Raw genomic sequence first — 71,456 nt, 5'->3', positions numbered from 1 at the left:
TTTCTTCTTCCCTTTTTGTCTTTTTGGGGTTTTGGGAGTCTCACATCACCTGCCAAACCACCCTTTTTCTGCTCTGTTCATCTTGTTAATTGGTCTTTTTCCATGAAAATCATTCTCTATTTCTGCAGGTTCCTTCAAGAAATGGCATATTATATTTCTTCCCTTTTTGTCTTTCTGGGTCTTGAGAAGTCACATGGAATTTGTACATAACAAAATAGAGATTTGTAGTTTGTGATCAGAGAAGCCCTTCTTTGTTAATTAATTCAGTTTTCTGGTTATCTCTTCTGGTTCAATATACTCTATAACCCAACAATCTGAAAAGTTGTCATGAAATCAGAAAAGTGTTCTTGATCAATCTTGTTTACAAAAGGAGAATTAAAGAAAGAGAAAACTTATTGAGGTTTGTTAATGGAGTCCATTCATGGTGAGTCATATCCGTTATCCACAATTAAAAGAATCCAACGGCAAGAATTAAAATTTGATGTTGATGTGACCTCAATTTCAATCCCAATCTCCATAAATATCTGATGTAGATATATACATTTGATATTCTACAAAAATGATTTAATTTTGTTCTTACCTACTTAACATCAAAATATTCTTTCTTTTTTTTCTGAAGGTTGAAATTTCATTGAAAAAAAAAATCAAAATATCTTCTCCAACGTTTTTGGAACTATGTAATTTTTAAAATAAATGAGAAAAAAATTATTCAATTTTTTTAAATATAATTTAAATTCAACTCAATTTGATAAATAATTATTTATCACAATAAAAAAATCTAATAAATGAATTTTTATTTATGAAAAAAATAAATTATAAATGATATATATATATATATATATATATATATATATAAGTATTTTCTTATTTATTAAGTTAAGTTTATTCGTGTTAGAAAGATTCATTTTCAGAGTAAAGCGCTTTTAGTAAAAAAATTTCTCATTTATAAGAATGAAATACTCAATCTTACTTAAAATGTAGAGTCTTTATCACTAGTATCAATTTTGTTAATTAGATATGTAATAACCTGAATTTTTTAAAATATAAATTTCATATTTTTATATATAGTATTTTAATAGTTTTTTATACGTTTAAGTTTTTAAGTGTTATTTCTAAACATATTTTAGAAATTATTTAATAGCTTAAAATTTTAATTGAAATAGTTAGTTTTATAAATTTATATTAAATCAATTATCAAAATATATTATTACACTATTGTCTCTTAGTTCTAAGGCTTTATTAAATTGTTATTAATTTGATTATTATTGTCACGACCCAATCTATGGGCCGGACCGGCACTAGGACCTGGGTCAGCCTAAAGCCTCCGAGGCCCGTAGTAAGCCTAACTATTCCTTAACCCAACTCTAAGGCCCATTTGGACCCAATTTCAAGAATTCAACTGGACAGAGTCCTGTCATAAAATGGATCTTTCAACAGGGAGTTTTTGACTTACCCGACCTGTAAACACAATATATAATTAATTGGGGAGCTCAGCTCACCCTCCACATACTCATACAACATAAAAATAAATGGGAGCTCAGCTCGCTCATCCAGCCCAACACACATGCATAAAATAATAAGTTTATAGGTCCAAAATGACAATTTATATTACAGACCCAATTCAAATAAATATTTCTAACACATGCGACAATCTAAGAGTTAACAGGTTTATACAAACATTAATAAATGACCTGCGAGGGAGAAAAGCAAGTTAACCTCAAAAGTATCCTCCTGTGGCCTGGAAAAATATTGAACAGGAGTGAGCGTTCGACTTAGAGAGTAAAATATCAATTTTAACCATAATCTCTATAACTATCTAAAACTAATGCACCCTGTAGAGTGAAATGCAACATCAGCAATATTTTCACATCATAACAGCAAAAAGGTAATTTGGAGCACTCACACACCCAGCAATGTCAAATCATAAATATATGGGAGCTGATCCCCTATACAGCTCTCTTAAATCCAACCAGTGCTAGCGAAGAACTCAAGCCGGACTTTCGCTTAATAAACCAAATCAAGGTCCTAGCGAAAACTCAGGCCGTATCTATCCCAAAGGACCGGGTCCCAGCGAAGATCTCAAGCCGTGTCTTCCCATCCTGTCCATATCCAACACTATACCACACGCACGCCAACGCACGGACACTGCTCCAAATAACCAAAAACACATCCATGGCACTTTAACAATTGTGAATGCAACATAAATCGTGCCTAGAGTTTAACTACATAGACATATACATATAAGTGATGCATGGACATGCTTGAACATATAATAATATCGAAATTACAATTAAAATTAATATTTTACTCACAGACTTGACAGCAATTACTATGGCGGCTGGGCGGAGGAAGAAGGCTGTCCTAGCTCACCTGACAATTTTATTATAATTGTTTAATACAATTGACTCAATACAATCCAAGAAAAGACTAAATACGTCATAAGTCGTGTCAAAAATTCGGTAGAGTCTCCCCTATACTTAGGACCTACCTAACCTACAAATGGGTTTAAAACACACTTCTATATCCACCAACCATATATTCACATCTCAATCACATCACACAGCCCCTCCTGGGCCCATCCAAACAGTCATCAATCACAATATATAAAATTACAATTTAGTCTTTATAATTGACCCTTTTTGCAAAAACCACCCAAATAAACTCTAAAAATTCTAAAACTTTGTCCCGCGGACCTTAGCAATATTACTAGGCTAATGCAAAAAGAATATTAATTTTCTGAGCTACCACGAATATTTTATGGATTTTTAATCCCATTTAAGCACTAAAAAATTACGAAAAAGCAAGGTTCGGGTTTACCTATGCCGATTCCGAATCCGGGGACGCGCTCGGGACGTCTGACAACGGTGGGGTAGCCAAAATCTCGATCTGATTCCAAGATTTTTTTTCGGTAGCCAGTTTGTCTAGCCGGAAATTTACAGACCCGGACAACTGTCGAATTTCCGTAAATTGAAGATACCTACACGAAGCCCACAATACGGGGGTTAGTACTTAAATTTTACAGAATTTTCTAAACTCATTTAATGCTCGGAAAAATACTATGAAGTTTCGTGGGACCCATTGAAAAATAGTGTTGGAAAATTTTGAAATTTATATTGCCGCGAAGCTCTCGACGAGTGGAGTGCTCTGGTACTCTCGGTTTTCTCGTGGAGTTCACGGTTTGCGAAAAATCTAGCCCAAAAGTCAAAATGGGCTAAAACTTCCCGGACAAAAATTGGACAAACCGCTCAATGAATTTTGGTGTTCTTGGTGTCTATGGAAAGCTCTCGAGGTGTAGATGGTGTTTAACACAAGACCCCGCCCAATCGGTGGTCGGATCGACGGGATTTCGATTGGGAAGACAAAGCGGCGAGCTGCGCGTCGCTCGGTTTCCCGGCATTCCAGGTGGTGGCCGGAAATGGGGGGAGGCTGGGGTGGCGCGCCGGCAAGGTGGGGAGTGAAGGAACGGAAGCGTGAAAAACACAAGTTTATACCATTGAATTCAAAAATTTTCACCTAAGGTCACATGCATCATGCAAGATTTATTTTTATCTATTTGATTTCAATGATAAACAACATATTAAAACTCTTTTAATATGTTTTTGGATCTGTATTTGCCATTTAAGATTTTAAAATTAATCAGATTAATTTTAGAACCCTAGATTAAATCAATAACGATTACACTAACCTCTTGATGCACTGCAGCGTGTCTGCGCCTTTGAGATTCGTCTTCAGGACACCAGATGTTGTCCCTCTAGCTTGTCCACACCAAGAACACCTATGGCAGCCCTTGAACAGCTTCTAAAGCTTTTTCTATTAATTAGAAATTCAAGTTTTGCCTTTTAAGAGATTAGAGATGTAAACAGGACACTAGAAATAATTTCTAGTGTTCTTAATTCAAGAGATTGATGGCTAATCTCTTTGAATTGATAAGAGATGAAGAAGAATAGATAAAAAGCCTCAAAGTGGCGTGACAAAAGAGAGGAGTGGCTGCTGGTTATTTTTTCTTTTCATAACCACACTTAAATAGCTAGGTTAACACATTAAACCCTTGCCACATGTCACCCTTTGATTAGCTCTAGGTTTAAGTGACCCAATCACATTGTGCCAAGTGTCAAACCTATATTTAATCTTGATTTTAATCATCTTACATGATTAAAAAATATTTGACAAGCTTATGTGTAATCCCATGTGTCACCATCTCATGGTGCCACGTGTTACACTGAGAAATGACCAAAATGCCCCTGTGTCTTAATTTTGAGTTCTTAACCCAAAATAATTATTTTTCTTCTTCTAATCAATTTATATCAAATATAAATTAATTAATTAATCTCTATTAATTAATTTCTCATAAGTTAAATTTATATTTAAAAAAATTCATATTTAAACACTTTAAATATAAATTTAACTTATACTATACATCCTATAATCTAGATTTGGTTTCAAGTCATGCTAGAGACTTTGCAATTTAATTGCAAACCAAACCTATTTAATTAATCAATTAAACTCTTTAATTAATTAATTAAACCATATTTAAATAGGTGATAACTTGTGTATGTGTATGACTTACTAGGCTCATCACTAATTGGCAATGAGACATGATATCAACTCTTAATATCATCAGAACTCTTTCTTACCATAAATGATTTCTCTAAATCATTTTATGAACCTCATAGACTATGGTTAACACCTAGCATAGCATGCCATGGCCACCCAATTAGTAATAAGGTTTACCTTAAATGAACCTATAATCATATGTTACCATGCACTAGAATCTCTCTGTTACAAAATCCCAACTCAAGCTGGAGTCATGGTTTATGTCAAACTCCATTTGCTATGAATATTATGTTCTCTTTTAATTCCAGTTCTTGATTAAAAGATTTTCTCATCAGAAACTCTTTTCTGAATAAATCTATCTGTCCTGGCCAGGAACTTGAAACATCAAGAACAATTAAATGAACATAGGATTTTATCTCTATTTACTTAGAGGAACAGATTCTATCTTGATCAACACCTACCTCCATATATAACTAGTAGGAGCCAACAAATGCCCATATACCCATACATAGTACAAGTATGAAAGCAGTATCAAACTCAAACTACCTATATACAAGATAACTGTGCTATCTCAGGTCTAAAGATTATATGCACTGATATGATTTATGACAAAATGTTGACAAGAGTAAACTCCATGTGCTTGTCAAAAGTGTCACTGGTTTGGCCTACTTATCATTTATAAGTGCCTATCATGTTTGTTATATTGCATGAGACTCGCCATTCCATCTTATTTATATCTCATATAAATAACTTGGGAACAAACATGAATACAATCTTTCTGGATAAGTCATGTCCTTATTATGAAGTATCCTCGATTGTGAACCTATTTATGATACTTTGTGCTAGAAATATTGTCACTCATATTCTTAACAACTTAAGAATAATATTTCTAACAAAATATCAATGGACCTTTTCTATTACACATAAATATATTATGTAAACGGAAAAGTGGAAATGCCTTTTATTAATAAAAATATGTACAATATACATACTAAATGATATGCTCTAGGGCATACTACTAACAGGGAGGGCTGGGTGGCGGCTGGCAGCGAGGGGAGGAGGAAGGAGAGAGAAAACGGGAGAGAGAGAAGGAGTGGTCGGGGCGCGCGCGGGGAGGAAGAAAAAGGAAGAAGAAGCCGATCCGATTCTATCGGTCCGATCCGGTCTAGTTCGATTCGGTCGGTCCGATTCAAGATACAAAATTTTGAATTTTTACTCTGCCTTGGGATCGAAAATAAGGCTCAAAAATTCTAGAAAACTCAGAAAAATTTGTAGACTCCAAATATATTTTTAGTTTTGCCATGTGGTCTTTAAATTAATTTATAAAAATCATCAAAGTTTATATTTTCGGAAAATCGAACCTGATTTCTAAAACCCGAAAAATTTCAAATAATTTCCTAAAATTTAAATAAAATAAAATATTAATATTTATCCATAAAATAATAAATTTAAAAATTAGGGGTGTTACATTCTTCCTCCCTTACAGAAAATTCGTCCTCGAATTTTACACAAGACAGAATAAAGTACAAAGTTATACATTGAATAGATAAGGGTACTTGCTACGCATGTCCCGTTCTGACTCCCAGGTGCACTCTTCCACTGACTGGCTCCTCCACAAAACCTTTACCATAGGGATCTGTTTTGATCTTAGCTGCCTCACTTGGTAGTCCACCATGGCTATAGGTTGCTCCTCAAACGTCAAGTTTTCTTTTAGCTCTATTACATCCAGTTATAGCACATGAGAAGGATCAAGAATGTATTTCCTGAGCATGGAGATGTGAAACACAGGATGAACATGAGAAAGGTTGGGTGGTAGCTCCAACTGGTAGGCAACTGCTCCAACTCTATCAGTAACCTCAAAAGGTCCAATATACCGAGGTGCCAACTTGCCCTTCTTTTCAAATCTCATGACTCCCTTCATCGGAAAAACCTTTAGAAATACATAGTCTCCTACTGCAAACTCTACATCCCTCCTTCTGGGCTCTGCATAACTCTTCTGCCTACTGAAAGCTGTTTTCAATCGTTCCTTGATTAAAGGAACTATCTCTGAAGTGTACTGCACTAGGTCTACATCATGCACCTTCGCTTCTCCCATTTCCATCCAACACAGAGGAGACCTACACTTTCTTTCATATAGTGCCTCATAGGGTGCCATCCCTATGCTAGAATGGTAATTATTATTGTAGGCAAACTCCACCAAAGCTAGCCGATTGTAATACCCCTAATTTTTAAATTTATTATTTTTGGGTAAATATTGATATTTTATTTTATTTGAATTTTTGGAAATTATTTAAAATTTTTTGGATTTTAGAAATCGGGTTCGATTTTCCGAAAATACAAACTTTGATGATTTTTAAAAATTAATTTAAAGACCACGTGGTAAAACTAAAAATATATTTAGAGTCTATGAATTTTTCTGAGTTTTCTAGAATTTTTTTGAAATTTTTGGACCTCGTTTTCGGTCCCAAGGCAGAGTAAAAATTCAAAAATTTGTATCCTGAATCGAACTGACCGAATCGAACCGGACTAGATCGAACCGACTGAATCAGGCCGGCTCCTTTTTCTTCTTCTCCTCTCCAGGGCGCGTTCTCCTTCCTCTCTCTCTCTCTCTCTCTCTCCCGTTTTCTCTCTCCTCCCACCTCCCCTCGCTGGCCAGCCGCCTCCCCAGCCACCTCAGCCCGTCGGCGTGCCTCCCCAGCGGCCCTAGCTTGCCGGCCGCCGCCTGAAACGCCGGCAAGCGTCGCACGAAGAGACGTGACGCACAGCGCGCGACCCTTCTTCTTCCCAGCCGAAATATGGTCGATTCGGCCACCGATTGGGCTCGGTCTTGTGTCTAAACCCATCTACTCGTCGAGATCTTTCCATAGACACCAAGAACACCGAAATCCATCTAGTGGTTTGTCTAATTTTTACCCGGGAAGTTTTAGCCCATTTTGACTTTTGGGCTAGATTTCTTGCAAACCGTGAATCCCACGAGAAAACCGAGAGTACCAGAGCCTCCACTCGTTGAGAGCTTCGCGGCGATATAAATTTCAAATTTTTCCGACACTGTTTTTTTGTGGGTCTCATGGAACTTCGTAGTGTTTTTCCAAGCATTAAATGAGCTTAGAAAATTCCAAAAAATTTATGTACTAAACCCCGTGTTATGGGCTTCGTGTAGGTATCTTCAATTCCCGGAAATTCGAAAGTTGTTCGGATCTGTGAATTTCCAGCCAAACAGACCGGTTATCGAAAAAGTCTCCGAATTGGATCAAGATTTTGGCTACCCTACCATTGTTAGACATCCTGAGCGTGTTCTCAAAGTCGGAATCGGCATAGGTAAACCCGAACCTTAATTTTTCATAATTTTCTAGTGCTTAAATGAGATTAAAAAATTTATAAAATATTCGTGGTAGCTCAGAAAATTATGATTCTTTTTGCAATAACCTAGTAATATTGCTAAGGACCGCAGGGCAAAGTTTTAGAATTTTTAGAGCTTATTTGTGCAGTTTTTGGAAAAATGATCAATTATAAGGACTAAACTGTAAATTTACATATTGTGATTGATGACTATTTGGATGGGCCCAGGAGGGGCTGTGTGATGTGATTGAGATGTGAATGTGTGAATTGCGAATATAGAAGTGCGTTTTGAGCCCTTTTTGCAGGTTGGGTAGGTTCTAGGTATAGGAGAGACTCTGCCGGATTTTCGGCACGATTTAGGACGTATTTGGTCTTTTCTTAGCTTGTACTGAGTCAAATTTATTAAATGATTATAATAAAATTGTCAGGTGAGTCAGAACAGCCTTCTTCCTCCGCCCAGCCGCCACAGTGATTGCTGTCAAGTCTGTGAGTAAAATATTAATTTTAATTATAATTTCACTATTATTATATTTTCAAGCATATCCATGCATCACTTATATGTATATATCTATGTAGTTAAACTCTAGGCATGTTTTATGTTGCATTCATAACTTTTAAAGTGCCATGTGTGTTGTTGTGGTAATTTGGAGCAGTGTGCGTGCGTTGGCGTGCGTGTGATGTGGTGTTGGATATGGACAGGACGGCTAGACACGGCTTGAGATCTTCGCTGGGACCCGGTCCTTCAGGGGTAGTCATGGCTTGAGTTCTTCGCTGGGACCCCGATTTGGTTTATTAAGCGAAAGTTCGACTTGAGTTCTTCGCTGGCACAGGTTGGATTTAAGAGAGTTGTATAGGGGATCAGCTCCCATATATTATAATTGATATTACTGGGTGTGTGAGTGCTCCAAATTACCTTTTTGCTGTTATGATGTGAAAATATTGCTGATGTTGCATTTCACTCTACAGGGTGCATTAGTTTTAGATAGTTATAAAGATTATGGTTAAAATTGATATTTTACTCTCTGAGTCGAACGCTCACTCCTGTTCAATATTTTTCCAGGCCACAGGAGGATATTTTTGAGGTTAACCTACTTTTCTCCCTCGTAGGTCGTTTATTAATGTTTATATAAACCTGTTAACTCTTAGAATTTTCACATGTGTTAGAAATAATTATTTGATTTGGGTCTGTAATATAAATTGTTATTTTGGACCTGTAAACTTATTATTTTATGCATGTTGATGGACTGGATGAGGGAGCTGAGCTCCCATTTATTTTATGACATTTGAGTATATGGAGGGTGAGCTGAGCTCCCCATTTGATATATATTGTGTGTTTACAGGTCGGGTGAGTCAAAAACTCCCCATTGAAAGGTTCATTTTATGGCTGGACTCTGTCCTGTTGAATTCTTGAAATTGGGCCCAAATGGGCCTTAGAGTTGAGTTAAGGAATAGTTAGGCTTACTATGGGCCTCAGGGGCTTTAGGCTGGCCTAGGTCCTAGTGCCGGTCTGGCCCATAGGTTGGGTCGTAACACTGATCATCCCATTGACCTCTAAAATCCAAAACACTCATGCGAAGCATGTCTTCCAGTGTTTGGATTGTCCTTTCGGACTGTCCGTCTGTCTGAGGGTGGAAAGCAGTACTAAAGTTCAATTGTGTGCCAAGTGCCTCCTGCTACTTCTTCCAAAAAAACCGAGAAGTGAACTGGGGCCCTCTATCAGATATTATGGAAGCCAGAACTCCATACAATCTGAATATTTCTCAAATATAGAGTCGGGCGTACTGTGCGACAGAATATATGATCTTAACAGGCAAGAAATGAGTTGATTTAGTTAGGCGGTCTACAATTACCCATATCGAATCATATCCTCGCGTGGTACGAGGCAACCCAGTCACAAAATCCATAGTAATCATTTCCAACTTCCATTCTGGGATAGGGAGCTCTTGCAGCTTCCCTGACGGTCTCTGGTGTTCAAACTTCACCTTCTGACAAGTCAAGCACTTGGACACAAAGTCTGCTATGTCTCTCTTCATGCCATTCCACCAATAGCTATCTTTCACATCATGGTATATCTTGGTGGAGCCTGGGTGGACATTATACAATATATAGTGTGCCTCTTGCATGATTTCATTTCTAAGATTGTCCACATTGGGCACACATATCCTAGAACCTTGCACTAGGGCGCCATCATTGGCAAATCCAAACTCACCACCTTTACCCTGCTATACTTTTTCTATGATCTTCATCAATTGTTGGTCTCTGTGCTGGGAAACTCTAACCCTATCTCGCAGGTCTGGTCTCACTGAAAAATGAGCCAACAATACCCCCTCATCTGAAAGATCTAGGATTAGACCTTGATCCATCAACTCATGTACTTCCTGAATCAACGGTCTCTTCTCCGCTGATATGTGCGCCAAGCTGCCAGAAGATTTTCTGCTCAAAGCATCTGCTACTACATTGGCCTTCCTAGGATGGTACTGGATGGTGCAATCATAGTCCTTCAGAAGCTCCATCCATCTTCTCTGTCTCAAGTTTAAATCCCTCTGTTAGAAAATGTACTTCAAACTCTTGTGGTCGGTGTATATCTCGTACACTTCACCATACAAGTAGTTTCTCTAGATTTTTAGTGCAAAGACTACAGCCGCCATTTCCAAATCATGGGTGGGGTAGTTCTGCTCATGCCTCTTCAGCTGCCTTAAAGCATAAGCCACTACTTTTTCATTCTGCATCAAAACACACCCTAAGCCAACTCTGGAGGCGTCACAGTACATGGTATATCCTTCACCACTCATCGGTAGTGTCAACACAGGGGCGGTGGTTAGACACTCCTTAAGCATCTGGAAACTCTTCTCACAATCATCTGTCCAAATGAATGGAACATTCTTCCGAGTTAACTTAGTTAGGGGACCCGCTATCCTGGAAAAATCTTGCACAAAACGCCTATAGTAGCCAGCTAGACCCAGAAAACTTCGCACCTCCAGAAAACTTCATGTCACGACCCAACCTATGGGCCGGACCGGCACTAGGACCTGGGCCAGCCTAAAGCCCCCGAGGCCCGTAGTAAGCCTAACTGTTCATTTACCCAATGCTGAGGCCCATTTGGGCCCAATTTCAAGAAAACAAACGGACAGAGTCCGGCCATAAAATGGACTTACCAACGGGGAGTTTTTGACTCACCCGACCTGTAAACACAATAAATAATCCATTGGGGAGCTCAGCTCACCCTCCACATACTCATCAACATAATAATAAATGGGAGCTCAGCTCCCTCATCCAATCCATCAAAACAGACTTAAAATATTAAGTTTACAGGTCCAACATGATAATAATATTACAGACCAAATTCAAATAATTACTGCTAACACACGCGGAAATTCTAGGAGTAATTAAAATTACACAATTATTGATAAACAACCTGCGAGGTAGAAAAGTAGGTCAACCCATAACAAAATATCCTCCTGTGGCCTGTAAAAATTTTTGAACAGGAGTGAGCGTTCGACTCAGAGAGTAAAATATCAATTTTAACCATAATCTCTATAACTATCTAGAACTAATGCACCCTGTAGAGTGAAATGCAACATCAACAACATTTTCATATCATAACATCAAAAAGGTAATTTGGAGCACTCACACACCCTGTAGTATCAATCATAACATATGGGAGCTGATCCTATACTGACTCTCTTAAATCCAACTCGGTGCCGAATTACTCAAGCTCGGACTTCCACTTAATAACCAAATCGAGGGTCCCAGCGAATTACTCAAGCCGTGACTACCCCTCGAAGGAACGGGTCCCAGCGAAGAACTCAAGCCGTGACTACCCCGTCCTATCCATAGTCCACACCACATCACACGCACGCCAACGCACGCACACTGCTCCAAATTACCACAACAACACTCATGGCACATTAATGATTATGAATGCAACATAATTCGTGCCTAGAGTTTCACTACCTAAATATATGCTTATATGTGATGAATGGGCATGCTTAAGATATAATTATATCTAAATTTCAATTAAATTTAATATTTTACTCACAAACTTGACGACAAATTACTCGTGGCCGGGCGGAGGAAGAAGGTCATCGGCTCACCGACAATCATATTACAATTATATAAAACAATCTGACTAAATACAATCAAAGAAAATACCAATTACGTCCTAAGTCGTGCCGAAAATCCGGCAGAGTCTCCCCTATACCTAGGACATACCCAACCTGCAAAAGGGCTAAAAATGCACTTCTATACTCACAATCCATACATCAACAGTTCAATCATATCACACAGCCCCTCCTGGGCCCATCAAATCAGTCATTCATCACAATACGCAAAATTTTAATTTTGTCCTTATTATAGATCATTTTTGCAAAAATTGCTCAAACTAGCTCTAAATATTATAAAACTTTGCCCATGGTCCTGAGCAATATTACTAAGCTATTGCAAAAAGAATCATAATTTTCTGAGCTACCACGAATATTTTATGGATTTTTAATCCTATTTAAGCACTAGAAAATTACGAAAAAACAAGGTTCGGGTTTACCTTTGCAGATTCCGACTTTGGGAACACACTCGGGATGTCTGACAATGGGGGGATAGCGAAAACCTCGCCCACCCGAGACTTTTCCAGAACAGTGCATTCGCCCGAAATTTGCGACTTCGATCAATCGCCGAATTTCCGCGAATCGAGAATACCTACACGAAGCCTATAACACGGGGGTTAGTACATAAATTTTTCAGAATTTTCTAAGCTCATTTAATGCTCGAAAATACACCGCGAAGTTAGTGGGACGACCAAAACGGTGTCGGAAAAATTCGAAATTTATGTCGTTGCGGCTCTCGACGAATGGAGCGTCTTTGGTGGCCTCGGTTTTCTCGTGGGATTCACGGTTTTCGAGAAATCTAGCCCGACAGTCGAAATGGGCTAAAATCTTCCCGAGCTAAAATCGGACAATCCGCTCGATGGATTTCGGCGTTCTTGGTGTCTATGGAAAGCTCTCGCCGAGTAGATGATTTTGGACACAAGACCAGGTCCACCAGGATCGGCCGGATTTGGCCGAGGAAGTCGGGCGGCGCGCAGAGGAGATCGCGCGCTTTCCGCCTGCGGTCGCCGGCCGGGCCGGGAGGCGGCGGCCAGGGGAGGACGCAGGAGGCGGCCGTGGCCAGGAGGGGAGGAGAGAGAAAAGAGAGAGAGAAGAGGAGAGGGCGTCGCGCGCGGGAGAAGAAAAGGAAGAAGGAAAAGGGCCGGTCCGATTCGACCGGTCCGATCCGGTCCAGTTCGATTCGGCCGGTTCGATTAGAAATACAAAATTTTGAATTTTTACTCTGCCTCGGGACCGAAAACGAGGTCCAAAAATTCTGAAAAAATTCCAGAAAACTCAAAAAAATACGTAGACTCCAAATATATTTTTAGTTTTGCCACGTGGTCTTTAAATTAATTTTTAAAAATCATCAAAGTTTATATTTTCGGAAAATCGAACCCGATTTTTAAAATCCGAAAAATCTCAAAAAAATTCCTAAAATTCAAATAAAATTTAAAATACCAAAAATACTCATAAATAATAAAATTTTGGGGTGTTACACTTCACATCTCAGTGACTGTTGTAGGCCTAAGCCAATCAGTTACAGCCTCAATTTTCTTGGGATCCACTTGAATGCCTTTACTAGAAACCACGTGTCCCAAGAATGAGATGCTTTCTAGCCAAAATTTATATTTTGAAAATTTGGAATATAGCTGGTGCTCTCTCAAAGTCTGCAACACCATCCTCAAGTGCCACATGCGTTCTTCCTCGGTTCGAGAGTATACCAAAATGTCATCTATGAATACGATGACAAAACGGTCCAGGAATGGCTTGAACACCCTATTCATCAGGTCCATGAAGGCTGCTGGTGCATGAGTGAGTCCAAAAGACATCACCAAGAACTCATAATGACCATATCTTGTCTTGAATGCTGTTTTGGACACATCCTCATTCCTGATTCTCAACTGATGGTAGCCTGATCGCAGGACTATCTTGGAAAAGAATCTAGCTCCTTGGAGCTGATCAAACAGATTATCGATCCGAAGAAGTGGATACTTGTTCTTCACAGTCACCTTGTTCAGCTGTCTATAGTCAATACACAACCTCAATGATCCATCCTTCTTTCTCACAAATAGAACAGGAGCACCCCAGGGTGAAGTGCTTGGACGTATGAAACCCTTGTCCAAAAGCTCCTATAGTTGCTCCTTTAACTCTTTCAATTCTACTGGTACCATCCTGTAAGGAGGCATTGATATGGGGTTTGTACCCGGAACAACATCAATGCAGAACTCTATTTCCCTTTCTGGTGGCAACCCCAGAAGCTCCTCAGGGAAGACATCCATGAATTCTCTGACAACAGGAACATTTTCCATGTTGACAGCTTCTACAGATGTATCTCTTACCAATGCCAAATATCCTTGACATCCACACTTCAACATTTTTCAAGCACTAATTGCTGACACCAAATTATATGGAGCCATGCTCCTGTCACCATCAAAGCTAAACTTTTCCACATCAGGTATGTGGAAATACACCTTTTTGTTCCTGTAGTCTAAAGTGGCATAATGAGTTACCAACTGATCCATTCCCAAGATTACATCGAAATCCATTACTGGTAGAGGAACCAAGTCTGCTGGGAGGATCTTTCCATCCACTACTACTGGGCTACTCGGAAAAACCATGTCTACATCTATGTTGTCACTAAGCGGGGTAGCTACAGACAAAGAACATTCTAAAGTTGTAGGGTTTCTACCCAATCTTATGGCAAACACTGGGAGACAAATGAGTGCGTAGCACCCGGATCTATCAAAACACGAGCCTCATAAGAACAGACTAGAAGAATACCTGCCACAACTGCATTGGAAGCCTGAGCATCCTGGTGGGTCAGGGTGAAAACCTAAGCTTGACCCCTACCCTGAATGGCAGAACCCTGATACTGACTTCTACCTCCTGATCTGCCTCTAAATCCATGTCCCCCTTGTCCTCCGCCCTGTTGGCCACTGAACTGACTGCCTGCCATGTTAGAAGCACCAGGATACAACTGACGAGGAACATTTGCAATAGAACCTTGTGACCCCATCTGTGGCTCGCTGAACACGGGGCATTCCCTAGCAAAGTGACCTGGTTGGCCACACCTGAAGCATACTCCTGAACCCATCATACAAGGTCCTGAATGTCCTCTTCCACACTGTGCACAAGGTGCAAAGGAGGATCCTGAATCAAACCTAGAACTGCTGTAACCCGAACTATAACCACTGCTGGATCCATACCCTGGCCTGAACCCTTGAGGTTTGTGTCTAAAACCACTCTTCTTGTTCTTACTTCTTCCTCTGTAATTACTCTGGCCACCACTATCCGGAGCACCCATGTGGAGAACACCTGAAGAACCCTCTGCTCTATTTTTCTTTGCCCTTCTACTGTCATCTACAGCATAGCTAATCTCAATCTGTCTGGATCGACAACCACCACATCAAAAGACTGATCCGACATTATGGCCAGGTTTGCATACCTCCTATCAAGCCCCTTTAGGAACCTCTTCACCTTCATAGTTTCTGTAGCTACTGCTGTAGGGGCATACCTACTCAATTCCAAAAATTATGTAGCATATTCATCTGCAGACTTGCCATTCTGTCTTAAGGCCTCAAAGGCCCACTGCTTTTGATCTCTGAAACTTTCTGGTGCAAACCGGTTGATGAACAGTTCTACAAACTGAGTCCACGATAAACCCTCCATCTGAGGTAATATGTAGTCATTCATCCATTGTCTAGGCATAGGCCCCATGACATGCTGCATACACTCTATAAGTCTTCTATCAGCTGCAATTACATTTCTCGCCGGTCTCAGAATCCAAAATCGATATGCATCGTCTGACATATCATAAGTACCAGGCACCAACTTCTTGAAATTGATTATCTGTTTATAAGGTTCCTCTGTCGGTGCGGTAGACTCGGTGCGGTAGACTACTGCTGCTGAGGAGGGTGGACCATATACTGTGCCATCATATCGATGGTTCTCTACAACCCAGCTAGAGTAGCTGCCATTGGGTCCATGGGACCTTGTGCTATAAAAGACTGATCCTGAACTAGTGGCAGCTGCTCTTCTACTTGAGCAGCTTTAGGCCTCCTACCCTGCCTCCTCGGGGCAGGCGCATCTGGTTCTGGTGCAGTGGCAGCTCTCCTGCTTCTACGCATTTTCCTGAAATTCAGCAGCATTAGCCCACAAAATTCAAAACAGGATGTTACACAGCTCTATAGACTCATATTTATACATAATTATATGAAGTAGAAACTAGAAGCAAAGATGACAATGCAAGACGAATGTGGACCTTATTTTCCGCATGTGACTCCTATTAGACTCTTCCCAACACTTTAGACAATTCCCTATGAATCTGGAGCCTAAGCTTTGATACCACATTTGTCATGACCCAACTTATGGGCTGGACCGCCACTAGGACCTGGGCTAGCCTAAAGCCCCCGAGGCCTATAGTAAGCCTAACTATTCCTTAACCCAACTCTAAGGCCCATTTGGGCCCAATTTCAAGAATTCAATCAGACAGAGTCCGGCCATAAAATGGACGTTTCAACGGAGAGTTTTTGACTCACCCGACCTGTAAACACAATATATAATCAATTGGGGAGCTCAGCTCACCCTCCACATACTCATACAACATAAAAATAAATGGGAGCTCATCTCCCTCATCTAGCCCAACACACATGCATAAAATAATAAGTTTACAAGTCCAAAATAACAATTTATATTATAGACCCAATTCAGATAAATATTTCTAACACATGCGGAAATTCTAAGAGTTAACAGGTTTATACAAACATTAATAAACGACCTGCGAGGGAGAAAAGCAGGTTAACCTCAAAAATATCCTCCTGTGGCCTGAAAAAATAGTGAACAGGAGTGAGCGTTCGACTCAGAGAGTAAAATATCAATTTTAACCATAATCTCTATAACTATTTAAAGCTAATGCACCCTGTAGAGTGAAATGCAACATCATTAATATTTTCACATCATAACAGCAAAAAGGTAATTTGGAGCACTCACACACCCAGTAATGTCAAATCATAAATATATAGGAGCTGATCCCCTATACAACTCTCTTAAATCCAACCTGTGCCAGCGAAGAACTCAAGCCGGACTTTCGCTTAATAAATCAAATCGGGGTCCCAGCGAAGAACTCAAGCCGTGTTTACCTCAAAGGACCGGGTCCCAGTGAAGATCTCAAGCCATGTCTACCCGTCCTGTCCATATCCAACACTATACCACACGCACGCCAACGGACGCACACTGCTCCAAATTACCACAAACACATCCATGACATTTTAGCAATTGTGAATGCAACATAAATCGTGCCTAGAGTTTAACTACATAGACATATACATATAAGTGATGCATGGGCATGCTTGAACATTTAATAATATCGAAATTATAATTAAAATTAATATTTTACTCACAGACTTGACAGCAGTCACTGTGGCAGTTGGGCAGAGGAAGAAGGCTGTCCCGGCTCACCTGACAATTTTATTACAATTGTTTAATACAATTGACTCAATACAACCCAAGAAAAGACTAAATACGTCCCAAGTCGTGCCGAAAATCCGGCAGAGCCTCTCCTATACCTAGGACCTACCCAACCTGCAAATGGGTTTAAAACACACTTCTATATCCGCCAACCATACATTCACATCTCAATCACATCACACAGCCCCTCTTGGGCCCATCCAAACAGTCATCAATCACAATATGTAAAATTACAGTTTAGTATTTATAATTGACCCTTTTTGCAAAAACCACCCAAATAAAATCTAAAAATTCTAAAACTTTGCCCCACGGGTCTTAGCAATATTACTAGGCTAATGCAAAAAGAATCATAATTTTCTGAGCTACCACAAATATTTTATGGATTTTTAATCCCATTTAAGCACTAAAAAATTACGAAAAAACAAGGTTCGGGTTTACCTGGGCATGCGCTCGGGACGTCTGACAATGGTGGGGTAGCCAAAATCTCTATCTGATTCCAAGATTTTTTTTTCGGTAGCCGGTCTGTCTGGCCGAAAATTCACAGACCCGGACAACTGTCGAATTTCCGCGAATTGAAGATACCTACACGAAGCCCATACACACGGGGGTTAGTACATAAATTTTACAAAATTTTCTAAGCTCATTTAATGCTCGGAAAAACACTATGAAGTTCCGTGGGACTCACTAAAAAACGGTGTCGAAAAATTTTGAAATTTATATTGCCGCGAAGCTCTTAACGAGTGGAGCGCTCTGGTACTCTCGGTTCTCGTGGAGTTCACGGTTTGCGAGAAATCTAGCCCAAAAATCAAAATGGGCTAAAACTTCTAGGACAAAAATTAGACAAATAGCTCGATGGATTTTGGTGTTCTTGGTGTCTATGGAAAGCTCTCGAGGTGTAGATAGTGTTTGACACAAGATCCGGCCCAATCGGTGGCCGGATTTGCCGGATTTCGGCCGGGAAGACAAGCGGCGCGCTGCTCATCACCCGGCTTCGTGCGCGGTTTCCCGATGTTCCAGGCGGCGGCTGGCGATGGGGGGAGGCTGGAGTGGCACACCGATAAGGTGGGGAAGGCTGGGTGGCGGCTGGCCGGCGAGGGGAGGAGGGAGGAGAGAGAAAACGTGAGAGAGAGAAGGAGAGGTCGGGGCGCGCACGAGGAGAAAGAAAAAGGAAGAAGAAGCCAGTCCGATCCGATCTGGTTCGATTCGGCCGGTCCGATTCGAGATACAAAATTTTAAATTTTTACTCTGCCTTGAGACCGAAAACGAGGCTCAAAAATTTCGAAAAAATTCTAGAAAGCTCAAAAAAATTCGTAGACTCTAAATATATTTTTAGTTTTGTCACGTGGTTTTTAAATTAATTTATAAAAATCATCAAAGTTAATATTTTCGGAAAATCGAACCCAATTTCTAAAACCCAAATAATTTCAAATAATTTCCTAAAATTTAAATAAAATAAAATATTAATATTTATCCATAAAATAGTAAATTTAAAAATTAGGGGTATTACAATTATTATTATTATTATTATTATTATTATTATTATTATTATTATTATTATTATTATTATTATATTTTCTTTATTATTTAAATATGTACAAATTGCATTTGGGACCCAATTGAAAAAAGAATTTTGAACTTATGTGAATAAATCTGAAAAGTTTGAGGACCAATAGCGTAATTAAAAGTTAAAAACAAAAAACAAATTTCAAAACTGCACAGCACCCGCCCCGCCCCCCCCCCCCCCTTACAATCTTCTCTGTCCTCGACATCACTCTCTCTCCCTCACTTTGTCACTCTCGTACTCCCTTTCGGCTGGCCAGCAGCATTGCTGGCGAGACATCGACAAATCCCTCCAAGTTAGGATGACTACCAGAAGGCGGCAGCACATAGCAGCAGGCGGCAGAGGAGGAGAGAGAGAGAGAGAGAGAGAAATTTTCCAGCCAAAATCTGGTTGTTTTGACTAGTGACCAGCAACCGCACTAGTCCCAACTGTCTCCCCTCCACCTGAGGAAGCTTTTTCGACCAGTCTCACCGCCGGCAGCAGCCACCAGAATTACACAAAACAAGGAGAGAGAAAAATAGGTTTCTTCAAGATTTCTAGTCACTTTTCCTGCGATCCGACCGTCATATCGAAAATCCGAGATCACCAATGAACTCAACGCGACAAAACTTTCGAGATGGGACTAACCTCGCTCTAATAGAACACCATTTGAAAAGGGCAATCATCGGACGGTTCAGATCGCTTAGTAAGATTTTTGGACCTTTTCAATTCTCAAAAATTAAAAACAACTTTTATGATAATTATTGACAATTTTGGGCTTCATTGAGGTGCGATCGAATCGATGATAGCTCACCGGCGCCCGAGACCAAGTTTTTTGTCAAACCCGGCTGCCCAGCGGCTTGTCTCAGAATATAGTCAATATTACAGTTGATCCTAGTATTTTCAGACATTCAGAACCTGTTCCAGCTGTCAGATTTGGCATAGGTAAATGCAAACTCTAAGTTGTTCATTTTGCCTAATACCGAGTTTGGAATAAAATTCATAAAATAATTGTGGGTAGTTAGAAAATTGTGATTCCTTTTGAAATAGCCTTACAATATTATTAAGGACAGCGGGGCGAGTTTATAAAATTTTCAAAGTTAGTTTGGATAGTCTTTGAAAAATATTAGTTTTAAGCCTTATAATTGAATTGTCTGATTGTGAGAGTTTGGTCTGGTTTGGAGGGCCTAGGAGGGGCCATGTGATGTTAATAATGTATGGGCTTGAGGCTAGTGATATTAAAAGTATTGTTTGAACTACTTTGCAGGTTGGATAGGTCCTAGGTATAGGAGAAACTCTGCCGAATTTCTAACATAAATTAGGGTGTCTTTTAACTCTCTAAGTTTTATTTTGTATTGGAGCTGACAAATTCATTAATATAATTGTTTAGGTGAGCAGGGTTAGCCATCTTCCTCTACTCAGCCGCCACAGTAGTCTCCGATATATTGTGGATAGATATTGATTTTATTTATAAGTTCACTATTATTATACATATAAGGCATGCTCATGCATTCACTTATAATTTTATGTATATAGTTATTATAGGAACGCTTTGTGTTGCATTATCATTTAATAAAATTGATGTGGGTATCGCTTTAGGGTAATTTAGGGCTAAGTGCGTGTGTCAGCATGAGGTGTTGTACTGGATATGAGTAGAACGGGCAGATTGACTTGAGTTAGTCTCGCTTGGAGCCCGGTCCTTTTTGTGATAAGTCGAGGTGAATACGGCTTTAAGTTGATCTCGCTGACCCCCACATGTAGATTATTAAGAGAAAGTCCAGCTTGAGTTGATCTCGCTGATAGACGTTGGAATTAAGAGAGCTGTGTAGGGGATCAGCTCCCATATATATATATATATATATATATATATATATATATATATATATATATATATATTTTTGACTGATGTGACACACAGGTGGGTGAGTGCTCCAAATTATTCATTGTGCGAATATTGTTTGAACTTGGTTGAATGTGTTGATATATGTTGCATTTCATTTTTAGGGATGCATTAGGCCTAGATAGTTATAGAAAATGTATTTAAAATCAATATCTTACTCTATAAGTTGAACGCTTGCTCCTGTTCACTTCATTTTTTCAGACTACAGGAAGATCTCTTTTTTAGTATAACCTGTATTCTTTCTTGCAGGTTTAGTCAAAGAAGTTCTATTGTATTATTCTTTTTCTTTATCTTCATTCTAAAACTCCGCATTATCGGTAGTGTAATATTTATTTGGGTTTGAAATAACTAAACTTTGGGGTTGAAATATTATATATGTAATTGTGTATGGGTATCTAAGATGGACTGTTTTATGAATGAAGGAGTTGAGCTCTCGTTTGATTAATTTGTGATTGATTGAGGATAGTAAGCGTGAACTGAGCTTCCTAATTTGATATATTTTGTATTTGCAGGTTAGGTGAGCTAAAAGCTTCCCGTTGGATAGTTCAATTTATGGTCGGACTCTGTTCATTTATTTTCTTGAAATTGGATTACAGTGATGGATCTCATAGTTTGGTTAGGAATAGTTAGGCTTACTACGAGTTTTGGGGGTCTTATGTTGATCTAAATTGTCACGACCCAACCTATGGGCCGAACTGGCACTAGGACCTGGGCTAGCCTAAAGCCCCCGAGGTCCGTAGTAAGCCTAACTATTCCTCAATTCAACTCTAAGGCCCATTTGGGCCCAATTTCAAGAATTCAACTGGACAGAGTCCGGCTATAAAATGGACCATTTAACGGGGAGTTTTTGACTTGCCCGACCTGTTAACACAATATATAATAAATTTGGGAGCTCAGCTCACCTTCCACATAATCAAAATGTCATAACTCAAATGGGAGCTTAGCTCCCTCATCCAATCCCATTATGCATACAGTTAATAATTTTAAAGGTCTAACATAACTTTTATAATACAGGCCCGAAATAAAAATGAGTGCTTCTAACACATGCAAAGTCTAAAATTTAACTCAATTGTACAAAATACATTAAATACTATTAATGGACCTGCGAAGAAGAAGAGCAAGTTAGCCACAATAAATAATCCTCCTGTAGCCTGAAAAAATATATGAATAGGAGTGAGCGTTCGACTCAGAGAGTAAAATATCAATTTTAACCATAATCTCTATAGCTATCTAAAGCTAATACACCCTGTGGAGTGAAATGCAACATCGTCATAATTTTCATATCATAACAGCAAAAAGACAATTTGGAGCACTCACACACCCAACATTGTCAAACAATACATATATGGGAGCTGATCCCCTGTACAGCCTTCTTAATCCAACCTCTGTTAGCGAGTGTCTCTCAAGCCGGACTTTCGCTTAATAAACCAAATGCGGGGTCCCAACGAGTGTCTCTCAAGTCGTGTCTACCCCGAAGGACCGGGTCCCAGCGAGTGTCTCTCAAGCCTTGTCTACTCGTCCTGTCCATATCCAATAACATACCACACGCGCGCCACACACACACACTGCTCCAAATTACCATAAACAACATCCATGGCACTTCAACAATTATGAATGCAATATAAAATGTGCTTAGTGTTTAACTACATAGATACATATTTATAAGTGATGCATGAGCATGCTTAAACATATAATAATATCGAAATTACAATTAAAATTAATATTTTACTCACAGACTTAACCGAAGTCGCTGTGGTGGCTGGGCGGAGGAGGAAGGCTGTCCCAGCTCACCTGACAATTTCATAGCAATTATTTAATATACTTGACTCAATACAAGCTTGGAAAAGATCAAAGATGTCCTAAGTCGTGCCGAAAATTTGGCAGAGTTTTCCCTATACCTATGACCTACCCAACCTGCGAAATGGTTCAAATAACACTTTTAAACTCAACTCATACCTCATCATCATTATATGACCCCTCTTGGGCCCTCCAAACTAAGCAATAATTACAATATCAGACAATTCAATTATAAGACTTCAAAACTAATATTTTTCAAAAACTATCCAAACTAACTTTAAAAATTCTATAAACCGTCTCCACGGTCCTTAACAATATTATAAGGCTATTGCAATAGGAATCGTAATTTTCTTATCATCCACGAATATTTTATAAATTTTATTCTAATTCAGTACAAGGTAAAATTTGAGTAATGTAGAATTCGAGTTTACCTATACCAAATTTGACAACTGGAACGCGTCCAGGACGTCTGAAAATGGTGGGATAGCCTATAATCTTAACTCGGTTCTGAAATAGTTCCAGCAGCTTATCTGCTCGGCCCGAAATTGTAGATCAGGGTAACGATCGAATTTTCACGAAATGAAAATACATACGCAAGTCCACAATACCAAGATTAAAATTATATATATATATATATATATATATATATATTAGGGATGTTACATAAATTTTAGTACCGATTCGGCCCATAGTTTAGATTGTGATAAGATATATTATTTTTAAAATATAACGTAAGGAAATGATAATGATTGGATAAAACACAAAAGGCAGAAGCCAGAGTTGTTGGAAGATCGGTGTGAAATGTTAATGGGGAATCTTAGGAGTAAAATAATATATAGTATAGTATTAGTACCAATTCAATTATTCAAATAATAAAATGATATCTCTTTAATTTGTTTGGAAATTATAGTGGTGATAATTAGCGTACCACGCACGTGATATGCATGTTGATACTTTTAACAAAAATTATTGATCTACTTTTTATTAATATTTGGATCTTAAATTTTTAAAAAATAAATTATTTAGTATTTCAGTATTACTTTTTATCACACACTTGTCACATATTTAATTTTTTTTAATATTAATTATTAATATTTAAAATTATCACAACTTCTCTTTATATCTTTATCCCTCTTCTTTTGTTCCTATCTTTCTCCCTTCCTTACTGTCTCTCTCATTTATGCCATTGCAAATACTATTCTCAGATGACCACAAGCAGTTTGGCTCTAATCATTATCATTACGTTTGCTGCATCGTATTCCAGTCACCTTTTTCATGTTGCTGCAATTTTCCCTCCTCGTCGAGATTTTTATATCCATATATGGATTAGATATCTTCAATGGAAAAATGAAGTATTGGTACTAAACATACTTATAATTGATACCCTCTTCAATAATATTCCTCAACTCTGAGTATTTTCAGAAAAAATATGGAACATTTTAGCAAATGTAGAGCATGATATTTGAATGATTATTATTTTTCCATTGCTCCCTCAAGAGCTTATAATGATCAGAAATCGACCGGTGAGTGTCAATTTGCTTGAATATATAGCTGTGGCATTGTAGCAAGCTGATATTAACAGTGGGGCAAGCGTGTGCCAAGACTAGGCACCAGGGGTGAGTATTATTTGGTTTGAACCGAATAAATTGAACCGAACAGTACCAATTCGATAATTCGATTTGATTTTTAAAGTAATTCGGTTCGATTCGATTTTAAATTTTAAAAATTTCGGTTATTTCGATTTGATTTGATTTTGAAAAGAAAAAATTGATTGAACCAAACCGAATTATTTTATTAATTTTTAAATTATTTTATTTTTATAGGAAATTTATATATTATATGTATTATTATATATTTAATGTCACGACCCAACCTATAGGCCGGACCGGCACTAGGACCTGGGCCAGCCTAAAGCCCCCGAGGCCCGTAGTAAGCCTAACTGTTCATTAACCCAACTCTAAGGCCCATTTGGGCCCAATATCAAGAAAACAAACGGACAGAGTCCGGCCATAAAATGGACTTTCCAACGGGGAGTTTTCGACTCACTCGACCTGTAAACATAATAAATACTCAATTGGGGAGCTCAGCTCACCCTCCACATAGTCATATCCTCATAAAAATAAATGGGAGCTCAGCTCCCTCATCCAATCCATCAAACATGCATATCATTATACGTTTACAGGTCCAACATGATAATAATATTACAGACCATAATCAAATAAATACTTCTAACACATGCGGAAATTCTAGGAGTAAACAAAATTACACAAATATGGATAAACAACCTGCGAAGGATAAAAGCAGGTTAACCACAATAAAATCCTCCTGTGCTTTGAAAAAATATTGAGCAGAGTGAGCGTTCGACTCAGAGAGTAAAATATCAATTTTAACCATAATCTCTATAACTATCTAAAACTAATGCACCCTGTAGAGTGAAATGCAACATCAACAACATTTTCACATCATAACATCAAAAAGGTAAATTTGGAGCACTCACGCACCCTGTAACATCAATCATAATATATGGGAGTTGATCCCTATCTGACTCTCTTAAATCCAACTTTGGTGCCGTGAAGAACTCAGCTCGGACTTCCACTTAATAACCAAATCGAGGGTCCCAGCGAAGAACTCAAGCCGTGACTACCCCTCGAATGATCGGGTCCCAGCGAAGAACTCAAGCCGTGACTACCCGTCCTATCCATAGTCCACACCACATCACACGCACGCAAACGCACGCACACTGCTCCAAATTACCACAACAACATCCATGGCATGCTAACAGTTATGAATGCAACATATATCGTGCCTAGAATTTAACTACATAAATATATGCATATAAGTGATGCATGGGCAGGCTGAACATATAATAATACCGAAATTACAATTAAAATTAATATTTTACTTACAGTACACCGATGACTATTGTGGCTGCTGGATGCAGAAAAATAGCTGACTTCGATCACCTAATAATTAAATTATAAATTTATTAGTACTAAGTTAAGATAAAACTCCTAATTCATGCCGAAAATCTGGCAGAGTTTTCCCCATACCTGGGACCTACCCAACCTGCAAAAAGGCTCAAATAGCACTTATAAATTCTCAATTTCCACAACCACATCTCATCAATATCACATGGCCCCTCCTGGGCCCTCCAAATCAGACAATACTCAAAATCTCAAAAATTACGTTTTAATCCCTATAATTGACATTTTTCAAAAATCCACTTAAACAAGCTCTAAAAATTCTAAAATTTTGCCCCGCGGTCCTTAATAATATTATAAGACTATTGCAAAATGAATTGTAATTTTCTAGTCACCCATGAATATTTTATTCAAGAATTTTACTCAATTCCATAAGTTTTCAACAGCTAACATATTCTTAATTCAACCCAATTTAATATTCACATATTTAAACCTCCATCCTCAAGCTTCAACCAATTATATAAAATTTAAACATCTTAATTTCAAACAATCTTATATGCCTATATGCTAAAAATCTAACTAAAATCCATCCATATTTCTCAAAAATATTCTACGATCACCCAAAAATTCAACTAACACCATAGAATATCTCCAAATAATTTTAATTTCCTCATATATTTTTCTTAGAATTTTTCTCCAATTTTTCCTGTTTAAGAAACACTGTATTTATGCTCCACAGACAGAGAAATAATAAAAATTATCTTACCCGAAGTTTATCTGTGTCTCAAAAATTCCAAAAATTTATGAGGAAGCCTCTGGAAGTTGAACCATCTCCATAGCTCACCGGAGCCACCGCCGGCACCACCGCGCACGGTGGCCGGCCGCCGGTCACCGGCGACATTTGCCGGATCTGATCATACCACCATGTTCCTCTCCTCTTCCTCAGTCCATATGTGATCTCGGATCGTCGATCCAACGGTCGGATCGTCGTAGATCTGACGAAAAAGCTTGAAAAATCCGAAACTTCTCTCCTCCATATCTCACTCATCCGACCTCCATTTGCTTCAAAATTGGTGTCAAAAGAAAGCTCTCGGAACAAGCTTTCCAACGCCACCGGAATCGCCTCGATTGGACGTCGGACGAAGCCGGAATCGGGCCGGAAAGCCGCTGCCAACTGTGCGCTCGTTTTCTCTCTCCTCTTCCTCTCTTGCCGCCGTTTCTGGTGGTCGCTGGAGGGTCGCCGGCCGGTGGGGAGCTGCTTGGGACGTCGCCGGCCGGTCACCGGAGAAAGAAAGAAGAAGAAGGGAGGGAAGGAGAGGAAGAGAAGAGAAATGGGGGGGTTTCCTCCCGTTTTTCTTTTGAATTTTTTTTTTTTTTTTTTTAAATAAAAATTGCTGTGATGGGAAACCCAGCATCACCGTAATCCATTCTTCAAAATAATTTTTTTTTTTTTTTTTTTTAATTTTCTGGGTTGTTACATTCTTCCCCCCTTAAGAAAAATTCGTCCTCGAATTTTCGAATAAACCAGAGATATGGAAAAGAAGATTATCAGAACAAGTGCAATCATTACTCCTCCAGCTATGCAGAGATTGGTAAAACATTTATTCTTCAAACTCTTTGTACATTATATATGACATTCTATTACTCTCTTATTCTACTATGGTGTCCTATTTGTCTTCATCTCTATCTAGAGATGCTCTTATCTCTTGGCTATTCATTGACCATTCTTCTGACATTTCAAGTATTCGCTATATCTCACTGTTTTTGACTTGATGTCTCATAACTTCAATCAACTTTAGTGCTTACCTCACTTTTATTACGCCCCAACATGTCTCTTGGTGACTTCAGTCATCATTCCTTTGTTTTAATAATCTCTGTTTTCCCCAATGACATAACTTATGTTCCTTATTCCATGATATCCTATGAGTAGCTTTCCTGTAGCACCTAATCTAGGTATCTTGTTCGAGATCTTCACTCTTCTTATGACTTCAGTGGTTAATACCTATAAATCTTCTCACTCCCATTATACTTTAAATTTTTAATCTCTCTTGTGATACTAAGGTACTTAGACCAACCTTTGTCCATCTTATGTAACTAGTCAGGTAGAGTCTCCTCCAAGGGCCAAGTGTATCATTTATCAATATTGGAAAGTAAACTGGGTCTCTCCTTCTAGGTAACAAAAGTGTTTATATTCTCTGACAACTCAACTCATGCGACTTATCAATTCTCACTCCTTCTCTGGAATATAAATATCTAGACTTCTTCCTATAGCTTCTTAGTATGTGGCCTACTTCTGACACATTGGCACTCAGATCGAGGCTCTACTACTCCTTTAATCTATCATCTCATAATAACTTGTTTTAAATATCTCTTAGTATGTTCCTAGCATACCTATTCCTCCTTATCCTCATCATTATAACTAGCTTTACAAGCTTTCTTCCTATTCTTTGGATCTTATCCACTTCCTTTTCCTATTTCTGTTATTGTTGATATCTTTTCAACCCGCTGCACTTATTCCTTAATCTTAATCCTATTTCAACCTTACACATTTTTCCTTCAAGGATGTCTATCCCATCATCAACTTCAACTTTCATTTTGTTTCTTAGTCTTATCTTGATTACTAGTTCTATTACTTCAGGAATTCTAACCTTACGATTTACTCCTACCAGCACATTCTTCACCTTATGTAACACTTGTAATTAACCATAGAAAATTTTCCTTGTATCCCATTTTTCCAACTTAACTATCAGAACATTATCATTCCCTACCAGCCTTAGTAGGAAATTACTAATCCTGGATGGATATGAGCCCCAGAACTATAAGTTCCATCTGAACTAACACGGCTATGGGAAATGTGTGCCATGCCTTAATTCTAAACAAAATACTTCAAGTGTTCATTCTCCTTAATATAATTACATATACTGCCTATAGCTTTCTAAACTTCAACCTCAAATTACCCATCAGCAACAATTTCATCTATTGAAACTCATCCATAAATAGTATTTCCTCTAGCTCATAGTTTAAAACAGTTGCAAGCCTTAGTAGCTAACTCAAGTTAACTCTTGTCATTACTCTGATCGTCCTTTCATACTTAACACTAGGTATGCACTTACTGTCATTCTCATATCAGGAAATTGTATATGAATTGGTGCCTACTAAACTCTCAAATAACTAGGTCTCCTTGACTCAGTCTATGTTCCTTATATAACCTTTTAGAATCAAAAGCACAAGCTAAACTTGAAAAGAAAGAAAAATATCCTCTTATATTCAACTACGCCCAATTGTCCATATAATAACGTTTAACCTATGTTTCTTAGTCTTTCTCTTCAAATTTCATCATCTCCTAGCACAATTGTGCTCTACCTATAAGGTATCATCTGCATGAACCCTTTACTGTACCATCGTCCTTCCTGACATAATATTTTATAATTTATTAACTTTACTTATACTCGACCTATGATTCATATCTATCATCGTTTATATTGTGCCCTTAACCTTTGTTGATTCCTGAAAGATTTCTCTCACTAATAAATTTTTCCAACACTAATTCCACCCTTATTTAGGGTCATTAATTTGATCCTTGAACTTTCTAGTGATTTATAACCACCCAGACTTGTCACTTTTCGTTCTACCCCTACTATTGTCCTGTCGTTATTGCTTCACTACAAGGTGATTCTATTAATCACACTAACAATGTTTGCCTGACATTCATAACGAACCTCTAACTACCTTCTCACTATCTCAAAAGTCTAAACTAAGCATATGTATCATTATCTATCATTTTTTTCCTATCATCATACCTATTTGATCCCTTCGATTGACCTTTAATCAACTTACTACTTACTAACTTCGTTTTCTCTACTTAATTAGGTAGTCCGCAATACCATTGCATACCTTCTAGCATTTACTCATTATTATTGTATTCCATACCTCCATCACTATTCTTGCTAATATGGTCCCATTTTGGGTTCTCCATCCTTGTCATTCACCTTGCCAAAAATAACACTTAGCCTACCCTATATCTTAACTTTGTTCCTTTTATTATGCGCTCTTTAGGTTGTCCTTTCATTTATTTCCTTTGTCTTACCCAAAATAGAACTTGACTATTCTATCCCTGGCTCCATTCTTCTTCCTAACATGACAGCTGTACCTGTTAACTATATCTTTCAGAGTCTCTACCACGTTATCACATATCTGTGCTACTCAGATTTGGTCCTTTGACCACTCTAGCTGGTATTCCCACTGGCATTTAGATTATATTGCATCTGCAATGAATTGTCCAAACTTTCGTTCTGTACTTTTTCTATCCATTGGCCTTCTATAATTTATCTTTGCTAATTTATTTCTCTTAACACTATTATAATTAGATTATACTATTATTCTGATCAATATAAAGTTAGAAAAGAACTCAGGAAATTGCGGTCATACCTTTATCGTATGATTTCTATTTTTATCCTTTAGCTTACATAATACCTTTACTACCTCGAGAACTGATTCTGCAGTAATTTTATTTATTTGTTATTATTATTATTATTATTATTATTATTATTATTATTATTATTATTATTATTATTATTATTATTATTATTATTATTATTATTATTATTTTCCGTGTTTACTCAATTCCAAAACTTAAGATTTCGGGCACCCAAACCCGTCATCCAATTCAAAGGATTTACATCCATCGTGATCTGATTATATATGATTCCTATAATGGAACTTGTATCCTCTCCAGGATACCTGAGCCAACTACTCTCTACCACACTCTACAGTCCCATCTGGGACACTATTCCATAAGTCATCATTATCAGTAATAACCTTCGATCCATTCTGAAAAGATAGGACTATATCCTAACTTGCTGCAACAAAGGTACTACATCTACCACCTTGCCAGAACCATGTCAAGTTAATGACTCTTTTATCATATCATAGCTCTATAAATCATCAATTCATAGTTTCGACCTTCTCTAGGTAGTAGGGTTGTACTTTATTCCATACTGATACACACAAGGTATACTATTCTCACTAAGTTCTAAGCAAAACGTCTATCGTTCTGCAACAACCATCCAAAATTCCATACCGAAGACTAGATGGTCTCACTCTATAGGTGTCACTTTTTACTTTGCAACTAGTCTGAAACCTGCAGTGCATTGGCGGCTCTTCATCGTAACTCTAGCTCATGCTAGGGTAACTGAGTCACTGACTCTAGTTACCACCCAACTGTGACCTTTCAATATTCTAACTCTAGACTCTTAACCAGGAGTTCCCAACTCCTCTGCAGATATAAAACTCTGTTCTGGCATAACTGTACCAAAACAGAAGCCATCCGCAAACACCCTCATTATGGAGCACCACGGGGATGCACGCAGCTCTACACAATAATCTCATGTCGGTACTGTAATCTGCAGCTTACAGAGCAGACATCGAGAACATTGTATAGTTACTACGATACGTCCTGACAGACTAGGTCTCCCAATTTCTTATCTCTCCTGAATCTTTTATTATCACAAACTTATTCTGACTGGGTCATCTCGATGATGCGCGATGGTATCCTCATCCTTATCTAGGGCAACTGTACTTTCAGGACTTACTTTTATGTACTCGTGCCTTGCACGAAATGGGCACACTATTTAAAGCCATACAGACAGAAACATAGCATTTCTTGGAGTACGTATCCTCATGATAGACCTCACATGTCTACTAACTCTATTTCACATTTCTATGTACTCCACGAAAATCAAGACACTAAATGAGGAACTTTTATATTTCCCGAGGTATAACGCAGAATCTAGAAACAAAGAATTACAGAAAAAGACGAAACAGAATCCTATACTCCGCATGTGACTCCTAGTAGACTCTTCCCAACACTTTAGATGAACATTCCCTAAGAATCTGGAGCCTAAGCTCTGATACCACATTTGTCACGACCCAACCTATGGGCCGGACCGGCACTAGGACCTGGGCCAGCCTAAAGCCCCCGAGGCCCGTAGTAAGCCTAACTGTTCATTAACCCAACTCTAAGGCCCATTTGGGCCCAATATCAAGAAAACAAACGGACAGAGTCCGGCCATAAAATGGACTTTCCAACGGGAGTTTCGACTCACTCGACTGTAAACATAATAAATACTCAATTGGGGAGCTCACCACCCTCCACATAGTCATATCCTCATAAAATAAATGGGAGCTCGGCTCCTCATCCAATCCATCAAACATGCATATCATTATACGTTTACAGTCCAACATGATAATAATATTACAGACCATAATCAAATAAATACTTCTAACACATGCGGAAATTCTAGAGTAAACAAAATTACACAAATATGGATAAACAACTGCGAAGGATAAGCGGGTTAACCACAATAAAATCCTCCTGTAGCTTTGAAAAAATATTGAACAGAGTGAGCGTTCGACTCGAGAGAGTAAAATATCAATTTTAACCATAATCTCTATAACTATCTAAAACTAATGCACCCTGTAGAGTGAAATGCAACATCAACAACATTTTCACATCATAACATCAATAAGGTAAATTTGGAGCACTCACGCACTCGTAACATCAATCATAATATATGGAGCCGATCCTATCTGACTCTCTTAAATCCAACTCGTGCCAAGAAGAACTCATTTCGGACTTCCACTTAATAACCAAATCGAGGGTCCAATGAAGAACTCAAGCCGTGACTACCTCGAAGGATCGGGTCCCAGCGAAGAACTCAAGCCGTGACTACCCGTCCTATCCATAGTCCACACCACATCACACGCACGCAAACGCACGCACACTGCTCCAAATTACCACAACAACATCCATGGCATGCTAACAGTTATGAATGCAACATATATCGTGCCTAGAAGTTAACTACATACAAATATGCATATAAGTGATGCATGGGCAAATGAACATATAATAATACCAAATTACAATTAAAATTAATATTTTACTCACGATAATCGATGACTATTGTGGCTCTTTGGATGCGTAAAAATAGTGACCTCGATCACCTAATAATTAATTTATAAATTTTTTAGTACTAATTTATGATAAAACTCGTATTTCATGCAGAAAATCGTGAGTTTTCCTATACAGGACCTACCCAACCTGCAAAAAGGCTCAAATAGCACTTCTAAATTCTCAATTTCCACAACCACATCTCATCAATATCACATGGGCCCTCCAAATCAGACAATACTCAAAATCTCAAAAATTACGTTTTAGTCCCTATAATTGACATTTTTCAAAAATCCACTTAAACAAGCTCTAAAAATTCTAAAATTTTGCCCCGCGGTCCTTAATAATATTATAAGACTATTGCAAAATGAATTGTAATTTTCTAGTCACCCATGAATATTTTATTCAAGAATTTTACTCAATTCCATAAGTTTCCAACAGCTAACATATTCTTAATTCAACCCAATTTAATATTCACATATTTAAACCTCCATCCTCAAACTTCAACCAATTATATAAAATTTAAACATCTTAATTTCAAACAATCTTATATGCCTATATGCTAAAAATCTAACTAAAATCCATCCATATTTCTCAAAAATATTCTACGATCACCCAAAAATTCAACTAACACCATAGAATATCTCCAAATAATTTTAATTTCCTCATATATTTTTCTTAGAATTTTTCTCCAATTTTTCCTGTTTAAGAAACACTGTATTTATGCTCCACAGACAGAGAAATAATAAAAATTGTCTTACCCGAAGTTTATCTGTGTCTCAAAAATTCCAAAAATTTATGAGGAAGCCTCTGGAAGTTGAACCATCTCCATAGCTCACCGGAGCCATCACGCACCACCGCAAGACGGTGGCCGCCGGTCACCGGCGACATTTGCCGGATCTGATCATACCACCATGTTCCTCTCCTCTTCCTCAGTCCATATGTGATCTCGGATCGTCGATCCAACGGTCGGATCGTCGTAGATCTGACGAAAAAGCTTGAAAAATCCGAAACTTCTCTCCTCCATATCTCACTCATCCGACCTCCATTTGCTTCAAAATTGGTGTCAAAAGAAAGCTCTCGGAACAAGCTTTCCAACGCCACCGGAATCGCCTCGATCGGACGTCGGACGAAGCCGGAATCGCGCCGGAAAGCCGCTGCCCCCTGTGCGCGCGTTTTCTCTCTCCTCTCCCTCTCTTGCCGCCGTTTCTGGTGGTCCTGGTGGTCGCCGGAGGGTCGCCGGCCGGTGGGGAGCTGCTTGGGACGTCGCCGGCCGGTCACCGGAAAAAGAAAGAAGAAGAAGGGAGGGAAGGAGAGGGAGAGAAGAGAAATGGGGGGGTTTCCTCCCGTTTTTCTTTTGAATTTTTTTTTTTTTTTTTTTTAAATAAAAAGGCTGCTGTGACAGTGGGAAACCCACTGTCACACGCCAATCCCATTCTTCAAAATAATTTTTTTTTTTTTTTAATTTTCTGGGTTGTTACATTTAAATTATTTAATTTCATTAATTAATGGTTATTAGGTTCAAATCAATGTCAAAATCAAACCAAATAACTTGAAAAATAAGTCTAAATAAAAAAATAATCAAAATCCAAAAACTAATCGGTTCGAACTGAACTGAATTAAGGTGGTTCGGTCATTTCGATTTTTTATACAATTCAATTCGATTCGATTTCTAAAATATAATAATTCGATTAATTCGATTTTATCGATTTAATTCAGTATCAGTTCAATTTGAATCAAATGCTCAGCCTTATAAGGCACCGCGTGTTAGGACAAAGTTCTTGCTATGAGGTCTTGTGCCCCATATTGAGAAGTTGCCCCATAATGCAAGTTCTCTTAATTATCCATTTTTGTTTGCCTTTAACATGCAAGGGCACTAATATATAAGCTTAGCTATTGAAAGACGTGGGCAGTTTTTGTCCAAAAGAAGCTTCAGCACTTTCTATTGATCGGGTACAAATTTCTTATGATTAATTAATGATATCTAATATAGTTTGATAATTCGAAGCTGTGCCAAGAAAATTATACAATAAATTTGGCCACTCTATTGACTTTTCCAAGTCTTGTTCAATAATAAGAATTCTTTTTTTTTTTAATAGACAGAATAATTAATAGTTTGTTGATTGAGTGGATGACTTAAGTTTTGTGATTTCAAAAGCAATACTTAAAATTGAATAGTTAATGATTTAAAAAAAATGAAAAAAAAAAAATCTTTCATTGCTTAGCTCATCTATAGACCAACACATATAAGGGTTCTAAGCAAACCAAATATCAGGAGGTAATTATGTAATTTATAGTTAATATTTTTATTTATTTTAATTTAGATTTAAATTTAAAATTTTATTATTTTAAAAATAATCTTAATATTATTAAATTAAAATTTAAGCTAATCAAGAGAGTTCTAAAACTGAATTTATCAAGTAAGTGATATGTTTTTAGCCTCTGAATTAACTTAGGTTAGGAGAGAGCTTTGTAGAATTAAATTAGAGTTAGATGTTAAATAAAATTCAATTGTATATTCTTTTATTTTTTTTTTTTACCTTTCAAATACATACATTTTTACCTTAACAAATGTCATAATGCCAAATTAGTTGACAATTAAATTCAAATCTTTCAATTTTAAAATTCATTTTCTTGTCTTTCCTTTTTTTACTGTTTTACACTATAAAATAGGGAAATAATTTTATATATTATTATAAAAACATAATTCATATTATTAGTATATAAATTCAATTAGTTTAATTACTATTTTAAAGATAATCAAATCAATAATTAAAAATAAAAAATTTTGAAAATTATTAACTTAAATCAATTTAATAATTGAATTATTTTTTATTAACATAATTAAATTTTATTTTCAGTTATAATTAAATAAACTCATCCCATTTTTATATCTTATTTAATATGAATTAAAAATATGAAAGAAAACATTAAATAATTAAAACTTAAAAAAAAAAAAGTAAAAAACAGATCTAATAGTTTATATGTTCACAAAGCTAAATGGGAATAGAGAATATCACACCATTTAAATTTGTAGTTCATGACTGCATATTATTTGCTGATAGACACATAGAAGCCACTCGAAACAGCTACTCAGGTGCCTTGTAATGATCGATTTGGACATTTTCCACTTCTTGTTGCTTGTAATCACTACGGTTTCTATTAGCAAAAAACTTTCCCCAGTTGAATTCTTTGTATTTGGGAGGTTTTTGCTCATTCACTAGCTCCTCCAGAGGCTTAATTTGGACATAGTGTGCAGGGAAAAAGAAAAATGGCATTGAAAACCTTTCCTTCTCCGAGTTCACCACCACCCTGTGCTCTGCACTCCAGTACAGATCATTGCTCCAAACCTGTAATCCCCACAATTCAAATAGAAAAGGTGTCGTTGGACTAGTGCACCATATAATCATTACTATTGGCTAAATATCAGCTAAGCTAATACCTGCATACAATTGCCTATGTTGATGATGAAGGCATCTGGTATTGGCTTGACCGGAACCCACTCGCCGTCTGCTCTCCTGGCAATTTCCAGTCCTCCAACTTCATCTTGAGCAAGGACGGTTAAGGCACCACCATCTTTGTGTCGACCCACACCAAGAGCTAGATGGGGAGCAGGGCATGGAGGATAGTGATTGAGCCTAGCAAAGCTGATTTGGTCCTTGAAGTAGCCATTCAAACGATCAGCTGGTAAGCCTAAGCTCATAGAAATAAGTTCCAGCAACTTGAAAGCTAGTTTTTCAACTTGCTTGGTGTATTCTTGGCATTTCTCCCTGATCATTACAATCAATTTTTCAGTGGTTGAATTGAATGGAGTAGAATTTCATTGCCTGAAGATTTGAAAACGATACCTGAATTCAAAGGGGTACTGAGGCCATTGATTGGTCAAAGTCCTTAGCTCTTTATCATCAGGATCAGCTGAGGCAGGAATCAGAGTTGGGTCCAACACCAAGTAGTCAAAAACCTCCTTCCAATCCCTAACATTTTTAGTATGTTCACTGTCGTAGTATCCCATAGGATCTACCTCGTTTCGCTTCACCTTCCTTTTCTCCTCCAGCGACTGATCAAAGAATTCTTTTGCCACCTTCTCAGTCTTTTGACGCAGCTCCAGTGCTACTCCATGATTAATCACTTGAAAAAACCCATATTTCTTGCATGCTTCTCCAATCTTTGAAACTACTTCTTGAATGTCACTTGGGCTTGAAACTGAGAGATCAATAACTGGGATTTCTTCAATTTCTATGCTTTTGAAATCTGGCCTCTGCTCATGGTCTTGAACGAAAGAAGGATCAATGTCACCCATAGCTTCTCAATAATCTTCAGCAAGAAAAGGAAAATAGAGATGTATGGTGATTTAAGATGGGATTAAGGTTAATCAAATTCAATAAATATAGACAATTTTCTTGGGAGAAGAAAAAGAAATTTTGACTTTTGAGAAGTAGGTATTTGTTAGGTGAGTGGACCATGGCATGGAAGCTTCTATCTTGTGAGACTCAACTTGTGCCTCAATTTTATTTTAGGCATAACAAGGAAAAAAGACGTTCAAGATTTGCACGCCCCAGGTGGCATCAAATGAGTGTAGCCAGCGCGAACAAGTAAGTAGAAGAACAAAGGATCAGTCATGTTTAGGTCATATTGCTGTTGGTTCCAATCCCTCCAAACCTACAACAGTGTCTGGTAGAATGCCGATTTCTTCAAGAGAAGAAGCACCAGCTCTGCAAGAGGGGATGAGCTTTGCAACTCGATCACGCTATTCAAGGTTGAATTGTGGGATATAATTGTAATTTGTTACTGACAAATGAACAGGCAGACGATAGCAAGGGATGCTCGTCTTGTAAATAGAGCAAGAATCATTAGCGAGCTTCATACGGCATTAAAATAGCTATGGGGTAGCACCCTCCCGACTCCGGACTGATTGGAACTTGGAACCAATCTTAGCTGTCAATACATAGAATTCTTAGTAATGAAAGCTTTATATACAAATCATTCTGCCCAAACAGCATACTACTACCTTTGTCTTCCAGGACAGTGAAATCCTATAATGCCATATGAAGCATATATAGGTTTACATAAAACAAATATACTTATTTTGCAGTATTGATTGGCTATTCTTGTGCCAATGCCCCTGGAAATTATGTTCTCAAATTGGATGTCTTGATTTGGCCAAATCAGAATTGCTAGAGAACCATTTTTCTGTTATAGGACCTATGCAGGCCAAATGGATGTTCCATGTCAGATTAAAGTGCCAACCATCTCTAAAATTTCAAGTACCTGACTCTTCCATTCTATCATCTATAAAATCAACCACAGTTTTAATTTTGAATGCCCAAAATGTTTGCTAAATCCGCATGTCATGTATTAAAAAAGGGTGTTCCACCACAATAAATTGAAACAATCAGTTGGTAATAAACGCAGCTAGCAAACAATCAAAAACCCCATAGGATGAGGGTATCATGAAAACAATAAAAAAAGGTCTCTACAAATTCGGATCCACTTCTACTCAGTGAGACTTGATGTGTTGCTGAACAACATTAAGACCTTCACTCTCCTCACCATAATCCTGCAAAACAAGCAAGGGTTGGAACTTATCATTTAGCTGTGTGTGTGTGTGTGAGAGAGAGAGAGAGAGAGAGAGAGAGAGAAAGAGAGGGAGTGAGAAAAGAAAAGAGAAATCAACTTCATATAAATAAATGTGAGTACAAACATAAAATATTTGAAATAGACTCGCACCTGAACCACGACACAAGAGCAACCAACCACCTTCCTTGCTTTGCCTTCGGAATCAATCTTACACAACTGCAGTAAGGACCCAAGAAATATCACGAGATGATGTTAGAATTAGCAAATCATAACTAGATGGAGGAAGTGAGCAAAGTAGTCCAGAGTGAAAAAGTGATGATCTGTAGCACAGCAGGATAGAAAAATCAACAAAAACTGTTAGACAATTCAAAGGAAAAAAAAAAAACTGGTAAATGTTTTCAGGAAAAAAATTAGGCAAGTTTAAATCATATTTCATTGAGTCCAAATATTTGGGGAGATGCAAAGTACCACAACTACTAGAGCCATTACCCAACAATGTACAAGAATAGATATAATTAAGACTCACACCAATGAAGCTAGTGTTTTGTGCAATGATTTCCTGTTATTCTTTCTGAGGTCTTCACCAAACTCACATTTTTTCAAATTATAAGGCCAACGAGGGATAAGAAATCAATCTTTATTCAAAGATAGAATCAAGATAAAAAGAAAGCACAAGCATACATTAGTTGCCCCCAGTATCTTAAATGGACTTCCCATCTCATGCATATATCAATGAATCTCAATAACTATGTGTCAGTTAAGAATAAGCTGTCACGAATTAACACATTTTAATAATTTTACCAAGCTAGCAAGACTTTTTATCATTAAAAAGAAACATGATGATGAATGCATAAATACTATTTAAAAAGGAAATACCAATGTGGAATTCAGTTGAAAATATTTGACATAATTTCAAGAAAGAAACCCCACACATCTGAAAGCTAGCCTACAAACCGACCTGCCAAGGGTCTTAACATCGGGAACAATTAACAGGATGCTAATGTTTTACACAGTGGAAGCTGAAACAGAGAAAATGCTATGACTAGTAGTTGTATAACACAACCACAACTAACTGCATTTAGCATGCCAAGTATTCTCTGCATTTTCTATTCTTACACAACTCTTTCAACTAACCCAGATCAATTTTGAAATTATTAGTCCAACAAGGAATGAGAAATCATAATTTTCATTCAGAGATCCGAGATGTGTAGAAAGCCCAAGCAATGGATAGATTGGTAGCCCCAGCATCCACAACGGACTTCCCCATCATGCGCGTATATTCATGTCATGAATCTTACAATTACGTCTCCATTAAAATAGGAATAAAAACAAAACACAAACCTATACGATCTTAGCTAATAAAAAGTTGTATCAATAAAACAAATATTGCGTTCAATGCATGTAATTAAAGAAGAAGAGCATAGATTTCAATTGAAAAAAACAAGATATTATAAAAGCTAGCAAATGAAGAATACTCACGCCAGCCCACTCGCCAAGGGTCTTAGCACTAGGAATAGTCAAAAGCCCAACACCATGATCGGCACAAAGGCCTTTGACAAGTTTAACATAGTCCGGCTGGTTGCAGTCCTCTGCCAATACGCAGAGCTGGGCAGTATGCTTCTCGATCACTTTTGCACCTTCGTGAAGACCTCGAATAAGCCCACCATGAGCCAAAGATCTTCTGAGGACTAGCTGCAATGCAGTCATCAAATCCATGGCTTCACCGAGAGGTGCAGGTGTCTCAACAGCAACGGTACCTTCCTCACTGCCAAAGAGATAGATTTAAATCAAGAAAAGACACTCTACATGATATAATCGAAGCAGAAATAAAGCATCAATCATGAAACCAACATTTCCGTATTGAAAAACATCGCATTGTATAATCCTACCCTGACATTTTGTTGCTGAATGATCTGGTTCGTGGAGAAATTGAGGCAGCTCCTCAATAAGCTAAGCGATTTTAAGATTGCAGTGGGCAAAAGCTAAATAGAAATTAGGGTTTTGTGTCTCGGACTTCAGTTGCGGGCGGGGCTACAACTTGCAGATGGGCAAATCCACAAGTGGCCCAAATCAGGACAAAAACTATATTTTTTTGAGGTAAGAAGACAAATTCACAAAAAATGAAAAGGGAATTTCCTTCGTAGTATCTGGGCAAAAGTTCATTCTGACCATTTGTATAACGAAGCATTACTTTCTTTTTTTTTTTAAATAACTTTATATAAAATAATATTTTTTATAAAAAAAATATTTTTTTACATAAAATTATTACAATTTAAGAAATAAAAATAATTTTTAAAATATTTTTTAAAAATAATTTAATTTTTACTTTAATTAAAAAATATTTTCTATTTATTTATTTTTTTAATGTCCGAAATGTTAAAAAAATACAAAAAATATTTTTTAAAAAAATATTTTTTTATAAAATATAGGAAGCCTCAATTAGATTCTTAAATGAAATTTTTATTCAATCAGATTACTTTCCTTTTACTTTTAGTTAATTTAAATGAGACCACATGAGCAGAAATCCTATATGATGTTATCATAATTAACAATCAGATTATGCACATACATATAAGCAATGAATAAATTCTTCATCAAATAATAAAGAAATCACGAAATGATTAAAATTTATTTTTGAAAAATAAAATTTTAAATAAAACCCTCTTCAATCCAAGCGTGTTTTTCAATCCTTTTTTTTTTTTGGACTCATGATTTCTTTAGAAATGGGAAATCATTTACTATTTGCAACTAGCATTCAAACTGAACACAAGATCTACAGAAGAAATTGTTTCTTCTAAATTCGGATTTCATTTTCAGACAGAATAAAATACCTGCCCAAAAAATTGAACTGCTATTTACAAGTAAGATTGATAAAATGTGTATGTAGATAGTTCTCAAGCAGATGGCATAGATGTGGAAATGACTACATATGACAAGTGTTGTAACCCATCCTGGATTTTGCTCACTGCAGTGGTCCAGTCAGCACGGGTAAGTTCAGAGAAGGCATTAGCTTTTTCTTGGGTTGACGTCTTTGGAATATTATCATGGGAACCTGCAGCAGCAACCTTCATAGCAGCTACGTGGGCCTCGGCTACATCAGAGATGCCTGAACAAAATTACATGAATCAAGCAATCAAATAAAGTTCTTTACGGTAAACGGAAACAAAGCCACAGTGAGAGAGAGGAAAAGATGGAAGAAGAAATGTGAAAATATAAAGGATATGACTGCAAAGCAATCATATAATCTTCTTATTTATGCAATGTTAGTACAGATCTGTTATCAACAACAAAATTTAGTTGTCAGTCATCAAGCCTGATACAATTTGTACAAACTATGATAAAGCTTTCAACAGAAGTGGTTTTTATAAAAGAAAAGAATTGGTTTACACTTTACAGTATAAAGTTAACAGCCTGGGTTGGGTTTGAAAAATTAACGGTATATAGTATTTAAACCTTGGGTTGGGTGTACTCCCCACCCAGATCACCACCTATACTTCCAGCAAACCCAGTGTTTCACCTCAACTCATTTGCTTCTTGGACATTGAGATCTACATTCCTCAACTTATGGTTATTGATATTTAGACAAATACATATGTTCAAGATGCTAGAATAGTGATTATATAGGAACTCCACCAAAAGGGCGGCAGCGTGAAATATATTATTTAAGGTGAGAACAGAATTATGAAAAAAAAAAACTAGAAAAAAAAGCAACAAGCAAATATATCAATCAGAATTCAAGATTATTTGAATTATAAAGTGCAATGGCATTGTCTAAAACATAAAGAGGATAAAAGCTTCAGCTGGAAATCAAGAATTTAATGCAGTTTATTTGCACTTAACCCTACTTATTCAAAAGTCAAAACATCAAATGCCAATTTAAAAAGAATGATAGCTATGTCCCACCAATGAAAATGAGTATCGGGTAATGCAAGAACTTCGAGTTGGTGCAAGTGCAACCTTAGCTTAACATTTATGGATTATGGCTCATCACCAAGTATCACATACACAATATGATTTGGTAGTATACTCAAATCGTTTAGTAAAAATCTTTATTGTCATCAGAAAAATAATTGCTAAAATTATCTGCAATGAAAAGGTATTACAGCCAATAACGATACTCCTGTTTAGTGTTGCCTAACACATTTCAGAATGCAATCAGAAGCGGTTGTAAACCAATTGTGTGGTTTTCGAAACAAAGATTTAAATAACAAAATCATGAGCTTACTGTGTTCAACATTCCAAATTGCAGAACTTTTGAGGCATCGATCTTGCTGTATAAAAGTAAAGTGATATCAATTGGAACACACAGTAATGACTAATGAGTTAATTTACAATCAGTTTCCCAATTATAGGAAGTTGAGCGCTTAAATGATGTAAAAATGTTGTTTTTTACCAAACCGATAAATAAAGACCATATGGATCTATGTAATTCTCACACCAGCTTAAAATGTTGAGCTAATCTGAACAGTATTATTAAGATTACCAAGTACCATAAAACTAACCTGAGATAAAACTATTGCAAACTGCTTCAACATATCCTGCCATGGATTGTGCCTTTGCTTGGATTATCTTAGCTTTTTCAACAGAATCTTCAGGCCAGTTAATGTTCACAATATTCTCATCAACACCTTCTTCCTGCACTTTATTAGCATTGGATATGATGGATTTTCCAAGCATCAGAAGTTGAGACACAGCTGAACTGCAAATTTCAGAAAGCCTCTGCAAAGATATGCATTTTTATCATATTTTTGCACGCCTCAGGGAAAAAGCAATCTAAACAAAGAAAAATATATAAAAGATAGATATTTCCATTATATCTAACATATCTCCATACAAAAAATAAAAATAAAATAAAATAAAATAAAAATCTCCATACATGAACCCCTTCTGAGTGAAGAGTTTCTAATCTCCCAGCAGTTCTTTGGACTATGTCATTTGCAGTAAGTCCTGCTAAGGCACTTGTAGATCTGCAAGTAGCAACATTTTAAGAAAATTATATGAGACAGCAGATGACAAAGCATAGAAAACCAGTCATATATCAATCACTTTAAGCTGGCAAATTTCAGCACTCACATTGAATAACAAACCAGGCGTCACAGCAACCACCGTCAACATATAATTATATCTAAAATAACAAACCGGACAAGCAATGTCCACAATTTACAGACAACTTTAGCTGGTGAGGGTGACCAACTAGAAGGTATAGACTAAAATTGAATAGAAAGTAAACAGTTAAAATATTATCAGAGATCTCCAATCTTAAAAAGGTAAGTTGATGAGGTGAGAAATAGAAATCAGAATAATAAATGACAAATAACAAACCCCCATAGAACATACATTTTACCAGAAAAGGTTTTTTGACACATAAAGTTTCTAAACAGAAATGTGCAAAGCGGAATTACCCTGCAACCATGTCAGCAGCTTTGCTGACACTTGAATCATGTAAATTTTTCATCTCATCACTACTTCCTTCAGTTCCATTCTCTATTTTCCTCCCTTTGTTGGACTCTGCATTATTTTCATCCATTTCGATACTCAAATTGAACATTTGCTGAACAAGTTTAAGTTTTCCATCATATACAGACTTCTGTTCCAAGGGTAATTTTGCTTTTCTTCGGTTAAATAAGAGGGCATAATGGCTGGACAATGCCTCAAGCTCCTACAGAATAACAGTCCAACAATTTCAATATTAACTATCATTTCAACCAACAAATTTCAAGATTGATGATATGAAAGTGACCTCCAAATGTTCTGGACCTCCATATATATAGAAGCATCGATCAAATGTTACTTCCTCAAGTAACTGATCCTCATCAGCTTCTCGTTCAGAGTGTTCAGAATTTTTCTCAACTTCAATACCAGTCTCTGTGATCAGCAGATCCATGGTCTCCTTGCCAACATATTCAAGCACTTGCATTCCCTTAGCTGTAAAAGCTTTTCCAGTCTGCAACATGAAGGTGAGAATAAGCAATAATAACAACATTCATGACCAAAATGATAAGGTTCATGCTATCCACCTCTAGTAAGGATGGTGCTACAGAACCAGCTCCTCCTGGTATGCCACCATGTTGAATTGATTCAGCAAGGTTCACAGCAGAATGCTCAAGCCTATATAAAAAAAGGAAAAAGGGGAAATAGGAACCAGAAATCTGAAAACTCATTTGAAACAGAATCTTGCACTGCACAGTAGACTCTGCAATTTTGTGATATTATACTTTTCCAGCATGTATTTGCTTTCCATATTCAGTAGTTGCAGAAGTACAAAAGTTCTCTTTTACAATTTTCCCACTTATCCCTACAGGACTCTTTCTACATAGATGGTTGGGACTAGCTAGGTAAACAAATCCTTACAGCATGTTACAGGTTTCATTTTTTATTCAAACTGAGAATATACAAAAGCATACAGGTCAAGGTAGACCTCACATAGGCAAACCCCAAACAGAATTTACTAGAAGCAAATGATATATACAAAGCTACAGGAGATCTTAAAGTGAGGGGATAAAAAAGAGAGAGATGCCCAAGACCAAGAGATCCCTATAAGAACAGATATTTTTGTTCTGTAGTCTGTACATTGTTCTAGGCATAAAGTAAACATCCCTAACATCCACAACTCGTTCAAAGTTTCGTCCCTTCCAACAGCAACAAAAACAGAGAGAAAAAGCAACATTTTGCAAACATCTTCACTCTCATCTTAGAAGGTATCAAAAGACTGCAATCATATCTTCCTGCAAATCAATTATTTTTATAACATAGACTACATGCATTAGAATGCATGACACAAATTCTATTTAGCTTGCACTACGTGCTATTCTACATTTTTTCTGTATTAATAACAAATAATTTTCAATAATCAAAACAATGATAAGTTTCAACTACAACACTACTTACTTTTGAACCAAATTTGAACCCCCTTTCCATGCACTTCCTAATGTTTGCCATGCTCCTGACGCAAAATTCTCAACTGAGTGATCAAGAACCTTCAAACCCTAAAAACATTGAAAGCAACAAGAAATAATATGATGCTTACAGAATTAATTAAGGCAAGTAACATTATAACCAAATGAATAAGAGCATTTCCATTGCAATAGCAAATACAGACTATACACAAAATAATCACTTATTGAGAACATGAAATAAATACTGATGTTGAAAAAATCCCCCCCCCCCACCCCCCCCCCCCCCCCCCCCCCCCCCCCCCCACACACACACACACACACACACAGAGAGAGAGAGAGAGAGAGAGAGAGAGACAGCTGTAAAATAAATACTACTGCCAATCAAGCAATGAAGCCCAGGTGAACAGATATGGTAAGAAGGGGATGAAGAATTACAAAAGGTGAATTAATTTGAAAGATAAATTCAACATGATTCAGTTACACAAGCAAATATCAAGTAAAGGAAAACCAGAACTCTAGAATCCATTGACTAGACCTTCACAAACCTATGGTCTAAACCTTTAGTACAGAATAAAAAGTAACCATATATGTACCCAGTGGAACTGCAATGATGCATTACAATTTAAAACAGCAAATGTACGAGTAAAACTTGCCTGGCCTAGAAAGGAATCTTCGCTTGCTTTCTCCAATTTATCTAAAGCAGATTTGCGCAGCTTGTCAGTTTCACCGCTAGCTTCAGTTTCCTTATCACTGTCGGATTCTGCTTGCTCTTCCTCCCCCTTAGAAGATTCAGAATCGTCAGCAACATTTTGAATATCTGCAATGCTCTTTGCTGCCTTCTCTGCAACCACAGCAGCCTGCATCCAGATGGAACCGCTCAAAAGAAATTCAAGCAAACTAGTAACTACTTGCAGACAATTAGGAGATGCTAAAATACAACCACCAAAAACTCGAAACCCCACATTTTGATTTTAATTCATAAAGAAACACACAAAACCAACAACAAAAAAAAGCATCAAAATGAGTCTATCATGACTGCAAACCACCACATTAATCCCACCTACAAACTAGATCTGACACAAAACTAATATCCGCATCCCAGTATAAAACAAAGAAAAAAAAATCCAAAATCCTAATTTCAAAAACTTAAAAACCGAAAAATTGAATGCCAATATTGAAAGAGGGAAATAAATGAAACCTACATTGCGGGAGATATCTTCGGCAGCCTTCTGGAGATCTGAGAGAACGGAGAAAGGAGAGAAACCCCAACCAACCCATCCTCCTCCATTGGTCTTAGGATCCGGTGGTGGCGGTGACGATGATTTCTCTGCTGCACGTTCTTGTTTCTGCTCAGCTTCTTGCTCTTGGGGCTGTTTATCCTCCTTCATCGGTGAACTCTTGTTCTCTTCCATTGTATATGGTACGAAATACAAGTATTTCTAGCAGAATATGTGAACTTTTCGTGGAAATGGACTGTGAATCAGGGAAATTTGGAGGTTGTTTACAAATTGATAGAGCTTTTTTAGTTTTGATAGATATTTGAATAGAAAGAAACCAGCGGTGGGCTTGAGATGGACAACACCTCAACCACCATCTACCGAGTTTTGATTAAACGTGCAAGCAAAGGAGCCGAAATCAAAACGGTGACGTTTTTATCGAATAGTTACTTGACCCAAATGATTAAAACGGCGGCGTTTCCGAAATTTGCCATGATTTGACTATTGGACCAAGTGTGAATTATATATATATATATATATATATATATATATATATATATATATATATATATATATATATATATATAGCATTATACACTTCACCAATAAAAAGCTACCAACTTATTATCATTTTAGCTAAAATAATATTTATTGGTTAGTTGAGTGTATACATTTTTTATGAGTATAATATTACACTTGTTAAAGGTTATTAAATATGCTTATTTATTATGAAAAATAATGTGCAATGGAAGCAAATCATATTTAATAATTTAAAATTTATCTTTTCTGTAGTGAATTAAATAAATTTTAATGGTGCATATTTACATCTATTAGAAAATCTTTTATCTATAACATACAAAAAAAAAAAGATAACATGCACTCTTTAGAAAATCCATAGTGTCTTTTAAGAAACATAATTAATATCACAATAATTAGGTAGACATGATATTGCATCGAAGCAAGTGATGATCTTGATCCTTGCCATGGAAGGGATGGCAATGATTAATACACATGCTTTCTGTTCAAAACCAAATTCCTTGTCTCTATGCAAAATATTAGACCAATCTATACAAATAAGCAAGCGTTGTGCTTATTTTCTTGGATGATATCTCCAAGATTTTCTGGTGAAAAAACCAACGATTGGCTTGGAACATCAGAAAGGGAGAAAAAAAAATCAATGGCGTGTTTGCTAAGAACAAAACAGAAATTCTTTCAAGCCTATGCCAGACATGAACAAGGTAGCTTTAGCTTGTCTTCCACAGGCCTTATTTTCTGTTTTTTCCATCATCTACGCAGCAATTCAACTGATCTTTAGTAGAGTAGTAAAATGGAAGACCAAATCCAGTGATGGAAAAGTAACCAACTTAACTCCATTGTCGGTGCCGGAGGTGAAGATGACACTCCCTAAGTTGATATTTAAACAAGAAGACTTTGCCAAGAAGTGTGATATATCGGAATCAGAGCTGGCTCAACTTCCAAAAGTTATTCTAGGTGAAGGCCGAGAAAAGTTGGTTAAGCGGATGATATTGAGCTGTGGATCAATTTCTATGGAGGAATTTGCAACACTTCGCTCTTGCCAATGCACCGGAGTTTCTGGTATGGTGGAGAAGCCTCTGTTGTGTACGAGTATTTGTGCCTAATCTTAGGAAGAATTTCTAGCTTTAGTTTTGAAATCTTGATTATGGTATAACGTTGTAATCTACGTAGACAAGCCAAAGATTTCGTTTAATAATTTATCAAGTTTTAAGCAGATAATTTCTGGTTCATATGAGAAATTGGTTCAGACACACATAAACCATCAACTAACATATTTAAAACTATGCAATTTCTCGCATCTAAATTTGAATTTTAATGGTATTAGAAACTTGACTTGTCATCAGTTGCTATCCTTTAGGAAGCGAAGGAACTCAGCATACCCCATTGAGGTGGGAAGCTCGAAAGCGCATAGCAGTTTGTGCAGCAATGGCAATAGCCTTCATTCATACCCAAGTTACAAGAAGAGGCAACACCCTTGTTTGTGGGGTGGTGAAGGCAAGCAATATCTTTATTCGGACAGACTGCTCTGCGTGCCTTTCTGGCCATGAAACACCTTACCTCATACCTCCGACAACCATCATCAGAAGAAATCCTGGCAGAGTTGCACCTGAACTGACATGCAATCAAAACTATCCAAAAAGGTTTACGTGTAAGTCTGATGTTTACAGCTTCGGAATTTTGCTATTGGAGCTTAGTACTGCTAAGAGACCTACTGTGACCAACTTGGGAGAATACGTCGTAGAAAAGGGAAAGAGAGAAGGACTGATTGGTATATCTGACCCAAAAATGGGAGAAGTAAAAGAAAGTATGAGAGAAGTGATTGGAATTGCTCAGAGTTGCATCTCACATAATCCCAAAGATTGGCCTTCCATGGATAGAGTGATACAGATGCTTCAAAAATTGAAGGACCAGCAAGGACTATATATATCAAAATGAAAGAACTTCTGACAATGTAGAAGTAAGTACTGGTTTCAGAGAAATGAAAATGTGTTTCAAGTTCTTGTTATTTGTAGTAAAATCAAAGCAGATAAGATCATCTCCACTGAAATTAATACATGAAAAAACACTTTTATTAGAATTCCTTACTGATAATGCTAAATGATGAGAAAGAAAGTGAAACAAGTAATTTGTATACAATGTATAATCAAATAACAAGCAAGAATTTCCATTCCATAAAAATAAGCATTAAATTTCCTGGTGATGAAGTTCATTTCAGGAATACGAATGTTAAAGATAGCCAATGTTTGGTGGAGAAATAGTCTTAGCTGGTGGTGGAGGGTGGACAGGAGGAGGAGATACAAAAGGTGGCACTGATGAGAGGACTGGTGGTGGAGGTGAGTGGACAGGTAGATGAGGAGAGGCCGAGAGGGCACTGGTGGTAGTGGGGATTGGACTGAAGGTGGGCTATAAAACGGTGGTGGTGGAAGTGATTGGATTGTTGGAAGTGGGAAGTGTACTGGTGGTGGTGGAAATTGAACCAGAGTTGGTGGAGGAAGAGAGTGAACTGGAGTTGCCATAGATGAAGGTGTTAGTAGAGATGACAGGACCAAGAAACTCTGCAAATTCAGTTTCCTTTGAATCCTAACACACAAAAGAATTCAAAGTATACAACTGCATACTTGTTAGTCATAAAAGTTGAATACAAATCATATTCAGCTTATTAAACAGTGAACCCGAAGCATTGACAATCAAGGTTAGATCTATTTTCAAACATAATATGTAGCTCCATAAAGCATCCACTGCCTCCCAGTAACATTCACAACTTACAAAAATGAAAAATTAAAAAAAAAAATTCATAAAGAGCTATGATGCATTTGTGCAACTTAGCATTAACAACTGAAACATTGCAATAATATTCACAAAGTTCACAGATGCTGAATGTTGGAAACGTAACTTCCAGCACAAAGAACTTTCCATTACACATACCAAAGTCTCATCTGGTGACAATAATTTGCATAACAAAGAAACAGAAAAACTCACATAGCCACCACTTTTATTTATATCGGCTATGCACAGAAGCAACTTGACAAAAGTTCTCTACAAAATGCAGCTTATTTATCAATCTGTTTCATGGTCAGGAGTAGGAGAGTACCAAGCAGGAAATCTTCCTTTAGTTCGAAGCAATCTAGTAAATGGCGAATCTGGCATTCTAGCTTTCTCTTCTTCTTCTAGCTCTTCCTTAGATTTTGGCAATCCATCAGGTATTGGACATGTTCTGTCTCTTTCTTTCTCCACAGTAATTGGTGCCATGAAACCAAAACCATTCTTCCTTCCTTTGTGCATTGAGGAAATTCCATGCAAACATCCAATCAAGGATTTCACTCCACCTGCTTGAAGAATTAGCTTCTCTACATCCTCTTTCGGTGACTCTCTCTGTAGCAATACCAATAACCAACTAATTCGTCAATTTATTTATATATTTTTTTAAGCAAAACACCAAATTAGACTGATTCTACATAGCAAAAATTCAACTAGGTGATTTGGCAAATCTGTACCCAGTTACATAATTTCTACAGAAAAAAACAACAATATCAAACAAATATGAGCCTCTACAAATGATAATAAAAAGGTGCATGGACAATTGTATATCCAAGTATTTGATCTAACGCTTATCAAGTACTCTAAGACTTACTTCCAAATCTTTCAGCTCAAAATACGCTCTCCAGCAGCTATAAGAACCATCTCCTTCAAGCGTCGAACAATAATCTACATAAAACCACATTAACGCTTTAGATCTCACCGATGAATTAAACAACATAAACAAAATGCAAATCCACATTGATCAAAACAAATCATTCGTCAAATTTACAATCACGCCCGTAATGATATTGCAAATGGCCGAATAAAAGTGAAAACCTACCGGCGAGTTCATTCCCGGACTTTTCGATCAACGGCGGTTCCTTGACAGCTCTTTCAAGCCTGGTTCGACTAAACGGCTCAAGCCGAGGAACATAAGCACTGCTCCTTGAGGAAGAAGAGGAGGAAGAAGAAGAACAAGTGATGGTTGAACCATGTCTCCTGCGGGAAGCGTCTGAACGATGGAAATCCTTAGCTTCGACAAGCAAAGGAGAAGAACAGGAACGAACAAGAACAGACTTTATCATCTCATCCAAATCGATAAATGATAATTCTAAATTTGGATCACGCAAAGACAGGCAGTGAGCGTTTCAGATAAAAAGAACTTATGAAGGGATACTGCTAAATTCTAAAAGGTACAGTGGACCCAACCCAAGTGGATCAGAACTAGATTTTTATTATTATTATTATTATTATTATTATTATTATTATTTAGATTTTTATATTATATTTTAGATATTTTTATTTCGAGTGCTATTATTAGAAACTGAATTTTATAAAAAAAAAAAAAGCTTGATAACTTTTATGACAAAATTTTTTATATTTAAATTTATATATATTTATTATTTTAATAATATATATTTATATTAGTTTTAAGTAAATTTTAACTATCATTGGCGTTTCAACTGTCTTTCTTTTTTCGGAGTCTATTTTTTTATTGTGAATACCTGAATAGGACGAATCACTTTGTGAAATCTCAATTTGAAGATACTTTATAATTAGATTTTTTTTTTATTCGATTTCTTTATTATTATGAACCCTAATTAGATTCAGACACGACTACAATCAACAACTTTCTTGGAGAACAATTTTCCTAGACAATTAGCTGCTTGATTTGCAGGCCTTCTAAGAAAAACTGGAATCATAAGATTCTTATGATTTCAATTATTGAAACATTTTTGGATTGAATTTTTTTCAGGAGGTAAGTAGAAATAAATGAAAGAAATATTAATTTCATGAAAGGGTTTCCAACTATTTTATTGCTGGTAGTGCTAGACCATTATCTATAATTTTATTCCACTCCATAAGCCATCTTAATGACCTCTTCGATCACTTGTCGGAATATCTTTCATTCATGATAAATTTCTTGCTTGCGCCGTCATATGAATGCCACACATGCTTCTTCCTGTGTTTTCCTGCTTGTGGCTGTTGGGATGGAGGCTGTGGTGGTTGCTGATGGTATGAAGGCAGGCCTAGGTCTGGAAGATGTGGTGGTTGTTGCAATTGGAATAGAGAATATGGTGGAGCCTGTGATGATTGCCATGGAGATGGAGGCTGTGGTGGTTGCTTATGGTATGAAGGCAGCCCTAGGTCTGGAAGATGTGGTGGTTGTTGCAATTGGAATGGAACCTGTGATGATTGCCATGGAGATGGAGAAGGAAATCGGCTTTTATCAGCATCCATAGTTTGAATATTAAAAATTTTGTAGTTTGATGTCATTCGGCTCCTAGAATCCCTTTTTATACCAACACAATACTGTTTCATTTAGGAATATATGTATGCTAAATAGGAAAAAATAAAATATGCTATGCTTCATAAATTATAAATATTAATACCACGATTTTTCTATTTTGGAAATTTTAAAGGTCAAACCATTATATTCTTAATTAGGAATTAGAAGATTATAAAAATATTTCATATTGAAAATTAGTTATGTGTCTTTTTTACATTGAAGTTACATAATCAAAATTATTTTTCATGGAAAAAAAATTATTTTAAATACTAAAAAAATAATAATTTTATTATTTTAATATTTTTATTCTTAAAATTTTTCAAATTTAATTTTAAATTATTTTTTAATACTTTCTAAATAATATATTAAAAAAATATTTCCTTAATAATATAGCAGTTTTAACAATGAAGAAAATCAGCACTAGGAATTCCTCCAACTCTTGCTCTTTCTCTTATACGATAAAAATGTGCCAACTGTACTGATTAGGAATATAGTAAAAAAATTTTCCTTATTACTTCATAATTAGAAGAAAATAACCTCCTAATTAAAAGAAATTACCATAAATATATATATATATATATATATATATATATATATATTTGAATAAATAAAAAATTTTAATTTAATATTTTTCCCCTAAGTATCATATATTGCTCGTTTTTATCATTCAGATTAGGGATCGCAGCGGGTAAGGTACCCGTGAAAATCACCACATTCGAATCCAAACTCGATTAATATTATCAAAATCCAAATTTGTCTCAAATTCATTTAAAATTTATTATCAACTATCTAAACCCCCTCTAAACTCGATTATTATTATTAAAAAAAAAACTCCAAAATTTTATATATTTTAATTAATATTTTATATAAAAAAATTATTTTAATTAATAATTTATATTTTAAAAATTTAATAATTTTATAAAATATTTAAATTATATTTTATATAAAGTAAAATATATAAAAATTTATAAATATTATTATAAAAATTTATATTTTATATTTAATTAAATATTTATGTAAACGGGTTCGGATAATAGATACTTAACATATAAAACCCAAACCCATCACGGATATTATTTTTCAAATCCAAATCCGTGTCGAACCCGATTATATAATATCTAAACCCGTCTTATCAGGATCCAATCGGATCGAATACTCACAAAAATCCGACTCATTACCATGACCTGCTGCAATACCATATTTCAATTCTTAATATTTAATGATATTACTTTTCATTCTCAATAATAATGCTAATTCATTTACATTAAAATTTTAAATTAAGATTTTAAATAGTCTATGAACTCTCAGTTGTTAGTTTTTTTTTTTTAATCAACACATTTAACATCACAGTGCAGCATCTCTTATATCATGTGAAGAATGGAGTAATTTTTTCCAGTCAATCCTCAACTCTAGAATTGTTTCACTTTAATCTTTCATCTTCAATTTTTTACAATAAAATTTCTGAATTTTAATTTTATTTTATACAAATTTTTCTAATTTATAATAGTAAATTTTTTAATTAAAAATGATAAAATTATTCTTTTGTCATTCTTTTTTTCAAAGATAAAATTAACTCTTTCATATTCTCTTTCTTGTTTTTATAATTAAATTAATATTTAATTAAAATAAATTTATAAATTATTATTTATTATTTAATTTTTATTTGTGTATACATAAATTAAAATATTAATAAAATATCATATATTAATAAAGTTAACACTTAAAAATTTAAAATTTATTATTATTATCTAGATTTTTACAAATTAAATTTTAATTAATAATAAATAACATATACAATTTATAATTTTACAAATAAATTTAATTAAAATAAAATAATTTTATTATAGATAATTATTAATTAATTAAACTATAAAAACAAGAAATGGAAAAAAAAAATAAAGGATCATTTATAAATATTAATTAAGAACGAGAATCTTCCATGGTGGATAGGTATATACAGTTTCATTTATAAAGCTTAATGACAACTCTTGGTGTAGCAAATGCATGTGCACTTTGCACAATTATATTTGCTAAATCACATTGCCAGCATCTTCACCTTATGTAGTGTTGAGATTTGAGAATATTCTTTACATTATTTATATAAAAATTAAGGAAAATGCATATGTTTACAGCAAATGCATGTACTTTCTCTTTAGCTCTCTCTCCCTCTCTCAATAATTCATTATATTTTCTGATTTATTTATCCGTATATACAACCACAGCAATACTTCAATGATTATCTCCTAAAAAAATTACTTATGGTAATGAACAAGTATTTTCTGGTATCCTAGTATTCGATTCGATTGAATTATATTAAAAAAATTGTTAATATACAAATTAATTTATAATAAATTTATATTTAAAAAATAATATTAATATCGAATTCGAATTTTATTTATTTGATATCCATTATTTAAATTTATTTATATAAATAATTAATTAAATAGAAAATATTTATTTTTATAATAATATTTATAAATTTTTATATATATTGTATTATAAGTAAATAGAATTTGAATATTTTATAAGATTATTAATTTTTAAAATATATTATTAATAAAATATATTTTATGTAGATTATGAATTAAATATATAAAATTAAATAAGATTATATATTATAGCGATAAATTAATCAAGTTTGAGACAGATTTAGGTAATTTATGATAAATTTTAATCGTATTTGGATAATAAGAATAATAATTAGATTTGAGTTCATATAGGTGACTTTTGCGAGTATTCTACCTATTTTTGTTTTTAATTAGAATATATTATTATTGACTTACAAACTTTAGTTTAATAGTATTGAACTTTTTTTTTAGTTTGATCTCAATCGTAATTAATTTTATCAAAAAATGATTAATTTATTTTAATTAAAATGTTAAGTAAATTTGATACATAATAAATATTTTTTCTAAAATTCTTTTTTTTTCCTCAAAATATAATAAAAAATAATTCCTAGAATCCCATGTAGAAGTGAACCTTCTTTTATAGAAATTAATTTCCAATATCCAATCTACAATTTAATCTAATACAATTATCTTTTCTATTTTCTATTTAGAATTTTCTCAGCATATTTTATAGATTAATTTAATATAAAGTATATATATTTTTTTATTTTTATTGTGTAGCTGGTCCATTTTTTTTGATAGTATTATGTGGATCTAAATTTCATATTCAATAAAGATTTTTGCATTATACATATTTAAATTGTCATGAAATGACATTCTATCTCAAATCTTATCAAATGTCAAGTTAGGAGGATGCCATTGCCATTGAGACACCTACACCTCTTGGTGAGGTGAGGAGGGTACTGTGGCTGTTGAGACACCTACACCCCTTGGTGAGGTGAGGAGGGTACTGTGGCTGTTGAGACACCCGCACGCCTACACCTCTCAGTGAGGCCATTAACTTGATGATTGCATTGTACCTAGTCCACTGAAAATCTTCGGCTCATGGTGGGCTTATTTGAAGTTTTCAAAAAGGTTAGTGTAAGCCTGATTTTGAGGGCAAGGCTAGAAAGTTAGTTAGTTGGTTGCTCTTGTGTTGTGGTTTAGGACTACGGCAAAGATAGTGCAGGTCTTAATGTTGTTCAGCAACACATCAAGTCTTCCTCAATATAGGTGGATTTGAATTTGCAGAGACCTTTTTTTATTGTTTTCATGATACCTTCATCCTTTGTGGGGTTTTTTAATTGTTTTCATGATACTTTTGATCATAGCTAGCTGCATTTTTTTTGTAAGGTTAAGAGTTAAAAAAATCGTTTGATGAGAGTATACACAACCATGATGTTATCCCTGGGATATGTTAGCTGGTTTGCAAGAGATGGATGAGTTAAATGTTGTGAAGAGCATGTTTGATGAAATGCTCGAAGGGATATCTTGTAGAATATGAGGATTATGGTTAGGGATATAAATGATTTGAGTCGAGTCGAGTTTTGAAGAATAAAATTTTGAGCAGCACGTAAGTAATTTAACTTATTTATAGCTCTAATTAATTTTATATTTAAGGTTATAAAGCTCAATCTATATAGTTTTTATTAGCTTTTATACAAAAAAATTAGTTAGTTTTCATAAAAATTAAATTTAAATTACAAATAACTATATATTATAAAAATATTTTATATATTAATTATATTATAGTTTTAAACAATATATTATTTTTAAATATTCATAAATAAAATAATAAATATTTATAATATAATAATTAATATAAATATTTTTATAAATAAATATACTCACGAATCAATTACTAATACAAATACATTTATTTACATGCTCATGAATCAGCTCATGAGCCTTATTGAACTGATTATTATTATACGAGTTTAATTTTTAATAAGTCAAATTTCAAGTAATCTGTAAACATTTTGATTATTTATACATTTAATTATGACTTATTTATAGAATAAAAAGTTTGAGCATAGTCAAAATAGATAAAAAAATATTTTGAAAAAAAATATTGAATTAAATTATACTTCATATTAAATACAAAATTTATTTTAATTGAAATGAAAATTTATATTTAATTTAATATATTATACTTGTAAGTGTAATGAATTTTATGGTAGATGCGAACCAAACAAGGCTTAGAAGATGAGTTTAACTAAATTGTTTATACATGTGTGTAGCAGCAATAAGGATACATGGTATTATATTGGATGAAATCATTGACAATAAAGATGGTTGGACAAAAATTATTAATATTAAGGAAAGAATATCTTAAAAAAAAAGGTATTATTTTTGTTGACGTGGCAACACCTCAGCAAGTGACACCGTAGGCTACACGTACTACGCTCCTGGCAATAAACGTTGTCGCATTTATGTGCCCTCTTGCGCATCTCCTCTACAGTCGGAGACCAGAAAATAAAATAATAATAATAATAATAATAAACGAAAAAGAGGAAGAAAACACGCACAAATTCCAGACGCCTTCCGACTTTCTTTTTGAGCTCTTAGAAAGGTAATCGAATTGACTCCAATTACGATACAAGGAATCATCATCATACTCCTCGTTTTTGTTATCGAGAAAGCAGAGATTTCAGAGGGGATTTCTAGGGTTTAGAGAGGAGCATAAATGAAGGCGATGGAGACGATTCAGGATCTGATCGAGGAGGCTAAGGTTCGGACGGTTTGGTGGGCTCTCTGTATTTTTGCTGTCACTTACTTCTTATCTCGTAAGTGCTTTCCGAATTTCATTTCAATTTCCTTTCCTGGCTCTTTGATTTTGCAATTCATGCTCTAACGATGAGTAGAGTTTGCTCTGAATCTGTTTTAGGTCGAATTATAGGTATATTTTGTGATCGAATTAACAATTTAATTTGCGGTTGCTGTTATTTCAATTGACTTAAGGATTTGTACGATTTAATTTGCCTTCTCTTTGTTTGTGTTTCCAATGAAGTGATGTTATCTTTTCTTCTTTGTTTTACCTGGTACTTTCTATTTTGTTTCATTTTCTAAATGGGATGGTTTAGGTCATCTAATTTTATTTTAGCTTCAGTGGGCCTCAATTGAGCTCTATATTTTGGTGGGTTTGTGATATACTTGCTTGTTTCTTTTCAGAGGTTCACATTACTTTTTCTGGTCATTGTTTTGACTGCCAATAAATTGAAAGAATGTTGTTGAATTTCAAGTTTCTGATGTTTTTACTGTAGTATTTCTTTAACTAAAATGTAAAAGTTACATCAGATAAGCCTAATTTTCAAGTAGGTTAGGACCTTAGGTTAAATGGCATGGACTTTATTCTTTCTTTGAGTCCTGGTTAATGATAGATTTGTGACTAATGGTTATGAGAAACATATGTGCATTCCTATATCCCGTCCTTTACATTTTTTGCTTGCCAAATGTTGATACCTGCTTGTCAAGCTTATTAATTTGTTTGTCATTTCTATATTTGTTGTTATTTATTATAGATACAAGTTCTTCGATGTGGATAAATCTACCTATATCTGTTCTTTTGGTTTCTGCATCACGAATATTGTCAAATGAGGTGGAGTTCAGCTGGAAAGCTCGCCGGTCGACCTGTCCACAATCTTATTTGTCTCATTTGGAGAAGAAACAACTGTCTGTGAATGATTCACGGCTTTGTTCTGCACCTCTTCCTCAAAGATGGAAAAGAAAAATTGATTCTCCAATTGTGGAGGCTGCAATCAATGATCTCATTGATAAAATTTTGAAGGATTTTGTTGTAGATTTGTGGTATTCAGAAATTACACCCGACAAGGAGGCACCTGAGTTAATGCGTGCAGTGATCATGGATGCTATTGGTGAAATATCAGGAAGGATTAAGGAAATAAACCTTGTTGACCTGCTAACAAGGTATATGTTTTCTTCCCTTTAAGAACTTTTCTAGAAAAGAAGAAAAGTAGGGTAATTCATTTAAAAGCTTTATGTTTGAGAATAACTGGGGCAGGTGAAAACATCAGATTTAGTTGACAGGCTAATGTTGCAGGGATATAATTGATTTAATAGGGGATCACTTGGACCTTTTTAGACGAAATCAAGCTGCAATAGGTGCTGATGTAATGGGAATACTTTCTACTGATGAGAGAGATGAAAGGTTGAAGCACCATCTAATGGCTTCTAAGGAGCTTCATCCTGCACTGATATCACCTGAGAGTGAGTACAAGGTGTGAGTGGTGTGTTCTGATGAAAGTATGTTTTGCTTTTGGAATTTATCATTTGTATTTTATCTAATACCTCCACCCTTTTCTTGTAAAGGTTATGCAGCGCCTAATTGGTGGAGTTTTAGCTGTAGTGCTAAGACCTCGCGAGTCTCAATGCCCCCTGGTTCGAACTATTGCTCGAGAGCTTGTAACTTGCTTGATCTTGCAGCCTGTAATGGGTCTTGCAAGCCCTGTGTAAGATTTATAATTTCCTTCATCAGCATTTACAAGTTTTTGTGCCTTTTATAACCTGTCTTTCGATGAAAATTTGGATTATCTGAGAGGCATTTGATTTTGTAGATTGAGTTTGTAATATAAGAATATTCAGTTTTAGCCAACTTTGTCGCCCTCCTTCCCTCTTTAAGGGTGACCATTTGGTCAATTTATTCTTGAACCAAACCGAACCGTATTGATAGAGAAATCAAATTGAACTGAACTGCATTGTTATGGTTTGGATTGGTTCTGATGAGAAAGATGAAAGGTTCTAATCCAGTAGAGTGCTATAGATAGAGACCTCAACCTCAAGTCCTCATCCTCAACAACATGCTCAAAACACAAACATCGAAAATACAACAATTAAACAAAATACAAAAATATAAATTAAACAAATTAATCATAAATTAATCCTTAATTAATAGATGAAATAGCCTCACTCAAAGAAGTTAACGCTCAAATCTATGTCAAATATCTGTACATGGAGATCTGTAAACTCAAATCTGTCATGTGTGTACAAATTTGTATGCAATTCAAATATCCCATTCAAATAAAAAAAACCAAAAACTAAACACAAGAAATCAAGAACCCTGCATGCAATTCAATAATGTACAAAATACCCATTAAATTAAATAGGTGAAGGAAGCACAACAACGACAACAATGGTGACTCCACTTTGCAACTGTGGGATTTCCGGTAGTCACTGACTTGGTCTTCAAATCACTCAATGGATGTATGGGCTAGCACTTCCCATTTAAATAAAGTCCAAGACCTAGATGAGATGAGAGGATGCAAGTTTAGGAGAGACTGGCTGGGTGGATTATGACGGTATATGAGTGGAGAGAGGATAGGGCGAGCAAGAATGAAGAAAGGAAAGGAAAGCAGAATTGAGAGCAAACCGTGGGTGGCTATGTGAGAGTGAGACAGAGAAAGGGGAAGGGACAGTGAGGTGAGAAGAGGAAAAGTTTGCTTGTATACCTAGGGTTAAAATGTTAGTGTATTATGCAAAGGATAAAATGGTTCAATTCGGGTAATTTGAATTTTTACTAAATTAAATAACTTAAAAACTAACTTTTGAATATTTACTAATTAAAACCTAACCGAATTTTTAAAAAACCAAACCAAAAAATCTAATTTAAATGGTTCTGTTTGGTTGATAAGTTATAACTAATTATTGCTTACTTCTATTCCTCTCCTCCAAAGAATGGGATGATTTTTCTTTTGAATATAAGGACCAAATAACAAATAGATTTAAATATTAGATGCTTCTCTCAAGTCCTAATTGAATGCTTTTTGATATGCATTGTTATTAAAGGCACACCTCAAGTTCAATGGTTACTATGCTGTAATCCTAGCGCCTTATGCACCTAGGCGTGTGCCTTGTTCTAGGCGCAAGGCTCTACCTTCTTTATTTCCACCATCAGTGAGCACTTTCACTCAACTTAAAATTTGTCGATCTACCAGAATCCTATATAGAAGCACTAGAAAGTTTTCGAAGTTAGTATCGCCACTGGTAACTGCTAGCTAAAATCTTATCAAATCAACACCCTGGATTGCAAACCTCTCATGTTTCCATTTTCAACACTACCACTCTCTTTTCATCTTTTTCAAAAAAATTATTACATCTACACCTATTTCATTTTCAAGATTTATGCCAAAGGAAAAAGGAAAAACATCGTCCGCTAATTTGAAACTAATACTCCTTTAGTTCCTAGAGATGAGGAAGATGATTTTGAACATGAGTATTAAGAGGATGAAGGTGTAGAAGAAGATAAAGAAGATCATGATGCTATTCTTGATAAATATTGAAGAGTAGTTATTTTATAATTGGTTGACTTTAGTTTTTTGTTATTAAAAGACTATTCAAGTTTCAAAATATTAGTATCTTAAACCTTTAGTAGTTTATTTTTATTTTATTTGGATTACCAAATTGTTATCACTTAAGTATTAGTTATTATTATTTTTATGAAAGTCAAACAAAATAGGTAATATATTAGAAATCAGCTTTAATATATCCCATTAGTTTTATGTTATTTGAAGTTTGATGAATATTCTCATTTACTTAACTTTTATGGATTTTTTTTTTTAAATTTTAGTGCCATGCCTCGCCTCAATTAGGCATGCGCTTGCAGCTTGCACCTAGGCTATAGGACCCCTCCCTCGGTGTCTTAGTGCACCTTGAGTCTTTAATAACTATGCTGATGTGATTTTGTAATTTAATTAATAGGTCCAAAACCATCTCTGCAATAGAAAATCTAACTGTTTTTAACCTAAAATGTTCAAAGCGACGTATAAGTTGCAATTTAAAGGATCAAAACGCATTATGACTTATGGAGTTAGCGTAGTTTATTGTTCTCTTATTCTTATGAGATTAAAACTAGGATAGTTGGATTTCTATTGTTACTTAACTTTGGAGGGATGCTTTTTTACGAGAACAACAATGACTACAAATATATGGTCACTTTCCTTTGAAAGAGAGTGCATTTCATAGATTATAACAAATTCTTGGGTAGTCTTAGGAAAATAACTTCTGGTTAGTGTTTCTCATAAGAGAGAAGTGATTGAGAGACAATGATCACATTCAATTTATTGCAATTTTTAGGTGAAGGTGCATGAATGGGCTAGAGGCAAGAGTCCATGAAGTATGAAGATTGGGCTTACTTGGGTTTGGACCAACTATTGCTAAAAGGTTAGAACTAACAAATTAGTTAGTTGGCCCTTCACCCTTATAAATCTCTTAAACTTGATATTCCTTTTAGATGTAAGACTCTTAACACTATCTCTCAAGTGGCAACTGGGACATCTAGTTGACACTTGAAACCTGAAATCTTCCTCTTGAAACTTAAAATTGAAATGCTGTGGCAACACTGAAAAATTGAACTTAAACTAAAATTAGGCCCTGACATGCTTTAACGCCATATTACAATTTTGAATTAAAGGGTGGAGGCAAATAAATGGGATAGAGACGAGAGTTTATGAAGTATGATGTTGTGCACTGAAAGCTTGCAAACTACAAAGAAACAAAATAAATAAATAAAATACCATCTTCCACCATCTTCAAATAAATTATACAATTACAAGCTTAAAACTAACTATCCATCATCCCAATTACACTTAAGAGAATCTCACTACATAACTATTTATAATAAATAATTAGTTCCTCTTAGTCTTCCAACTCAATATATTTATTAATTTAACTATTTTATACTGCATAAAGGGTGTCTTTAACTATATAGGCAAGAGCTCTCCCACCAATGTATAAGAATTGTTTTCTCATGAATTCTATGTCCTCTCTCCATCTTAGGACGAAATCTCTTTCTCTTCGTGAGACTATAATGGACAACAGTCTTTTCTTTTTGAACTGTGCCCTTTTTTTAACTTAAGCTGAAATCTCTTTCTCTCTCTCCATGGGACTGTAATAGACAAGTATCACTCTCCTTAATGGGCAAAAGCCACTTTCTTCAATGGGCTGAAAGGCCCCTACAATGGGCAAGAGCCAAATAACATTTTAATAATTCTTTATAGTGTTAATCCCCTTGTTCTAATCTAATTTATTAATCCAACTCAACTTAGGAATAATACTATGATAGGAGTTTTACTCTATTCAGGAAATAATTTTCAATTATATTGAGGAATATTTCTTCCACTCAAATTAGAAAAAGATCTCTTTCTAAATCCCACTAGGATTTTGAGTTACAAATATAATATATGAAGATTGGGTTTACTTGGGTTTGGACCAGACATTGCTAAAAGGTTATAACTAGCAAATTAGTTAATTAGTCCTTGATCCTCATAGACCCCTTAAACTTGATGTTTCTTTTAACACAATTGTAGAGACATTTTTTGAAACAATTTATTGGGAGGGACAGAAGGGCAAGGTTGGGGCCAAGTACCTTCACTTCTTGCAAGATACTTGGTTGATTGTGTGTACTGTTGCAGAAGTGAAATTGCCAATACATTTATAGGGCAAATTATTGCAGGTTTTTCTGAAAAGAGAAGAAAAGAGGAAAAATCATGCTTCACTTTTGGAAGATATAAGAATTCTGGAAGCATAAACTCACATAGAAGAAAAAAAAAGAAAAAACAACACATTGTCCCTCACCAAGACAAATTTTGATATTTGAAGATGTGTGCATTTCTCTTCATCCAAAAACTCCATAATACAACAAAAAAAACAGAATTGTTAATAACTTTGGCATCTTTCTTGCTTGCCTCCAAAACCTCTCCATGTTAAATCAATAGAAGTCTAAAGATTCTAGACATACCCAATGCTTTTCAAAGTTGTGCTAAAAAGGTGATCCCAAATTGCTTAAGCCACCTCACGTTGTGAGTGACTTACTATTCACTTACTTAACTCAACTCAACTCAACTCAACTAAGCCTTTATCTCAAAAATTTAGGGTCGGCTATATGGATTCGCTTTTTCCACTCTGAACGATTTTGGGTTAAATCCTCAGAAATGTGTAATGTTTCCAGGTCATGTTGTACTACTCTCCTCCAAGTCAATTTAGGTCTACTCATTTTTTTTCTTTCTATCCTCTAACCTAATGTGTTCTACTTGTCTAACTGGAGCCTCCGAATGTCTACGCTTCACATGACCAAACCACCTCAATCTCCTTTCTCTCAACTTATCTTCAATTGACACCACTCCTACCTTTTCTTTAATACTCTAATTACAGACTTTATCTAGTCTAGTATGGCCACTCATCCACCTTAACATTCTCATCTCTGCAACTCTTATCTTAGATGCATACGACTCTTTCAGTGCCCAACACTCGCTACTATATAACATAGCCGGTCGTATGGCTGTACGGTAAAATTTTCCTTTCAATTTATTAGGAATCTTACGATCACATAAAACTCCCGTGGCACGTTTCCACTTCAACCATCAGGCTTTAATCCTATGACTAACATCCTCCTCACATCCCCCATCTACTTGAAGGACTGAGCCTAGGTATTTAAAGTGATTACTTTGGAACAGTATCACTCCATTCAAACTAACTCCTTCCCTATCACCAGTTTGGCCTTCACTGAACTTGCAATGCATGTATTCTGTCTTCGTTCTACTTAACTTAAAACCCTTTGACTCTAGAGTACTTCTCCAAAGTTCTAGATTTCTATTGACTCCTTTTCATGTCTCATCTATCAGAACAATATCATCCGCAAACATCATGTACCAAGGAATACTCTCTTGTATATGTTTCGTCAGTTCATCTAAAACTAATGTAAAAAGGTAAGGGCTTATGGCTGATCCTTGGTGTAATCCAATTGAGATCGGAAAATCTCTTGTGTCCCCTCCTACTGTGCGCACAATAGTAGTTGCTTCTTCATACATATCTCTCAATACTTGTATGTACCTAATGGATACCCTCTTTTGTTCTAACACATTCCATAAGACCTCTCTTGGAACACTCTCATGAGCCTTCTCCAAATCAATAAAAACCATGTGTAGATCTTTCTTTACATTTCTATATTTCTCCATCAAGCTTCTAATGAGAAAGATCGCTTCCATAGTTGAACGGCCGGGCATGAAACCAAATTGATTGAGAGAGATAGAAGTATCATGACGTAGTCGATGCTCTCCAACTCTCTCCCACAACTCTCTCCCACAACTTCATAGTATGGCTCATGAGTTTAATTTCCCTATAGTTTGAGCAACTCTGTATGTCTCCCTTATTTTTAAAAATAGGTACTAAAATACTCTTCCTCCATTCATCAGGCATTTTCTTTGAGTTTAAAATCTTATTAAATAATTTAGTTAACCATGCCACTCTCATATCTCCCAAATACTTCCACACTTCAATTGGTATTTCATCAGGTCTACAGGCTTTACCCACTTTCATTCTCTTAAGTGCTTCCTTTACTTCTAAAGATCGAATCCTTCTAGTATAATTCACATTCTTTTCTATTGTTCTATAATCTATATTCATGCTATTACCATTTTGACTATTATTAAAGAGATTATTAAAATAATTTCTCCATCTTTCTTTAATGTCCTTATCTTTCATCAACACTTTTCCTTCTTTATCCTTAATGCACCTAACTTGATTGAGATCTTGACATTTCCTTTCTCTCCTCCTTGCTAATCTATAAATATCTTTCTCCCCTTCTTTAGTTTCAAATTTCTCATATGACTTTTCAAAGGCCTGTGCTCTTGCTTGACTAATTGTCTTTTTTGCCTCTTTCTTTGCTATCTTGTACTGTTCATATGCCTCATTATTATCACATTTAGGTAATTTCTTATACCATTTCCTTTTTCTCTTCACTGCCTTTTGTACTTCCTCATTTTACCACCATCTCTCTTTTGATGGTGGTCCATGTCCTTTAGACTCTCCAAGTACTTTTCTAGCTACTTCTCTAATCTTTGATGTCATTTGTATCCACATATCATTGGCCTCCATATCCAGCTTCTATACTTCGGACTCGAGAAGCTCATTTTTGAACTTCATTTGCTTTACTCCTTTGAATTTCCACCACTTTGTTTGAGCTACACTATTTCTTCTAACCTTACTTGAATTGTTCCTAAACTTGACATCCAAGACCACCAACCGATGTTGATTTGTTAAAGCCTCTCCTGGAATGACCTTGCAATCCTTGCATAGAGCTCTATTTGTCTTCCTGGTTAAGAGGAAGTCGATTTGGCTTCTATATTGCCCACTTTTGAAAGTCACTAAATGTGACTCTCTTTTTATAAAGTAGGTATTTGCTAGTATTAGGTCGTATGCCATAGCAAAATCCAGAATGTTTTTTCCCTCCTCATTTCAACTGCCAAAACCAAAACTTCCATGAACATTCTCATAACTTTGTCTGTCACTTCCTACATGTCCATTTAAATCTCTACTAATGAAAACATTCTCTTCATTCGGTATGCTTTGCATTAAATCATCCATATCTTCCCAAAACCTTTGTTTACTCTCACTGTCTAGTTCTATTTGTAGGGCATAAGCACTAACTATATTTATTGTTTCTCCTCCTAGTACTAGCTTTACTAGTATAATTCTATCTCCTAGTCTTTTCACAGCTATCACTGCATCTTTCAATGTCCTGTCTATGATTATACCCACTCCGTTCTTGTTTCTCTCCTTTCCAGTAAACCACAATTTGTACCCTGAATTATCCACTTCCTTACTTTTCTCTCCTACCCATTTAGTCTCCTGAATGCAAGTAATATTCACCCTTCTCCTTTCCAAGGTATCCACAAGCTCCATTAATTTTTCTGTAATTGATCCAACATTCCAAGTACCAACCCTGATCCTCTTCCTATCCTGCTCTTTCCTAATTGGTCTCCTTCTATGATATCTTCTATTGTTTTCTATGTCTATCTTGTGTTCTGTTCTACTATTTATTCTACTATCTGTCCTATGGACTAACTTCTTTACCCACACCTGTCCATGATGTGGGAGCCCTTGCTCACTTAACACCACACCCGGGCGCGGGCATGGCATGGCGCGTCGCTTTCGGTGAACGCCCTACACCCTTGCATATTTATCACTACACCCGGGCTCCGATGTAGCGTGTCGTTAGTAGAGGACGCCCCAACGTTTATATCATTTGAATCCATATCATAGGTGTGACGAAATTTTTACGCTGGTTGTCACCTACTGCCACTCTCCTGCTTTATCTGGGCTTGGGACCGTAGGCGGAGTTTACCATTCACTTACTACACTTACAAAATATAGCACACCAAATCTGGAGACGAGGCCATATTAGACTATTAATTATCAGACTAGAAAAAAAATCTCTAGTCTCTCAAGTTCAATTTTATCTCCTGATTGCTGCATTATTTATTGTTATTACTGGTTGGACCAACCAAAGAAGTTTCCAGATATACTTTGCCAATATTCATCTCTGAGATGAGTTACAATCTGTAACAAATAGTTTAATCTTCTTAACCATATCCATTTTCAAAATATTTGTGGGTATCTAAATTTTTAAAACATTGTCTTGAGGACAAAATTATGGCTTAAGTGTTCATGACATCTGTGAGAGATAAAGGAACAACTGAATGTGTAACTGTGGTTAGATATATTATTGATCGTCTTATGAGTTCATTAAAATCTCTAACTATATGTTCCTTTTTTTTTTCCTGGACCAGTTATATCAATGAGATCATTGAATATGTTTTGCTTGCTATTAAAGATGGTAACATAATGGAGGTAAGTGGTGATCAGTCTGCTGGGGGTGTACATAACAGCGATTCGTCCTCGAGCAAATATTCATCCATAAATAGTCAAAAGACTAATGTTGTTGGTTATGAAAAGAACTTCCAAGGGACTGTCATGACTTTGGCTAAAATTGACGATCATAAAGAAACATTGTTGGATTGTGACCCAAACCAGCAAGAGCTTTTGCAGCCACGTCACGCAGAGTGGGCACGGATACTAGAGGCGGCAACACAGAGAAGAACTGAAGTTCTTACACCTGAAAATCTTGAAAACATGTGGACAAAAGGAAGAAATTATAAAAAGAAAGAGACCAAAAACCTTAAAGCGGCTGTTGAGCAGTCTATGGCAAAGGCTTCTGTGACAAATAACAAAGAGCCTCCTAAAAATGCAGGGAAGAAAATTTTAACAAATAGTGACATAATTTCTGCAGGATCAGAGGAGAAAGCTATAGTGCATCTAACACCTCGATTAAGTCATGATGCTTTACCAAGTGATGAGAATAAAAATGGGAAGCAGTTTACTCTGGACCATAATGAGGAGTATTCTTTTGAGAGAGAGCATGCTGGAGATGAATTGGATAGCACTAGTAATTCCTCTGTGAATGGAAATAAAAGCAGACTTAAGAGATCCAATAGCACTTCTGCTTTGAAAGCCCAGCCTGTTGAAAAAAAGCCCTTTACAGGAGATGGCAGAGGATCCCTTATTTCAGAGTTCTATGCCCCGGATTATGATAGGCCTAGTGAATATCATGCCGTTAAGAAGGTCTCAGATGTAATACTTCGCAGTGCAGGACCTCATGTTCCTAATCCTAAGTTGAGGTGTCGGGTGGGTATTATTTTCCTGATTTTTGGAGGCTAAAATATTTAGAATATGAAATTGTAACTATGAATGTAGAATCATTATGCATTGTAGGCTTTAAAGTGGAGCAGTTTCTTGAATATTGCTTTGTAGAAATACACCTAGGCACTTGCTTGAATCTAATTAGATTACTTTATTCCTGGTCTCCTATGTATCTACAGGTTATGGGAGCATATTTTGAGAAACTTGGATCAAACTCTTTTGCAGTTTATTCCATTGCAGTAACAGATGCAGAAAACAGAACTTGGTTTGTGAAAAGAAGGTTCTGTTCTCAATTGAATCAAATGTTTTTGTTCAAAATTAAATCTGATGTTAGCTTCATGAAAATTATACTTTTTTTTCCTTGACGCGTTTCCGTTTAAATATAGAGATATTAACTGCATTAATGTGAAAGTTCCTGTAGTTTGTTGACAAATAAACTTTTCTTGTGCTAATATTCATTTCATCTTTTTCATTTGCAGATACAGGAATTTTGAGAGACTACATCGCCATCTTAAGGACATTCCTAATTACACATTACACTTGCCTCCCAAAAGGATATTTTCATCAAGCACAGAGGATGCCTTTGTTCATCAACGTTGCATTCAGCTTGATAAATATTTGCAAGTATTTTTCGGTCCTTGCTTTCTATTTTGTTTTTGGATTACTTCATTTTTCTGCTGCTCTAATTATGCTGCATTTTCGCAGGATCTTTTATCTATAGCTAACATTGCCGAACAGCATGAAGTGTGGGATTTCCTAAGTGTTTCCTCCAAGGTGTGGATTATGTTGATATCTTGATTCTGTTGCTGTAGATTTTACTTGAACATATTGTCATTCTCTTTTTGTCTATACCTTCTTTTTAGTAAAATGAATGACACTGAGATTCTATACTACTGAGATTCTATACTTTTGTCTCTTTTGTTTTTGAAGAATTACTCCTTTGGGAAATCTTCATCTGTGATGAGAACTCTGGCAGGTATGTGCATGTGTTGATTGTTGTATCATCTTCGTTTACTTGTTGGACTCTTATTCATCTCCAATATCCTAAAACCATATGAGGACAAACTCAACCTTGAAACATCAAGTTTAAACTTGATCCAACATCCTTAAAAACCTGACCGATGTCTTCAAAAACATGTTGCTTCAACGTTATAAATGTGCTCCTTGTATTAATAACAGATGCAAATGAAGAATTTATGTCCTCTTTTGTGAGTATCTTAATAGATTAGGTTTCATAATGACTAGATGGGCATATCTTTATTTTTGTTTTGTGGTTCAGCTTTTCAGTTTATCTGCTTTGAATTGTTTCTTTATATCATCCTCAGTTTGTTGATGGGGCTCTCTCTCTCTCTCTCTCTCTCTCTCTTTCTCTCTCTCCTCGATACACTCATGCGGCATCCACGCAAACATGCTTTATCTCCTTTTAGGTTGTATTGGAAGTTTGATAATGTTGTTTTGGAGAAGAAATCATAACTGGCAAAACTAAGTTAAGGAAGGGAAGAAACACTTTACAAAATAAGTGAACTTTTATTATTAATTTAATTTTAGGTGCGGGGTGCTTTTATAAACTGGTTTATCATCAAAGGGAAATGCATGTATTTGAACAATCTCTAGACCCTTTTTAGCTGCAAATTACGCAGCATCTTTCATTATTGCTAGTTTAACAATTTGCATTTTGAACATGACTGTGATACCCAAAGTCCCACAATTGAATTAATTTGCATATGTATGAATCTTGGTGAGCTGCTACTAACAATTAGGGGTTGAATTTGGAGCCCATTATACAGGCCTAGCTCTGCCCTAGTTGTTAGGCCAGCTCAGATTATGACAATGATAATCCTATGGATGCTCATGTTATGGCTTTTATTATTATTATTATTATTATTATTATTGCTTGGGCATTTTCTGTCATTAATTTTGTTCTTTGACTCCACAGTCAATGTGGATGATGCTGTGGATGATATTGTGCGCCAATTTAAAGGGGTTTCAGATGGCTTAATGCGAAAGGTTGTTGGTTCGCCATCCCTCCTCGATGAACCCAATTCTTCAATCTGCAGCAGTACCCTATCATGGCATGCAGATGAGAGCAATAAAACTGTTTCAAGGCAAGATACATCAGAAACTTTAAACAGCTTTTCTGATAATGAAGAAAGTTCTATTCAAGAAAGCCAAAAGCAGGAGGGAGGATCCGGTGAACCAGCTAATGGTTGGCATTCAGATAATGAATTAAATTCGAAGGGTTTTCCACCTCGAGTGATCAAGCGTGATGAGGATCCCTTAGGTGCACAGAAGAAACACTGTCCAGAGTCAAAATCTGATAGGGTTAATCGAGGTGGGTTTTCTGCAGCTGCAACTTCCAGTCAAATTGAGGATCCAGTTGGAATGCCACCTGAGGTATTTCATGCTTACCTGAGTTATAAACCTCTCATTTTCTGCATAGTGTTTGGCTTTAAAGATACTTGGTATATTCTTATTTACGCATGTGAACTGATTTAGCATATAATTGGTTATTGGTAGGAGTTTCTTCTACATAAAGGAATTTGTCCATGCTTCCTCAACACTATGTTGATTGTTTTATAAATGAATTTGAGCAGTATTTCTGAGGAAGCAATTCACATGTCTTATCTCAAGTGGCATCCAATTAAGGTTTATTTTAGTCAGATTATTCCTTAAGTAACCATGCACGTGAATCTATATTTCACAAACTGACGTTAGAAGTTTTAACTAGCACAAATTTTTTGAAAATGATTTGGTTAATAACATTGGGAACATGAGAAATCAAGATAATCATGAAAGAGTTGCTAAGCAGACTACAAACATAGCATCTTTTTTGACCTTTTTTTTTTTAAATTTCTTTTTTTCTTGTCTTGTTTTCAATGGTCTTTAAAAATCCTAGAAAGTAATTGTTTATTCATGCAAGGGGCACAGCTATTATTGTTCTATATAATTGAATTGCATGATTTTAGGTTTGTTACTTGATTTTTAGAGCCCATGCTATCTCATCTCTCTCTCTCTCTCTCTCTCTCTCTCTCCCCTTTTTTCTTCCTGGATGATCACATTTTGCTTGTCTTGCAGTGGACACCACCTAATGTAAGTGTACCTCTTCTAAATCTAGTTGATAAGGTATTCCAGCTCAAGAGAAGAGGCTGGCTAAGGTGAGCTATACTTTTTCATTAATTCAGTGAATTCGTTTATTTTAAGGTTTTCTTTGTTTGATTGGGCTCATAACCCAATGATAAATTGCTTGCCTCTTGATGCAAAAAGCCATGGGCCCAAACTATGTATGGAAATTAAATATATGATTCTTCCCTTTTCCAAGCCTTGAATAAAAAAAAAAGAGTATATATGCTTTGTGTTTTAATCCTTGTCCTTGTCCCCCCTTGCTGTCTTATAAATGTGCGAAACAAGAATCTAATAAACGTATTAGTTGCTTACACGAGGAAAAATTGGGCTTTGTAAATTCTTAATTATTGATATATGAACTTAAATTCAGGT

At 35.9% G+C, this 71,456-nt stretch overlaps 7 protein-coding genes and 1 pseudogene across 9 annotated transcripts in view; 3 read left to right on the top strand and 5 right to left on the bottom strand.

Annotated features, from left to right (window-relative positions):
- Positions 1-152, top strand: part of LOC110634991 (uncharacterized) — a 1,066-nt gene extending 914 nt beyond the window's left edge. For all 3 annotated transcript variants that reach the window (XR_009144328.1, XM_058136937.1, XM_058136938.1), the window contains one exon: positions 1-152. This exon is cut by the window's left edge. The gene's annotated coding sequence lies outside the window, so the exon portion shown is untranslated.
- Positions 153-17,407: 17,255 nt separating this feature from the next.
- Positions 17,408-33,439, bottom strand: LOC131174066 (uncharacterized). Its single transcript, XM_058137108.1, has 3 exons — positions 33,372-33,439; positions 26,366-26,993; positions 17,408-17,432 (listed from the first exon to the last, which is right to left on the bottom strand). The coding sequence occupies exons 1-2, from the start codon at positions 33,437-33,439 to the stop codon at positions 26,384-26,386; spliced, it is 678 nt and encodes a 225-aa protein (XP_057993091.1). The 3' UTR covers positions 17,408-17,432; positions 26,366-26,383.
- A 2,069-nt stretch (positions 33,440-35,508) lies between these two features.
- Positions 35,509-37,169, bottom strand: LOC110634976 (protein DMR6-LIKE OXYGENASE 2). Its single transcript, XM_021784147.2, has 3 exons — positions 36,397-37,169; positions 35,991-36,318; positions 35,509-35,898 (listed from the first exon to the last, which is right to left on the bottom strand). Exons 1-3 carry the CDS (start codon positions 36,846-36,848, stop codon positions 35,638-35,640), a joined length of 1,041 nt encoding a protein of 346 aa, XP_021639839.2. The 5' UTR covers positions 36,849-37,169; the 3' UTR covers positions 35,509-35,637.
- Positions 37,170-37,879: 710 nt separating this feature from the next.
- On the bottom strand, positions 37,880-40,232 carry LOC110634985 (40S ribosomal protein S12). The gene is made up of 4 exons (XM_021784159.2): positions 40,015-40,232; positions 39,605-39,890; positions 38,276-38,341; positions 37,880-38,105 (listed from the first exon to the last, which is right to left on the bottom strand). Exons 1-4 carry the CDS (start codon positions 40,020-40,022, stop codon positions 38,046-38,048), a joined length of 420 nt encoding a protein of 139 aa, XP_021639851.1. The 5' UTR covers positions 40,023-40,232; the 3' UTR covers positions 37,880-38,045.
- A 605-nt stretch (positions 40,233-40,837) lies between these two features.
- Positions 40,838-46,610, bottom strand: LOC110635005 (uncharacterized). Its single transcript, XM_058136588.1, has 9 exons — positions 46,224-46,610; positions 45,615-45,878; positions 45,014-45,111; positions 44,143-44,233; positions 43,866-44,069; positions 43,528-43,784; positions 43,002-43,092; positions 42,628-42,844; positions 40,838-41,231 (listed from the first exon to the last, which is right to left on the bottom strand). The coding sequence occupies exons 1-9, from the start codon at positions 46,431-46,433 to the stop codon at positions 41,020-41,022; spliced, it is 1,644 nt and encodes a 547-aa protein (XP_057992571.1). The 5' UTR covers positions 46,434-46,610; the 3' UTR covers positions 40,838-41,019.
- Positions 46,611-47,356: 746 nt separating this feature from the next.
- LOC110636215 (probable inactive receptor kinase At2g26730) lies at positions 47,357-48,710 on the top strand (annotated as a pseudogene).
- An 868-nt stretch (positions 48,711-49,578) lies between these two features.
- LOC110635021 (CCG-binding protein 1) lies at positions 49,579-50,947 on the bottom strand. The gene is made up of 3 exons (XM_021784210.2): positions 50,635-50,947; positions 50,407-50,480; positions 49,579-50,147 (listed from the first exon to the last, which is right to left on the bottom strand). The coding sequence occupies exons 1-3, from the start codon at positions 50,876-50,878 to the stop codon at positions 49,833-49,835; spliced, it is 633 nt and encodes a 210-aa protein (XP_021639902.2). The 5' UTR covers positions 50,879-50,947; the 3' UTR covers positions 49,579-49,832.
- Positions 50,948-56,929: 5,982 nt separating this feature from the next.
- Positions 56,930-71,456, top strand: part of LOC110647919 (uncharacterized) — a 19,929-nt gene continuing 5,402 nt past the window's right edge. Inside the window, exons 1-11 of the mRNA XM_021801961.2 lie at positions 56,930-57,256; positions 57,992-58,397; positions 58,531-58,708; positions 58,800-58,939; positions 67,052-67,946; positions 68,141-68,241; positions 68,441-68,585; positions 68,667-68,735; positions 68,892-68,937; positions 69,898-70,355; positions 71,037-71,116. Of these exons, the coding sequence (XP_021657653.2) occupies positions 57,157-57,256; positions 57,992-58,397; positions 58,531-58,708; positions 58,800-58,939; positions 67,052-67,946; positions 68,141-68,241; positions 68,441-68,585; positions 68,667-68,735; positions 68,892-68,937; positions 69,898-70,355; positions 71,037-71,116 (2,618 nt within the window). The 5' untranslated portion in view covers positions 56,930-57,156. The remainder of the gene's footprint in view (positions 57,257-57,991; positions 58,398-58,530; positions 58,709-58,799; positions 58,940-67,051; positions 67,947-68,140; positions 68,242-68,440; positions 68,586-68,666; positions 68,736-68,891; positions 68,938-69,897; positions 70,356-71,036; positions 71,117-71,456) is intronic.

The sequence above is a fragment of the Hevea brasiliensis genome, chromosome 15 (assembly GCF_030052815.1).
Source record: "Hevea brasiliensis isolate MT/VB/25A 57/8 chromosome 15, ASM3005281v1, whole genome shotgun sequence".
NCBI classification, from domain to species: Eukaryota; Viridiplantae; Streptophyta; class Magnoliopsida; order Malpighiales; family Euphorbiaceae; genus Hevea; species Hevea brasiliensis.
This window is presented reverse-complemented; position numbering and strand designations above follow the sequence as displayed.

Excerpts from the sequence above, each read along its gene's own strand:
- LOC110634985 (XM_021784159.2), bottom strand. Across the intron at positions 38,342-39,604 it reads CCCTTGGCGAGTGGGCTGGC|TTGTGTAAGATTGATTCCGA; the intron begins GTGAGTATTCTT and ends TCCTTACTGCAG. Across the intron at positions 38,106-38,275 it reads GCTCTTGTGTCGTGGTTCAG|GATTATGGTGAGGAGAGTGA; the intron begins GTGCGAGTCTAT and ends CTTGTTTTGCAG.
- LOC110635021 (XM_021784210.2), bottom strand. The coding sequence starts at position 50,878 with ATGATAAAGTCTGTTCTTGTTCGTTCCTGTTCTTCTCCTTTGCTTGTC. Across the intron at positions 50,481-50,634 it reads GTCCGGGAATGAACTCGCCG|ATTATTGTTCGACGCTTGAA; the intron begins GTAGGTTTTCAC and ends GGTTTTATGTAG. Across the intron at positions 50,148-50,406 it reads TTGAGCTGAAAGATTTGGAA|AGAGAGTCACCGAAAGAGGA; the intron begins GTAAGTCTTAGA and ends GTATTGCTACAG.
- LOC110635005 (XM_058136588.1), bottom strand. The coding sequence starts at position 46,433 with ATGGAAGAGAACAAGAGTTCACCGATGAAGGAGGATAAACAGCCCCAA. Across the intron at positions 45,879-46,223 it reads CCGAAGATATCTCCCGCAAT|GCTGCTGTGGTTGCAGAGAA; the intron begins GTAGGTTTCATT and ends ATCTGGATGCAG. Across the intron at positions 44,234-45,013 it reads GGTTCAAATTTGGTTCAAAA|GCTTGAGCATTCTGCTGTGA; the intron begins GTAAGTAGTGTT and ends TTTTTTATATAG.
- LOC131174066 (XM_058137108.1), bottom strand. The coding sequence starts at position 33,439 with ATGTCGCCGGTGACCGGCGGCCACCGTCTTGCGGTGGTGCGTGATGGC. Across the intron at positions 26,994-33,371 it reads TCCGGTGAGCTATGGAGATG|CAATTTTTATTTAAAAAAAA; the intron begins GTTCAACTTCCA and ends TTCCCATCACAG.
- LOC110634976 (XM_021784147.2), bottom strand. The coding sequence starts at position 36,848 with ATGGGTGACATTGATCCTTCTTTCGTTCAAGACCATGAGCAGAGGCCA. Across the intron at positions 36,319-36,396 it reads CAGTACCCCTTTGAATTCAG|GGAGAAATGCCAAGAATACA; the intron begins GTATCGTTTTCA and ends TGTAATGATCAG. Across the intron at positions 35,899-35,990 it reads ACATAGGCAATTGTATGCAG|GTTTGGAGCAATGATCTGTA; the intron begins GTATTAGCTTAG and ends TGGGGATTACAG.